General features: G+C 38.6%; 1 protein-coding gene across 1 annotated transcript; it reads left to right on the forward strand.

Annotated features, from left to right (window-relative positions):
* Window positions 1-244: 244 nt before the first annotated feature.
* Window positions 245-14,139, forward strand: slc7a11 (solute carrier family 7 member 11). Its single transcript, XM_057350000.1, has 12 exons — window positions 245-790; window positions 3,098-3,224; window positions 3,660-3,775; window positions 3,870-3,995; window positions 4,836-4,935; window positions 5,017-5,061; window positions 5,189-5,312; window positions 6,861-6,964; window positions 7,114-7,210; window positions 11,259-11,408; window positions 12,592-12,769; window positions 13,029-14,139. Exons 1-12 carry the CDS (start codon window positions 517-519, stop codon window positions 13,082-13,084), a joined length of 1,497 nt encoding a protein of 498 aa, XP_057205983.1. The 5' UTR covers window positions 245-516; the 3' UTR covers window positions 13,085-14,139.
* The last annotated feature ends 57,950 nt before the right edge of the window (window positions 14,140-72,089 follow it).

Here is a 72,089-nt window from a genome sequence, read left to right on the forward strand (position 1 = left end):
CACGTTCCTAACAAGTGCAGCAGTGAAATTTGCTTTAGAATGAAGGAGAGAGAGAAAAGGGACAGTTAACTGGAGTTACAAAAGAAGTGTCTGATGGCTTTAATGTGCTTAGCAGCATGTGCCATGAGGAAAAGGGAGGGAAATAATTTGCTGAGGTGTCGTGACTCAGGGCTACACTACCGGCTACCAGACACCGTCATCGACACGCCTCTTTTACTCACACATTGTACCATAAATACACAATTACAGGACAGGAGAAAAAAAGAGGAACAAAGGCACAATGAAAGAGTGACATGGGGAGTGTTTCAGACAGTGGAAAAGCGATTGAGAGAGAGGGACTAGAATCATAACAGCATATCAGAAGTTTGTTTTACTTTATGCCGTGAGAACACCTTTCATTCTGGCCTCTCATTGATCCGTGGGACATTGTTGTGTTAATGTTTAGACTGTTTGCTGTGTGTGTGTGTAAAAGAGTGAGCGAATGTGTGCGTGTTTGTGCTGGAGTTGGTAAATAAGATGACTAGAAAGACTGTGCCCAAGGGGGTTTCACCTCAAAGCAATTTCGGAGAGAAAGAACCGCTCCGAACAAATGGAGACCCCCACGCTGAAGCCCCTGAGGAGAAGGTGGAACTGCGGAAAAAGGTGACCCTGCTCCAGGGAATCTCCATAATCATTGGGACAATCATTGGTGCGGGAATATTCATCTCTCCGAAGGGAATTCTGAAAAACTCTGGCAGCGTGGGAATGTCGCTTGTGATATGGGTCGCCTGTGGGATTCTCTCTCTTTTTGGTGAGCGTTACAGAAAATAACACACACACCTGGTCGTATGCAAACATGAACATGCTCACATGTGCATATACTCTCACACACACATATTTTTTGTAACACACAGATGACCCAGTTTTGACAAATAACCTAAATACTCTATCAAACCCACTCATCTCAAACAATCAACTAAGTTCTTGAAAAAATCAACAGTTGCTTTTCAGTTGACAGCACACGAAGAGAATTGTACAAAAGCCGGTGAGGTGAGGAAACTCACGTGGCTTATTACTTACTATTGACGTTTCAGTCATTCATCAGGACAGACCGCTTTGCTGACGCGTTCACGCACGTCCTTAAAGGGACAGACTGTCTCTTCATTATCACACCTGTTTATTGCTTATCTGTTTGTTTCGTCTTCTTTAATATGCATTTTCTTTAAGGAGTAGAAGTGTAATAGTACTCAAAGTACTTGAGGAGATAAAGAAAGGGGGAACTTTTCATGACTTTAATAACAACTGAGTGCCTTTTACACCTGTCTTGGTTAATCCAAAATTCAGTTTGTAGATACTTGATGCTGTTTAGTTTTTGTTTAGCAATGTTTCGTACATGCAGCGATATATGATGTCCTGTATAGTCCTTCCTCCCCAAATCTAGTGATGTGTAAACAGTAACTCGACTTTTTGTGATCTTAATATTAGATTAAAACAGATCCTAGAACAACATGTATGTCTATTTGCCGGTGGATTAAGCATTGCTGTGTTTATTTACTGCAGATAGTCAATGAAATGATGGAAACAGTGAGTTGCTTAAGCTGTGCAATGTGTCTAATAGCCATTGCAAATTTATGAAGGAAGGTTGGGTAACACCAGTGAGTCAAGGCATTGACTTCTCATAAACCTTGTAAAAGAATTGAACAACTATGAGGTTACAGTGTGGTGTAAAAAACATTGCACGGTTGCGTATTATCCTGTTACGTCAAACTGCCATATCTGTGACATTGCAAAGAGTATTCAGTGAATGACATAATATGACTTGTAATATTTAAATGACGATGCTTCATAGATGTTTACAAAATATAATATATCAAAAAGAATATACAGCCACAGAAAAAAATACATGTTCATTTCTATATTGAGTTCATTCAGCATTCTAGATATATTGTGGCAATTCGCACAGTCCCGTTGAATGTCAACAAAATCAAACCTCTAGGAGTGACTAAGTCATCCAAGAGACACGTGAAAGGGTTAATCACATTTATTTCTATAACTTTTCCTAAATACATATACAAATATTATTGTAGTATTGTTTAAAAGTGAATTTGAACTTGTTTTCTTTGCAGTATTTGAGGTCTAAAAAAACAGCATCTTTTCTACGATTTTGACCTGCTTCTCCAGTTTTCATTTTCTGCAAATAGAACCATAATTTATGTGAAAGGCAGTGCAATTAAATTATATTACTGTATAGTCCAATGCCTGGGTATGCATTACTCATTTAAGTTCTGTTATAGGGCTATGCATTGTTTTCACAGAGTTCTGCCTCAAATTTATTTCATTGTGATGTTCCTGTTTTACAAGATAGTGGCTAAACAAGAATTTCAGGGAATGCATGTTGAGTCTATACAGACGGCTGCTGTTACGCAGGAGGACAAATAAATGTATGCGGGTGAGTTGTGTGTGCACGGTGGTGCTAGATAGAGCCTGATATTGTCTACCGCGCTACACTGTAGAGGCTGATGGCTCGGTGTATCTGTTGGAAGGATTAGTTTGTGTATAAAAGGTGCATTGTTTGACAGTGTGTGTATTCATGTGTACATCAGGAGTCATTTCACACTTGTCAGCTTTCTGTTGTGTGCTGTTGCCTGCAGGCTATGAGGAAGAGCAGAGACGCCATAAAAAAAGTCCATTCATCTACAATTTGTCAGAGAGACCATAAATCTGCACTCTTTTGACTTTTTTCTTGCTAGTGCAGAGGTATTTTAATGCTCTCCTAACATTTACCTTTTGAAGCTCGCTAGTCAAGGACTGTGAGTGAAGCAGGGCTGCAATTGGACTGAGTATTCATTAAGGCATTTAAATAGAACGGTTGGAGAGCTTGTGAAATGGACCTCTTCGAAAGTGAATGGATGGTCTTAATAAACTGCCTTAACCGTGTGTCTTTAGGAATGTTTTAAAGGTGACGTGTGCAGTATATCTTGCGGTCACTCCGAAGCGCTGGACCCTAATGGCCTTTGTCCTTCCATTATCACTTAATTTCTGCTAAAGAATACACCTATTATGCCTTGTTTTCCCTCAACTCTTCCTAAAACTTTCTAATCCTTGTTTTTTCTTTCAGGCGCTCTATGCTACGCCGAACTGGGCACCTGTATTAAAAAGTCTGGTGGCCATTACACGTACATCCTGGAGGCGTTCGGCCCACAAATGGCTTTTGTTAGGCTGTGGGTAGACATGATTGCTATAAGGTCAGTAAAGCCCCCTTCATCCTCCATCTTCATCTTTAGCTCTCTGGGGCACAGCCAGAATAAACATACACAATCCCTTCACCACCCTGAATAAATATAAGCCATGACGGTTATCTCTCAATATTACTGCCAGGCTCCAGTAGTCATAGAATAAAAATCAGCGCTTTATGACAATGAAACCGCCATCCTAGAATTTGTTATGGGCTCTCACGCAATGGATCATGGGTTGGATTTAGCCGACATCAATATGTAATTACAACACAGCCGGGACTAACATACTGTACACCCGTGTTTATAGGATGTGAGCAAGCTAGTTTTATATAAAGGAGGACGAAAAGTCTTCAAGAGAAAGATTCAAGGGATCTTGGGATTTTTGTGGGGTACATGAGGGATTTATGTGTTATGAGATTTACATTGCAATGTTTTTTCCTATAGACCTGCAGGTTTGGCTGTGATTGCTCTGGCGTTTGGCCGCTATATTTTAGAGCCCATCTTCATGCCATGTGGAGTCCCCATTATTGCTGTCAAGTTGGCCACAGCAATTGGGATCAGTAAGTTTATTTATATGTGAACTAATGCTTCGCCTTCTTGAGCATTATATGTGCATAAATATTAAGGTTTATTGTTTATTTCTGTTCATTGCAGCTACAGTAATGTACATAAACAGCATGAGCGTAACCTGGACTACCAGACTCCAGGTTTTTCTCACGTTTAGCAAACTGCTCGCTATCGCCATCATCATTTTTCCAGGGCTATACCAGCTCTTCAAAGGTATATATGTTTATGATGCTTACTGCTAATCATTATCATACTGGCTGTAAAAACTAAAAATGCTGCTTTAAAGCTCCAGTGTATGAAATTTAGCGGCATCTAGCAGTCAGGTTGCAAATTGCTGCCAAAGGCTCACTTCCACCACTCCCTTTCAAAGCACTATGGATGCTGACACAGCACTAAGATGTCATCACGTTTTCACTCCTTTGCCGAAGGAGATAACGTATTTACGAAATGCACTCTGTAGAGCAGTTTGTCTGTTTGAGGCTACTGTAGAAATAACATGGTGAATTCCATGTGAGGGGACCATGGCGTATGTAGATAGAAACAGCTCATTCTAAGGTAATAAAAACATAACGCTTCATTAAGTGAGGCCTTTATACACCTTTGAAGACAAAGTTATGTATATTATAGTGCAATTCTGTCAATAGATCCTCCAAAAACCTACACATTGGACCTTTAAAGGAATGCATTCCAAGACTTGATCTAATGTTTGCTTCTTTTGTCTGGAGAGATACCTTCATCTAATTGATTTTTGAAGGAAGTGTAGACGTATTATTGACAGACTTTAATATCCCACAATCCCTTGCGTGTGTTTTCAGGTAAGGGGGTTGGCCGAGCCAGGTCAAGCTCTATAAATCTAAAAAAACTCTAAAAAACTGTCTACAAAAGAAGTGTCACTGAAAGGGCAGTTTTTGTAAAGCTTTACTGTCACTTTCTAAAACTTTTAATTAATTTTTAATTACATTTCTACTGGGGCTGCAAAATATGAAATCACCGAAACAATTTAGCCATTGTGTTAGCGAAATGGAAATTGGTTTTATCTGGTTGCATTTGCAGGAGAGACCAAAAATTTCGAGAACGCATTTGAGTTCAACACTGTCGATCTGACTGGCCTTCCTCTAGCATTCTACTCAGGGATGTACGCCTATGCAGGCTGGTGAGCCCACCTCATATTTCCATCCTAAATCTTCCAAAAGGTCTTGTCCTCCATGTGTGAATGCATTGTTTACCTTGACAGGTTCTACTTGAATTTTGTGACAGAAGAGGTGGAGAATCCAGAGAGGTCAGTGTTATAACATTAAAACTCAACAACTATAATTCGCTTAGAAGACGTTTGATGGTTTCAATTAGTCGTTTCTAAAACGGTAAACCGAGCCGCAGTGATTTAGACATTAATTTTCTCTTCCCAGGACGGTGCCCCTTGCCATCTGCATCTCCATGGTGATAGTTACTATCTGTTACACACTGACAAATGTGGCATATTACACCGTGATGTCAGCAGAAGAGCTGCTAGCCTCTGATGCAGTAGCCGTGGTGGGTTGTTCTCTTTTAATGTTAAAAGCTTCTTTTATTGGTAAAGGTGAGATCATGAACAAGATGCAACGTCTAATGGTTTTTGTTGCAGCAGTAAAGTTTTACCCGTTCTAGCATTAAATACAACTAGACGCAACGCGACGGCATTGAACATAAGCACATTAACTCCCATACACTGTGTCCCAATTCGGGGGCTGTGTGCTTTCAAGGCTGAATTTTGAGACCGATTGCGTCACAGCAGCGTGACTGAAGGCTGGTAAGGCTGTCTCGATTCAAAGGTTGCTTCAAAAGAAGCCCCAAAATGCAACCGTATTTCTGTAGGTTTTTAAGGATAGAACGAATGTAGCCTATCATTCACAGCTTTGGCTATCCCGAGATTCATTGCGCACCTGTAACGGCTTGAAATTTTTAAATAATCTGTCAAACCTTTAGTTAAATAAAAGTATGTAATTCACAAAAATGGTCAATTTCAGCGTTTTAATGTTATAAATGATGTTGTTATTTTACATTATTGGTGCATTATTGTGTTTTTTGAATTTGTAAGGTTGGTTAATTTAACATACTGTTGGGCTGTTTTAATCTACATAAACATGTCATATTCTCGAAAATAAAATATAATTTTTCTGGCTCCGTATTTGTTTAAAAAAGTCAGAAACGTATCTGCTGTGTCCTGCTGTCACCACGCAACAGGAGCAGCAGGTGACGCAAATCACGCAATTAGGAAATCCTCCGCGAGGCTAGACCGTCTCATTTCAGTTCGCTTCTTGGACTTTTGAGGCTGCGTGCTTTGAAGAACAAGTCCTTGTTTTTAAGTCCGCGACCTTAAAGGTTTCAGCCCCTGAAATGGGACACAGCTACTGTTGCTAATATAGATGTTCAATATTCTTGCCCGGATGCAAATCCCAACCCTGGCTTCATTTGATTGGTCTGTCGTTTTAAAACTGACATTGATCCGCTCTTCTGTATGTCAAAAGCTGCATATTTCTTGAGCTGACATCTTAAAAAAAGCTGCAAAATGACGGCCAAACGCATCCATACAAAGATCAAACATATATGAACCCCCAATAATTGTAAGCTTTAAGAAAAAGTGGGAATATAGAGTTTAGATATTGATACAGCTTTACAAGTGAGTTCACGCAATTCGCAGTAGTGACTGTAATAGTAAACACCTTTCTCAGTAAAGGAAATGTGATTACATAAAGCCGCTGGCACTGAATGTCTGTTTCTCTGCTGGAGTAATCATGTATCTCTCACAAATAACTGACAGCACCCGAGACCGTGTGCAGAGATCTCCCGTTAGGCTCTGAAATACTCTAAAAGCTTTCTCATCTTGTTAGACGTCTGTAATGCATTCATTTATAGCCTGTTTCACTTTGCTTGTCTCTCTACAAGCTCACTTTTATGGCAAATATAAAGCCTTTTCACTGCACTGGTAATCCATATACACCAACAAGCCTCAAAATGGAAGATCAATGTTGTTTTGCCATTTGTTTTGGAAAATTTGCTTTTATTTTTTTCTCTGTCTATCTCTCTTTTCCTCCCCGATAGACGTTTGCGGAGAAGCTGATGGGAAACTTCTCATTCGCTGTTCCTATTTTCGTGGCTCTGTCTTGCTTTGGTTCCATGAACGGATGCCTGTTTGCCATCTCAAGGTGAGTCTTAAACGATTAGCATCTTTAGTTAAGGATGTCCTCCAAAAGAATCTTTCAGAACAGCAAATCTGTAAAGGTAGACCTTGACTACTCAAGTCTACTCGACAAAAAGTGGGTGTTTTATATTGAATCTTGTTTGTCTTCCGCAGAATGTTTTACGTGGCCTCTCGAGAAGGTCAGCTTCCTGAGGTTTTCTCTATGATTCACATACGCCGACACACGCCGTTACCTGCTGTGATTGTTCTGGTGAGTCTTAAGAACACAGATGTGCCTCAATGGTCATTGGAAATGATACTAGGGTTGTCATGATACTGTACCATAAACATGTCTTACGATATTATAACATCAGAAGTATCACAATACCAGGTAGTATCACGATACTGTAAAATTTTGTGGTGATTCGTCATTTAAATCTACAAAATAAAATAAAATTTCCTAAATTTTTTACTACTAATTTTACTATAGTAAATTCTAAATACTACAACATTGTTCCTGTGGGAATTAATTTAAAGGGGCCATTTCATGAAAATCTGACTTATTCCATGTTTAGGGTGCTATAATCGGGTCTCTGTTGCATCTGCCAACTCAGAAAATGTAAAAAATGACAACCCAGATACTTTCTTTATGAAAATATATCTCTGCAAGCCTGTGAGAAAATGAGCCTTTCAGATTTCGCTCCCTTCTGACGTAGGTAGATCTTATTATAATATTATTTTAAAGGACTCATCGGATGAGCATTTTCAACAAGTTGGTATGATTTATTAAGGTCTTCATGAAATGTCTGGAACATATTTTGCTTAAAAACACTCAATGGCTGTGTAAACAAAAACCTTTTTGCCTTGTCAAAAACAGCTATGCTCACAGCAACCCGTTTTGGTGCATGTCTCTTTAAATGATAATGAGTTACAGCGCACCCCACCCCCCTTCCGTCCGGCGTGTCAACACAACACACATGTAGTACTGCCATGGCAATGGTTTAGCTAAATTATGTTTCCTGAACTCCTCTGCGGTTAGTTTAGTTTTAAACGTCTCAAATCATTCGTCCGGAGACAAAAAAAATTGTCACAGCATCCTAATGCGCTCACGTTGTGCGTGTATACTTGCCAAAAATCCACGGAATTGCACACCTGCAGATCTCAGCGGAATTACATGGATTTTAGCGCTTGTCGTTGACATGTTATAACGTTACACACACAAGGTGAGAGCATAACTAGTTTGCTGTGAGAGATTTTTCAGCCTAAGGACTAATGATTTGAGACGTGTTCGCCCCTGTTCATTAGCAAAACAAACAAGCTTGCCTCAGCTGAACATATTAAGGCACATAATGTATTAACATACATACAGCTAAACTCCAAGTGCCCATTTGCCAAATAACATATAAATATAGAGTAAGTTTAACACTGGCTTTGAATTTTCTATTTAGCCCGTGACTGACTTAGCTCCCTTCGCTATCATATGCTACCGTTATCCTCCTATATATACGGTACATTTACGTCAATTCAGACTGTTGATAAATATTACTTACATCAGCAGCTTTGTCTCGTTCAGTCGGTCTCGATCCCTCTTGAGGAACAACTTTAAAGCTAATCCTGCTTGTACTGTCCCAGGTTGATAAAGCACTCCGGCTTGAAGTGATTCGCACAACCATGCAGGTTTTTACTTATGGTTTCTGAGGGATTTCCACTAAAAATAAAATAAATCCACTCCTGTCTCTTCCGAGGTCAGGACTCTGTGCAGCGACTACATTGCATGTTGTCCACGAACTTTAGCCATGGTGTCACGTACACCGCTGTCGCTTGTGAAAACAACAATGGCGGCAGCACCGTGGGTGGATATTAAGGGGCGGTTATAATAAGATCCTGCTTTTACGTCAAAACAGGAGCGAAATCTGAACGGCTCGATTTCTCACATGCTTGCAGGGAAAGGCTCATCAAAACAAACTTACTGGGATCTTGTTTTTCACGTTTTCTGGGTTGCTAAATGCACCGGGGACCCGATTATAGCACTTAAACACAGAAAAATTTGGATTTTCATCCGATGACTCCTTTAAAAGTAGGTAAAATGTCACTGTGTCACATTTGTCTGTTCACTCATAGAAAGCAATGTGTATGGCTTGTAAACACGCGACGCGATTGTCCTGTGTAACATTACTTTAACGTAGAGAAAACGCAATGCGTTTGTCTTGAGTACCTTCACTTATAGAAAGCAGTGTGCATGGTTTGTAAACACGCGACGAGTTAGTCATGGGTACATGGGTTCCCTGCCACCCTCCCGTTTTGTTATTTCACCCTTGAAACCCCGGGACGCGATGCGGGTCTCACTCCCGAAAGCTGTCGTGACCGGACCAACGGGGACCGGTCGAGCGCCTTCGCGAATGGCCCCGGAGGAAACAGGTATGCTTATAGAAAACGATGTGTATGGTGTTCTCATTCGCTTTATGTGACCCTTCTTTCTTGGGTAGGCTACTTTCACTTATAGAAAGCAATGTGAATGGTTTGTAAATACGGGATCGGTTTGTCATGTGTGCTTTCACTATAAAAAACATGACGCCTTTGTTAGGAGTCTGTTCGCTTATAGAAAACAACGTGTTTGGTGTTTAAAGACAAGAGAGTGTTCTCATTCGCTTTATGTGACCCTTCTTTCTTGTTTTGTCATTGGAAGCACAGGCTCACAGCCCTGGCTGCGTTGTCTAATGAAACAGCGCATTTCTCCTCGCGTGCAAAACTGGTCAATTAGAGCATGGTATAATAAAAGATCTGTGGTGTATTTTGAGCTGAAACTTCACAGTCACATTCTGTGGACCCCTATGATTTATATTACATTTGTGTAAAAGTAGAAGACATCTCCCCTTTAATGTGTTTCATCCATACAGCAATGTTTGTAAAAAATGAAATGTTAGTCGTTTTAAATGTGAAACCAAAACGGCCAGTAGGTGGCAGCAATTCAGTCAATCAACTGATTTGCTCAAATCAGCTGAAGCAAGAGTCTTATTAATGACTATCTGACCCACTAATTCATCCGTGATGCAACCATTCTGCTTTGTTTAGAACTGTTTTAATTGGCAAAGTAGCGCAAAACAGTCATTTTTGTCAATGTGACATGGAAATATAATAATAACCGTCTGTTTATTTAACTGTAAAACACAGTTGTGTTGTGCTGATATTATGAAAACTCTTGCTTTTGTTATTCTATACAGCATTCTACACACAAAGGCACAATGCAACGGCACTTAAAATGCCTATTAATGCAGATCGTTTATGCGCATATGCAACATTACTTATACTACTACGATGCTATCATTAAAAAAAATAGAGTGGCATCGCCAGTATTTTGAAACATTAGCATTGCAATGCTGCACCAGTACACTGTGCAACCCTAACTGATACACCTGTTTAGTTAAGCAGGTTAAGTAGTAAATAGGTCTGCAGTTTTAATATTTCATACAATGAGCTTGCAGTGCAATATTTTTACCTTTTCTGGCTTACTTGGTGCTGTAGGCAAGATAAGACATGCCTTAAAGAAAAACAACAACAAAATAGTGAAACTCTTTTGAATAACTAAAAAGTTATTGTATAAAAGTGCAAGAAGTTATGTAGCTCTTGTTTAGCATGCAAGGATAGCTGGATTCAAATCCTGACCTTTCTTTATTTTTTAAACCAAGCAACATTTCATCTCACTTTGACAGCCTGTGATGACCATGCATTTTCAATGTAAACAAAGAAACAGCTTTGACATTTTGGTGATAACCGTCTTTTCCTGTTGCTTAGACTGTGGAGCATAGCAATGGCAGGATCATAGGTTTGGACTACATGTAACAAAATGTAAAGCTTGAATGCAAATTAGTCTGACAAATAATTCCTTTTGTGATCCAGGGCAAAAGTCATACCAGTTTGGTCATGTTTTAATGAAATATATCTGAATGGGTGTTTTCTGCCACGGTATAATTTAACCTACAAGAATCATGGTCATTATCAGCTTAACGATCAACATTAAAATAATTGTTCTGAAAAAGATGCATTTAAAGTCCGCCTAATGATCATGATTATTAAAAACTATTTGACTGCTGTACTGATGTATTTGTGTACAAGAGGCCCCTTTGTGTGTTCTTTTCTAAATGCAAGCTAGTATAATAAAATAGTCAATTGTGTTAATCCCATTCAGAAAATTGCAAACAAATTTATATTTTCACATATACAGTATAATTTTTCATTTAGTTTCTGTGTGTGCTGATACATTTTGCCTTCATGTATTTTCTCACATTAAAACCAAGCGCTTGTCTTTGCTTTTCTTTCAGTATCCAGTTACATTATTGATCCTGTTCTTAGGGGACATTTACAGCCTGCTGAACTTCATGAGCTTCATGCGCTGGCTCTTCATCGGGGTGGCTGTAGTCGGCCTCATTTACCTGCGCTACACACGCCCTGAAATGCCACGACCTTTTAAGGTAACTTACTGTGGTGGACTGCAAGCCTTGTACCTTCTCAAATCTAATACATTCCTAGTAGAATATATTGGTTAAATATCTAGTTGTGAATACGCTGTTGTAGGTTTATTTCCAAGGTGTGGGTTAGCAAAGGTGCGGCAGGAACTTGAAAGCTAAATCTAAATTGTGCTCTGTCGCTTTGTTATTGTGTCCTAAAGAAAGGCACTTAATCTCAGGTTGCTCCAGGGGGCCCTTCTCTGGAGTTGATGAACTAGAAGTCACTTTGGATGAGAAGCGTCCACTACTGTGAAATAACCTTGAACCAACTGGCATTTTTTTCTAAAGCATGAAGTCACAACTTTACTGTTGTGTTCCAGTAACTCGACTGAGCCAAGGCCATAGGTTGAATTACCAGGGAATGCATGCTCTGATAAAGTTTATACTGTAGCTTAAATGCACTGCAAATCCTCTTGGGTTAAATACATGCAAACCATACTTTTTTGTTAGTAGTGACACAATCTGATCAAGTCAGAACGGAGTATAAATTTGGAAAGTAATTCAAAATCTTGCTGTAGATTTTTTTTTTTAAAGGAAAGACATCTATTTGACCTAAACTTTGTTCAGATGTGCAGAATTATAGGATTTTCTTCTAGAAATTTTCAAAATTTGAAGAGTTTCTTTCCATAATGTATTTTATTCTCAGTAATTGAATAAGAAAGTATTTAAAATACACTTAATCTCAAGTGAAAAATGGGTCCTCTAGCAAACTGTTTTAAAGGAGCAACGTGTAGAATTTAGCGGCATCTACTGGTGAGGGTGAAAATTGCTACCAAGGGCTCACTCCACCCCTCCCTTTTGAAGCACTACGGGGGCTTCACAAAAGGAAGATGTCGCCGCGATTTTGCTTCTTTGCCGAACGAGATTATGTATTTACGAAACATGCTCTGTAGAGCAGTTTTTCCGTTTAGGGCTACTGTACAAACAACATGGTGATTTCAATATGAGGGGGCCGTGGTGTATGTAGATAGAAGTAGCTCGTTTTAATGTATTAAAAACCTCAGAGCTTCATTATGTAAGGTCTTTATTCATCTCTGAAGACAGTTATGTGTATTATATTGCATTTCTGTCAAAAGATCCTCCAAAAAATGACACACTGGACCTTTAATGAATTTCCCCCTTGTCTCTTTTTTTATCTCTTTGTCAGGTCCCTCTTTTCATCCCTGCTGTCTTTTCCCTCACTTGTTTCTTCATGGTTTTCCTCTCTTTATATTCTGATCCGGTTAATACTGGCATTGGCTTTGCCATCTCACTCACAGGCATCCCTGCATACTACATATTCATCCACTTCCACAGAAAACCCAACTGGTTCCAGAAATTCTCAGGTCAGAGGTCACACATGCATGCAAATGGGAAAACTTTTGAATATGCATGAAAATCGGTCTTTGTCTTGAATTTAATTTATGATTATTTCAGTAGTATAAAACATACAGAGTGATTTTTTTTCATTTGTGTTCTTTGAAACATGCTGGAATGAAAAATAAAGACATCCACAAAGCTTTTGTGGATTTATATACCATTATATTTTGGAAATATAGATGTTATGTATTAGGTAATGTTATGTATTTATTTCTTTTTTTTCAGATATTGTGAACAGATCACTACAAATCATATTGGAGGTGGTCCCTGTGGGGCATTGACCCTTCTCTGCATTAACAAAGAATGTGTGTGCTGTGTAGACCTTATAGGTGAATTCACGTAGACTGTACTGTACATCCAAAGATGTAGACCAAACAAGCAAAAATGAAGTGCCTTTGCTTCAGTCCACCTCAGCAAGTGTCATAACGTCAGTGTTAAACATTCGCATGCTGCAAAACACCTAATATTACTGACCAAACGGTCTAGGAATATCCATGAATAGATGCTCTACTACAACGACAGTGTCTCTTCTGTCACTTTGCACAGCTCTTTACAAACATCAATGTCACATAGACATTATAAGAAATGTTTTCATTCAGGTGTGACTCAAGCACGAGCTCAGACGGGGATTTGGACAATCTGCTTCACTCTCCTCAATGGCTCAGGTTATACAAATAAAAGAAACACATGGCAGTATGTCTAACTGAGGCACTTCTCAGGTTTTATAGGGTATTTTCTAGCAAGTTACTGAGAACATATCTCGTACATGGCAGTATGACATTTTTGTATTATGATGAGTCTGGATAATCAGAAATTTTTATTGCCTATAATGCTGTTATATTGTTCCATGAATTAACCCCCCCAACGCACAAATTTATGTTGATTATTGCTCTAGAATTGCTTTTCAACCAATTAACAACTTATTCACCCATTCAACCTGAAAATGAATCTTGTTTATGACCTGCTTGCTCCCAAATGAATTGGCGGTAATGATTTTGCACATTACCATTATGAGCATGTTTAAATATTGAATAAGTAATAATGCATGGCTTTAATTAAATCAGTATTATGTTGCTGTTCTGAAACTGATGTTACAAGGGCATAAGCTAGACAACCTGATAGAAAAGTTATCTATAAAATACAATAGTACAAATAATACTTTTATTTATACTGTTACTGTTTGTATTATTATTTGTTTTTAGAAAAATGTTTGATCATCATGTGTATTTATAGTGATATTTTTGTACAACATCTATATTTGTTAAACTACTGAACATTTACTACCAGAAAGCCACTTCCAGCACACTTTATAGGACCAAAATTGACCAAATCAAATAAACAGATTTTCGTTATTTTGGCTGTTGTTTGTCGCATCTTTTTGGTCTTATTCTCACTGCTGGTCAGAATAATTTATAAAGCAGCGCTTCAAGAGCACTGTGGATTGTACATGACAGGAAATATAACACTGGATGGAGAAAATATGTCCTTGTGTCACGCTGGGAGGAATTTGATCAATGAACAGGTCTCAGTCCTGCGGTTTTATAGAAAAAGAACGGTCAATGAAACAACAATAAAAATGCATAACGCCGTGTGTGTGTGCGTGTGTGCCCGCATGATGGAAGAACTTTTTTTGCCATTTGAAAGAGATCATGGGGCGGAATGATTGATCCATTCCACTGAGATGATTATATTACATCTTTAATACCCCAATCCCTTACACAGCCGAGACGAGATAGATGGCTGAAGAAGCAAACATGGCTTCACCCACACAGTCCTATCAACTTACATGATGAGCTATGTTTGTGCATTACAGTCAGCAACATAGGCACGTGTGTGTGTGCGCCGCCTGTGTTGGCACCACCAGGGATCCTGTATCGCAGGTAGCCCAGCTCAAATGACTTGTGTTTGTGAATAAACTAAAGCTGGTGAACCCAGATCATGTGCCGTGCCCATGGAACTGACCCAACACAGCACATAATCACACTTGAATGAACATACATCCCTGTCATTGTTGGACGTCTGCCCGGTGCAACAAAATCAGGAGGGGTTCAGCCCTATAGGGATGAGCACAATGCAAATCCAACAAGATGGAACGTACGTGTCTCTGTGTATACAAGTTAATTCACATAATATGAAGGTGGAGTCATTGTCAAATAATAAACACCCAACATTTAAATAATTGCTTACAGATGATGTTGATGATGCAAGCTAAAGCATTCTCATTGGCCAAAATGTTTTTCCAGGCACATAACATTGAGCTGATTTGCTACTATAAATGCCAATGGATAGCTGTACAGGTAATAAAGACCTCCCTTGTTCAACCCGTCAGACATTTTTGGTTCGCTACATATTGCCTGACAGTGTCTCTGTTTTCCGTCACCCATGCAGTTCCTTCTGCTGTCACATGGGGGCGATAGAGTAAAACTCAACAATCCACAAATAAAAGCGTTAAGCAGAGGATGTACTGTGAGGTCTCTATCGATCAGTAATACAGCAGCTGCTGCTCACAACAACAAATAACTGTGACCTATAATGCATTTTCTAATTTCTGCACACTCGTTCATCTCAGTGATCACTCTTCTCCCTCATGCTGGAGAGCAACAGCTCCCTAAATCCCCGCAGACAGGGTCATGATTCTGCCTGACAATAGGACAGTGAGGCAGATTTGTACTTTCTTATGCTCACTTTCTCCCAGACCTTTGGGTACTGTCACATTTCAGACACTTTTGTGGTTAATAAGTCATCGATCTTACATTGATGCATCTCTAAATCTTACCTTTCACCCATTAGTTCATTTATTCAACGTCCTATTCAAAATGACCGCCCCTAAATGGGATCCTAGCCATGCCACTGTTTACACTGCAATGTTGGCCGTGATCATATGAACAGAGAAATGCTACATTTTTTCTAAGCCAAATTTCCAAATGCATCCATTACGTGCAACTGAGAAAGAAGCAATCCTCTGTAGGGAGGTTTCTTTTTGGATGTGAGGGATATGAATCACATTGACTGGAGAGATGGGACTTTGGAAATGAGATAGTGAAACCCACATTATATCAGCTCAGCCAGGAGGCGAACAGTATGCCTGAGTATGTGTGTTTAACACGCTTGAATAAATACATTCATTAACAAGCACGTTTGTGTATAATAGATTTGATTTCAACCATTAAACTGCACGGTTTTCCTGAACCATAAAAATATGATATTTTTGTGGTTTTGTTGCTCATAATGTTATTTGTAGTATTGGGACAGTAAATCGGGAAAAGCTAAAAACAACAACTGTTTTCATTATGTTAAGAGAAATGTCCAAATGGACCAAATGTCACTACAAAGATGGAAAAATTCCAGACGGTGGTACCCATGAGGGAAACGGATTATTAAAAATTAAATTATTAAATTATACTTATGTGAAAATGTATAAAATGTAAAAATGCATTTGGGGTTGGTGCAATGTGGTTAGGGATAGCGTATAGAAGTTATCATTAGGTCAGTATAAACAATGGCAAGTCCACACAATGATACCATAACAAAAACACAGCAAATTTGTGCATGTGTGTGTTTAGTGAGCAGATGTGACTGGGATGCAAAGCTCCTCCAAATTTCATTTCCCAACTACATTTCCAATCAGTGTATTAGACATTGTGTTTTTTATATCGTTTTGGTATGTAACATGCATTATACATTTTTTTCTCTTTTCCTTATGGAACATGAGGGAACCTGGAACATTCTCAGGTATCAGGATGCGTTCCCCTGCAATGACAGAAACATTTCCACTGCAATGCTGGGCATTAATAGCAGGCTGAACATTTTTAAAACTACTTGTTGTGAGGTAAAAAGTCAACAGTGTAAATATGACATTCTCAGGATGTGTTCACCATGCTATGATAGACAAAATTAAGCAAAAGTAAGCTTAAAATTCAAAGTCCATTTCCAAACATCCTGCTTGTTGGTTCAAGTTCAGCCTAGCTTTTTTCCTTTTTGAGCACAGGGGAACTTTATCTGACAGATACGTTTTTAGTTGTCAGGATAGTACCCCAACTATAAAGCACTGGTTTAGTGATAGCATGCTGAAAATCTTAGAAATTGTGGGGTCAAAAGTCAACAGTGTAAATTGTAGGCATGTATCAAGTTTCTATCTCATGGGGGAGCGTTATCTGACAGCAACATCTCGGCTATCAGGATGCGTTCCCCCTTCTACAATATACAAAAATTAGCGAAAGAAAGCAAAAAATACTTTGCCAAAAGTACTCAGTAAGTTTACATGATATTATTGGACTTCTATAGAGACTATTTTACTGCAAAAATGATTCAAATAAAGTTTCTTGTTGTTCATCAGTTTCATGAGTTATTTATCATGCTTTTCCTACAATCACCTTTAGACCTTGGTTTTATATTAAATGCTTTATCATGTTTACGTGTTTCCTTATAAGTGAACAATGGTTGATTTGTGTTTGCAGGCTAATGCGTCTGGTGAAGACTGGAGTTATTGCATTATTTATATTGTATTATAATTTATTCCTGTTGTTGTATGGGGTACTCATTTGTCATGGAAAATATGTTTTTTTTTCTTTTCTTCTAAAAATACAAAAGCAAAGGTTTGTAATTGACATGTTTTACTCTTAAAATATTGTTAATGAAGAATCAGTCGAATTCAGACTTCAGATTATATAACAGCAGATCATGATAGTAAAAACAGATTCGCACAAACAGAATCAGAAACTTCCTTCCTTCCTTCCTTCCTTCCTTCCTTCCTTCCTTCCTTCCTTCGCTCTCTCTCTCTCTCTCTCTCTCTCTCTCTCTCTCTAACCCTTCCACCCACTCTTACCCTTAGGCAGTTGTCTACAGGGTGGACCACAAAGTCTTCACCTGTCACCCTCATTAAGACTCAAACCTAACGTGTCTATGAACCTTAAAATATTATGGTGTTTGTGTATGCGGTGCTGTTTTTCTTTTATAGTTGACTAACCTGGAATGTGGGCTTGAATATTAAAATAAATCCAATCAACATGTCTCGCTCTCTATCTTATCCACCCAGATCTCCACCGGTAACCCAAGTTCTTCAACTGGAACAAATGTTGTTATGAAAAGTATTCACCTGCTCTTACAATAAAAATACAAAAGTTTTGACTTCAGCTTTTGGTTTAGTTTTACTTTGCACATTGAGTCCGAAATTTTCGCATGTTAAAAAATAAATACGACCTTACGTTGTGTCAATCACATTTACACACTGCCTCCGATATTTTCGTCCGTCATAAAAAAATTCGGACCGGGTTCGATTTTCTGCGTTTTTCGCATCCGAATCGTTTTCAAATGTGTTTTGGCTATTGTCCCTAATGTAAACCTTGTCCGATGTTTGGTGCGAGTGTGTGCGCGCACGCGCGCGCCGCGGCGTGTGTGTGTGTCCACACCTTAGACATACTGCCAGTCTCTGTTCAGGATCAATTGGTTCACGGAAATTGGTGGTCTTCTTTTTAATATGTGGCCTCAGTATCGCTAGCAAAGCATCAAACTGAGCAACTGACATCCTGAAGTAAATTTTAAATCGGTCAGGATAATCGCGCAGTTCCATGATAAGGAGGTGGAACTCTCCGTCCTCGTTATGCAACCTCAGGACTGGATGGACCCAATATTTCCTCTTTATTTTTCTCTTTTTAAGAAGAGAGAGGACAACAAAATCGTCATCACTGCTTGAAGACTCCATTTTGTATTGTTTTGCGATTTTTTTCCGCAACGGATTAAAAAATACGCATCAGACTCAGTGTGCAAGGTTTTCTTCCTCAGACAGCACAACTGTTTTAGGAAAAAGCCACTAAATTATGAATTCCTACATTATGTGCCATAATCTTTAATGCAACTGTTAAGTTGCTTTAGAATGTGTTTTCCTGTCAGGGATTGTTGAAAATTATGTGAAGGACACTAAACACCCATCTTATTTTCTTTCTTCATCTAGCACTTTGGTTTGGAATGGATATTTCCTGCTTTGCTTGCGCTGAATCACACCAAAGAATCGGACCATTGATCTCATCAGTTGGCAGACATCCCAAGGACAAGAAGCTTAGGAACTCTTAGCAATCTGATTTGTCACCTTAGGTAGCCAGAAAGTCACATTTTTCTTAGACATTACAGTAAGAGGTGAGAAACTAACTGGTGGTTTTCAGTATTTAGTATCTGGCAATGCAAGGATAGATCAATAATAAGCCTTGGTGTATTTCTGCTGTCTATTCCAAACTGTAATGGAGTTCAGTGATAGATGAAGTATAAAGTTCTTTTAAAACATTTCATACTTGAGCCTTTTGAGGTTGGTACTTTAAGTCTATGAAGTCCATCATGTCCTATCTTCTTCAAGTGAGGAAGTCAGAACGATAAATCATCATTAGAGTCTCTTGTTTTGACAGGTTTTGCATCTTCATAACAGCAATGAGAATCTTGCAGGGCTTGTATAGGTATTCGTTGAATCCATAAACTATAAACGTTCACTTACAACAACAAAAAATACAAACCAAACCACAGGCATCCATTTTACTCAGTATACATTAAAACCTTGCACAGATACGCCTACCAGCCTGGAATATATACAGATGCTTTGAGAATGTGCTTGGAAGTGTGTATGCAATGATTCATTCTCCCCATAGACAATGTGTGATGGAGATGATAAATAAGGTTTGTGTTTATCGGGGGTCATTAAAGCCCCACAGGCCTCGTTACAGATAGTGTGCGATCTGTCACACGTGTGCGTGTTTGTTTGTGTGTTAGTAGGACATGGAGATGAAGATGTGTAGGCATACATTCAGCCAGTCAGGTTATTTGTTTGCATGGATTAAATGTCAGATGCGGAAGTTGTCACTGTGCGGATGACCTCGTAAGAATGAGAAAAGATATCAGTACAGAGATTCTTATTGTCATGGGAAAATGAAACATATACACAAACAAACACATTTAGTTTTTCTGGAACTGGGAAAACACCATATAGCTGAACTAATGGAAGACCATTAAAAATTATATAAAAGCTATCTGTCTGATTTGTATTTTTTTAATGTAGGTCTATTGGTTCTGTCTTGGTCCACCCTGGGGATGCAGTCTGGCTGGACGGCCCTCACCAGGCTGTCTGAAAGCATTAGTTCAGCTCTGCTGCTCGTCGACTGCCCCATGTCGGCTTTAGTTACCTGTTTCTAAATGATCAGCCCACCTGAGTTTGACCACAAAAACAAACACACACACCTCTGCTTTACATCTGTAGCTGTATGAATTCTGCTCAAAGGCTGAGTTAAAAATATATAAACATACATTATTCCTAATGATAAATTAATCTCCAAAACAATAATGATTGATAGGTCATTTAATCAGAATTAATGCATGTTACACTGTATCGTGTCTCTAGACCATTTGTGTGATTTCCACATTTATTGGTGTTCATATATAAAATACTAAGAATGTATGAGACAGTTGCTGATATCTTGGCAACTTTGAGTATGTGACGTTGAGATTTCTTCTGAATCTCTGAGAGAAATCTCTTAGAGACTCTCTGTAGTCATTTGTGCTTCATTTACTTTGTTGATGGCTTCGAGAAACTATTAAAATATGAAAGAAATCTCATTTGTTGGGTAAACTTCAGATTTTCCAGTTTTCCATCAAAAAGTACTAAGCTCAGAACTAGAGGCGGTTGAACTGTGTTCCATTCTTCAGTCACAGTGGAAGCCCATAGTCATGAGAGAACATTCAGCATCAGCTGTCTGTGTTTGACTGTCTGACCTTACGCTCACAGTGTTGTAAGAGTGAAAACCCCATGAACACAGATAGAGAATTAACCTTCCCAAAAGGCTCAATCAGTGACAGGCAGTTCTGGAATCTAGTCATAACCTTCACAAACTGAAAGGACAAACTCAACACTGAACAGAATGCCCAGAATGTGTCACTTTTGAGGGGTCACTGCTCACATGGCCAAATGTGGAGGCTTTCTGTCTCACAGCGAGTACTGTGAAAACACTGCAAGCTGAAACATTCTTTAAATTGCACAACATTTAGTCAAGGTCATTGGTTTTACCACTTTGGTTGTGTAACCCAAAACGAGAACCATTTTTCTCTTTTATTTAATCCCTGCTGGAGAAAAAAACGCTTAAATCTGGTTAGCTCATTTTTGCTGGGTTAAGATGATTTAGGTGGTCTCTCAGCCTGATCAAGCTATTGTTAAGCAGGCCTTGTTTTCTAACCTTGACCCAAAGTCTATATAGGCCTTCTGAACAGATCAACATTATCAGGTTGGCAAGGCTGGGAGGGAAGCTAACCACCTTACATATTTTTAGCAGGTTCCGCATTTCTCCAGCTTCCCAGGAGAAGTTCCAACCTAATTTGGAATTCAGTTTAATTACGAATATTTGGAGGGCTCTAAAATCTTCAATGAATCTTAACAAATAAGTCTTGCTCTCAGCGGTTGCCCCTTAAGAGCCTGTGTTTTGATTTTGGTGCAAAGCTAACATCTGAATAATAAAAAGCCTCTTAAAACTCAAGTGTGACTGAAAAGCACTAGAAAACAATCTTTATATTATTTGCTGCATATTTTTGTACAAAGGTGCCCTGATGAGAGAAAGAGCGAGAGATTGCAGATGTGAATAAAGTCACACCTCAAATGAGGCACGACATCATCCGCAGGATGATTAAACAAGTGTTGGAGAAGAGAGAGAGAGAGAAAGAACCGACGGAAATGCCTCAAGAGGAGGCTTGACACCTTGACAGCAGTAATTGAACTGAAGCTGTCGCTTCAAAACTCCCTGCTAAAAGTCCAACACAATTACAATTGTTCAGATCACAGGAAGGAGTCTTCTCGGGTCGTCCAATGAGAGTGCGCCTCTCTCTCTCTGATCCTCTGATTATTTTCTGGCACCAATTAAAACTGGGAACAGAAAGCAAGTGCCCTGCATCCTTACAAAGAAGTGCAATCAAACTAATTTAAATAATCTGTCAACAGAACACTATGAGCATTAGATGAACTTTACATTTTTAGTCCTTTGAAGTTATTGTCAGATGACAGTTTACTGTCTTATTATCGTATACTAAAATAAACACAATATTCAACACCACGTCCATTTACTTCTCTATTTGTTTGTCTTTGACAGATATAACACAGATGCAGACAGTCAAGTGAATCAGGTTTTGGACAGGAGCTTGCCAACCTCCTTTAGTGGAAATGTAAATAGAAAGGATCATTTGTTTTCCCAGTTTAAAAACCCATTCCCTTATAATAATTTTCTCCATCAGTTTGTTGTTTTCTTCATATAAGTTAGCTGCTTTTTAGTTGAACAAAACCCTTAAGTGCATTACCATCTGCTGCCAAGATATGGTGCCGTAGTAGCCTTCAGGGTACAAAACTTAATAAGTTGTGACATTTTTCATATATTTCACTAAAATTAGAATGTGCAAACTGTAGCGTGGTGTAATTTGCCTTAATATTGTTGAAAATAAAGTAACTTTTTGTGCCATGATATTAACCATTGCCCATAGGCGCAAAGGCTAACTGTGAGTCCAGTTTACACAAAATAATTATTAAAATAGATTCATTCTAATTATTTATTTTAATAAATTTGTAAACAAAAAGAACAAATTATCATCCAGTACACAACTATCTAAAAAAATAAGGTAATTAATAAATGAAGAAAAGCAAAGTTGTAATTTGATTTATATATTTTGAGAACACATCAATGCTTTAAGTGTAAATGCCTCTAAAATCTGCTAATGTGCCACTTCATTCATTTGAGAATCTTCTTACCCGAGGCATAAAACTGTCACACGCTGACAGTGGGTTTACCAGAGACTAACACACATAATGATATTGTGTTCTCTTTGTTGTTTGTTTATATTAGTTCCCAAAAATAAAAATTCTGTCATCATTTATTCAGCCTCTTGTCATTTCAAACCTATATGACCTTATTTCTTCTGCAAAACATAAGATATTTTGAAGAATGTTGTTAACTTACCCCCATTCACATGCGTTGGTTTTGTGTCCACCCAGAGGTAAATGGGGGCCAGTGCTGTTCGGTTACCAACTTTATTCAAAATATCTTCTATTGTGTTCTGCGAAAGAAAGAAAGCCATAAAGGTTTAAAATGACAGAGATTAGAAAGAGATTAAATGATGACAGAATTGCCATTTTTGAGTGAAATATCACTTTAACTCAAATTATAAAGCTGAAAGTATTTTCATTGTTTCAATGACCTAAATGATGTTTGTAGACATTGTTTTGATTGTATTAATTTTTTGACTGTCGTTTGCACAATGTGATATATGATCAGCAGGAAGTGACAGATCATGTATGGCTGACTTGATAGTTCCATGTACTGTATATTACATCACAGAGATGCACATGTGGATGTGACCTAAAGTGAGAGAATGCGGCATTTGTGAAATCACAGATGATTTTGATCCAGTTTTATTGTTCTGACCGGCACAGCTGCTTTTAAGGCTTTTCAACATGTTCTTGTGTTTTGGTTAATATTCCAGTTGCTATGGAAATGCTCTCACTCGTGTGCATCTATAACTAAAAAAATAAGTCTCTATAACTTGTGTGTTCCATTTTTCCCCACTAACGTTTCCCTAGTGAACCTTTACGGGTGTGTAACTGACTTAGCAGGCATGACTAAACGGTTTAAATTCTGCGTGTGTCAGCATGTTAGAGACCAGAGATTTTTCCTCCTAAAAATCATTAGTTCTATTCTGTATAAGTTACACAGAGGTAACAGCTAAAATATGCAGGTTCATGTGTTGGTATTGGCCGTTGCGTTGTCACAAACTTCTCCAGCTGTGGGCTTGTGCTAAGCCTTTATTAGGCTGAAAACTGGCTTTAAGAGTGTTAAAGTCTTGTGTGCATGTGTGTGTGTCTTAGCACTCACAACTTCCTCTCAAGCGCCGCTTCTTTCCGCCTCTTAAATGGATTTCACATCATTATGCTCATGCCTAGTACCCAGGGCCAAATCAACCAAAAAGAGTTCAGCCATTAAAACGCGACATTTCCACGGCTCTTAAGGCTCTCTTCCCTCATCATTAAAAAGTCTCTGACTCACACGTACTGACTGATGGATGGTTGCACCCTTCAGGTCACTGCCTTAGCTGTCCTCAACACACACACTCACGCATACTTGTTTTTTTTATCATGATAAGGGCTTTTCTCATTTTTTATTTTCACTGAGATAATGATATTTTCTATCCTCTAACCCTATTCTTAAACCTTGCCCTCAAACATCTTTCTGCATTTTTACATTGTAATTGTCACTCAGATATTGTTTGATAAGTTTATTAAGCTGCTTTCTTTGGCAGGTCCCCATTAAACAAACACACACGTTTACCTATCCATCTAAATGGGGACAATTGTTAGACTTCTGTCTTTATGACAGCTAGTTATAAACACTACAACTTCATCCTAACCCATACTCTTACCTACATTTTATAAACTGTATTTTATAATCTTTATTTATATTCACATATTTTGATCTCCAAAATGAGGTTTTGCTTAGATTTGTAAAATACGGTAAAGTAGAGCCCCCCTTGCACGCTCTATTCAGGCCTCAGGCTTTAGAAAGAAACAATCTTTTCTCGAAAAAAAAAACAGTTTATTTATTTATATTGTGAAACCCTTTGAGGAACCACTGACCTTAAAACTGACCAACACTCTCTAGAGAGTGAAGGACCCCTGAGGTCACATTATTAATACAGTCAGTCCTAACAAACCACACAGTACTGTTGTTCTTTTGTGTGGGGGCAAACATCAACAGAGACACGGGCCAGCGTCCAGTCCAAAATAACACTGTCAAAATCGTAAAAAAATGAATAAAAATCTGCCATTTTTTTGTCTTGATGGTTCCATTATGCTTTATCAATACAGCATCAGAGAGGCAAACCTTCACACAGACTTTCTGAAAGATCACCGAACAGAGAGAAATGTCTCGAATCATTCCACACTTTCTTTTATTTTTCTCATGTTTATGATCTCAAGATGAGTAGGTTTGTTCCCCTGAGTGTGTGCCCACACTGTGTGTGTGTGTACGTCACACGCTGAGGGTACGGGCTCTATGGGGGTGTTAAAGTGGGGCACCATCCAATCCTGCTCCTCGTCCCTACGGCAACTGAGCTGTCAAAGAAAGTTGGGGGAGTGATGTGTAGCCCCCATCACCCCTTCACCCCCTCCAGCGCCAACAGAGCCCTCATCCTTCCTTCCCGCTCTAACTCCTTGGGCTGTAGTGTCTATTTGGCTGTTTGTCTGCACGCAGATGCTTCATGCCCACTCAAAGCACCAGGAAAACGGCATTCTGGGGGATTTACAGGCTTTGAAATCGGCTGTCAAACCGTCACTGTGAAACATGGAACCATGGAAAATATGTGCCAGGAGAGTCATCCAAGTCTCCCGAGATAAGAATTCACTCAAGGCAGAGGGGAGATGAATTCAGGACCAGCGAAAGTTTGACATGAAAGCGTGTAAAAATACGGTTGCATGTGTGTGACTAGGACATCAGTATTTCATTTTCCACAGACATTCCACAGGGCAGGACACTTTCCCCTGAGGAACATAGTATGCGCACACAAACAGTACACCAAACTTGAAGGGATATGATTCATACAGACTCACAAGTGCACTTCAAAACAGACAATTTTAGGAGTTTCAGAACATCAGCGCTGTGGCCAACGGGAGGACTGGATGGGAATGTGTGGTCAGGTTTGTGAACTTAACATCAGAATTGCTGTGACGTTTCTTTGAGGGTGTTCAGTACAGCTTGTTTGTATGTATAACGTCATGTGTTTTACTGCACTGTGAAAGGTCAAACCAAGAAAAGAGGAAAACTGAGATTTTGACTTTCTTACATCATATTGTTTGTATCATAACGTTTTTAAATAAACATCCAGCTGTATTTTTTGTGTTACAAGACCAGCTGATTTATGTTTAACAATCTTTATGATTACAATATAAATAACAATAAATAAAAACAATATCAAAAAGCAAGTTTCAACTGTTTATCTGGAATTGAGCAGCAGCTGTAAAAAAAGTGAATTCAACTGTGTCCGTATACTTCTTTTAGATAGAAAGAAAAGAAAAGTGTACTTTCAGTCTATTTGTTAAGTAGGCCTACTTCTCAGATACTGAGAATATTGTATTTTGTTGTAAACTAGTTTAAAAGTTTTACCAATGTTACTGTATAAAAGTACATTTTTATAAACTAAAAAGTGTGCCAATTTAGTTCCAAGTACTACTATACTTGTAAGTAGTAGTATACATAAAGCTGTCAAAGTAGTATACAGTACTGTAAAGTATACCTAAAGTATACTTGAACTTTGCTTAAGTATACTTAATAAAATGTACTTTAAATATGTATACTTATTTTTTAACATAAAGTGGCCTATACTTAAATATATACTTGACATTTTCATTACATTTATGCATTTGGCAGACACATTATCCAAAAAGACTTATAATGCATTATCCAGTTGGTTCTAAGAATGTGCAAACCCTGGGATTGAACCCATGACCTTGGTGTTGCTAAACCCATGCTCTAACCACTGAGCTACTGGAAAGGCTTGAACTTTGCTTAAGTATACTTAATAAAATGAACTTGATGTATAAGTATACTTATTTGTTGTACGGGTAAGCAACTTTGTGATGTTGTGTTTGCTAGTCAGTGTTGTTTGCTAATGCAATATTGCTCATACTTAGGGTTAGGGATTTAAACAATCCCTAAGCATTAAACTCATGATCCACAAATGGATTGTTGAGAAGAGGTGAGCTATTGCTTCTCTAAGCAATTACATTAAAAACATTGAATAAGGGACCTGAGTTAGCAATGAGCTAAACAATCACTCAAAACATCTTAGCAACCATAATGTAACCCCCTGGCAACAGCACCCCGAGCATTGTGGCAGTGAGGTTTGCAAGGGCAAACATCACTTGAATTTCCTTACAATGCGTCAATAAAAACAATTCCATTATATTACAGAGCTTCTCCTCACAAAACACATATAACATAAACACTTAAGAAACAGCTGCAAACCACAGTGTGTCTCTGTTATCAGAACAGCACCAGGACTGCTTTGCCCCCTCACAGTCCTGCAGCTAAACATGTGCTTATCACTGACGAACATTTAACAACTCACACACTGCTTACCACACACACAAACACGCTCTGCTTTCTCTTTCTTTCCCTCTTCCCAGTGCAGGATAGAATGAATTTGAGATTTTCTGAATTAAAGACATGAGGGCATCATTACACATTTAGCAGAGCTTTGCAAAGTAGGGCAGAAAATGCAGCGAGATCCCCTCAAGCAAGGACTTCAGGGCAGACGGAGAAAAGAGTAAATCCCAGACCCTCGCTCCCAGAGAGAGAGAGTGTTAGACGGACGCATGCACTTCTTCAAAAGCGTGTTGAAAAGAAAATCTCCATAGAATTTACCATTCAAGAGGCGGTCAACTGAAATGCCCGTGTTTACCAAGAGAAGTGGTGTTACAAGGAGAAGCAAAGAAAACAGACACACATCTTGGAAAAAAACAAGCACACACTTGCAAGTGAGTTGAAAGTACCGTATATTGGCCTCTAATGGAAGAGAAAACAACTCATATTCCCTCTCACACTTGCACACATTTGTTTTAATATCTTCATGGGCATTTTCCATATATATATTTATATTTACTATTGACATTCAGTATGTGACTGTCCAGTGCAAACAGCCAGTGCAACTTATTGAGCAAACAAACATCAAATGACTTGCATTGCCTTGAGACAGCAGAAAACACACACACTGCAAAAAATGACTTTCTTACTTAGTCTTTTTTCCTTGTTTTGAAAACAAGAAAAAAAGACTAAGTAAGAAAGTCGTTTTTGTAGTGCAGGCAGGGAATGCAGGAGTACAAACAATACGGCCAAACACAAGATGGTTTATCTGTGATCCACAGCTCATATGTGCTCTGCCGAATATGTGAAATGGGAATATTTGCGTCGGTGGGATCAGTGTTGGGGAAAGTTACTTTTAAAAGTAACTAGTTACAATATTGAGTTACTCTATAAAAAAGTAACTAAATACGGTACTTTGGTACTTTTTGTGGAAAGTAGCTGAAAGTACTTTTTGCGTTACTTTTTCTCACCTAACTGATGCTCATGCTTTTCCAGACTTTGCTGTTCTTTAGTGTTTAACACTGTAATGCATTTAACAATCCTATAGCCCATAACACACCTTTATTTTCTTTAAAAAACATTTCAAATATTTCCTGACCAGTAGTCCTCCACCTCATCAGAGCTCTGCCTACTGTTGACACTGCTAACTTCGATGTCACTCTCCATATTTATTGTGTTTTGACAGCGCGGCTAGTTGCACAAGATGGCGCCCTGTGAGCTGGCAGAGTCGTTTCCAGTCGTATATAAATATGTGGGAAAAGGAGGATTTTTGGCCGGCAAATAAGGATGTTTTTTTTTTTTTAAGTAATATATAAGCGATATGACAGATCCTCTTTGCATTGCTGAGCACTTCGTTGAGCCAAAACAACTCTATAGTGTTATACGAAATTATGATTAATCTAATATACAATATATTACTAATATAATATAATATTATTTTGAGGGGAAAATGACATTTAACATATTATGTTGTATATATGCTGGTATTTGGTGAGGAGACTAACAGATGACAGTTGTTTCCTCTCTTTCTCCCGTGCTCCGCCCACTCCCCAACCCTTCTTCTAACAGTGACCATGCCCATTTAAATCTGCAGATCTGTCTGTGCGTGCAGCGCCACAAACAGTCGAACGTCAGCTTATGTTTACATTCACGAGGCATGAGACCATTGATTGCTGTTGCGTGTCATGACTTGTGCTAATTTCGCGATCTGAAAGTTATCTTCCAAACATGACCAGCATTTGCAGGACAATTGATTGCTGTTGCGACTCGTGACTCGTGCTAATTTCATGATCTGAAAGTTGTCTATTCAGCATGACCGGGATTTTCAGGCATTTTGTCCATGGTGGCGAGTGCAGCCACACTATAACTCCGCATCTGAGCTCTGGCCTCCCATCGCTGTGTCAAGGGTTGCCAGATTTGCATAACAAAACGAAGCTGGAACACTGCAGCACTGCAGACATGGCAACACTGCCTATGTCTGACTAGCGACTGTTTCTGCGCAAGCATGAGCGATCGTGTCTACACTACTTTTAATTCAGAATTTCACTTCTGCAGTTTAAAAAATGTTCATATAAATCAATGATTAGACTGAAAAGTAACTCAAGTTACTTGTAAAACAAAGTAACTCGAGTATTGATATGTAAATTTATAAAATAACTGCGTTACACTACTCGTTACTTAAAAAAGTACTCTGATTACGTAACGCACGTTACTTGTAACGCATTACCCCCAACACTGGCAGGGATGGATCGGACTGTCTAGCTTTCAGGCACATCGAGATTTCAGATACTGTCTGTATGTGGTATAACGAATGTGTGGAGCACCTCATGGATCACACAACACAACAGCTGTTCTGTGATAGCGCAATCGATTAAAGAATGTGAGACAACTTAAGATGGAGGATGCAGGGATGTTTGTGTGTAGGCAGGAAGGAAACAGAGATGGAGGGAGAAACAGAGAGAGTCTTACAGCTCGAGGGGCTGATAGAATGACATACATCAGTTTGTATGTTTGCGCAGCAGTGCACATGACTTGCAGTGTATAATGACAGTTGCTGTTTCTTGTTTATGTTCGTTGTTTGAATAATTGCTGCTATTTTAGCATTTTGCATACTTGTGGGTTCACGCTAACTGTCAAAACTTTTTGTAATGCAGTCTCCATGTGGATAGATGAGGTGTTATCCATGTTATTAGGCTTGTTTGATTTCATCCGGTGCCACGCAGACCAATCGATGGATGACATCGCAGTACTAAGTGAGCTATTTGAAAGCATACGGCTCTCGATTTTAAGGTCAATGTGTCGATCCATGTACGCAGCGCAGCTTGCAAACAACGACAAACAACCCTGTTGTTGTCACGTGCTGCGTCCGAAATCGCCTACTTTCATACTATATAGTAGGTGAAAATGAGTATGAGTCATAAAATACCCGGATGGTCTACTACTTCCCCCAAGATTCATGAGTGTGGATCGGATGGACACTTATCTATCCCATGATGCCACGGGAGCTGAGCAATGGTCAAATTTCAAAAGTAAATCAAATAAATATAGCGGAAAACTTTAAGGCGGATGTCCGTTTTTAATGTAAGTGCCAATAAATCAATTTCTCGTGACTAAATTATATTTTTATCAACGCTCACGTATAGGTTGTTGTTAATACATCATATGTCAAAGAGCACGTGGGTCATATGACCATAAAACATGGCAGACGCAGTATGTCCAAAATGTATTCATACTACTCCCACTCATACTATATAGTACATACTGTTTTAACGGCCGATAGGTAGGTACTTATTCAAATTCAATACGTATTGTCACAGTATGCGATTTCGGGAGCAGCCACGGTCCTACCTTCAGGTAGCGTAATGGCTCATATTGACAGGGGCTTAACGAATCAGGGAAGCAAACACAATAATACAGACGACCTAATCAGTAAGCGAATGTGGGCAACCGTTTTTGTCTGTTTACACAAAAATGCAACCCGGGAGTTTTCAAATTTAAACGGGGTCTGCAGCGTATCCAAAAGTCTCAAAAAAACATTGGAGTAGTGTAAACGCCAGGCGTAACCTTAGCAGGAGTTTTTTTTTTAAGGAAAATGCACTAGTATAAACGCCGCCTGACGTTTCAGCAGCAACAACATAAACAAACGTCATGTTGCCCAAATTAACTTCTGGAATACTGTAAAAAATGTCAACAATTTCAGCTGCCTTAAATTTTTAAGGCTTTATGAGTCAATTGAAAGTAATCATATTGACTTAAAAAAATAGAGTTTTAAAACACAACTAGATTTTTTTAAGTCAGTTCAATATAATTTAAGTTCAATTGACTTAAAGCTAATTTGATTTAACTTAAAAATTTAATGGAGCTTTTTAACAAGTTAAACAATTTTTTTACAGCCTCCGCATAATCAATAAATGTTGAGTAGCTTAAATGTAATTTAATACAATTAATATACAATAAAATGGTATATAATCTATACTATAAAATCATATATAAATTAATGTTAATATTATGAAATAAATATAAAACAATAGTTATATTTTAACAAAACACAGACCGGAAGTTAACTTCGGGCCAGGTGCGTGCATCCGATAAAACCGTCTATACTTCCCTACCCTTAATAAATTTAAGTTATTGTGTTATACTAACAATGTTGCCAAATACCATTTTGTTCATTAGTATACATAGGCTACCATAAAAACATGAATATGATTATATCTGAATCCTCAGTATAAATGAAACTGTAAGAACTAAATATATCCTGAAACACACTCTCATGTGAGCACTTTATGATCCTCAATTTTTTTTTCTGTAAATATAGACAGACTTCCAGTTGCTTGTGAAGCGCCGGTTGTTGTGCTCATCAACTTTTTACTGTCTTTAAAATGCACTGCACCTTTCTTCCTGTCTGTCAAAAAAATTCCCAATAAATTTGAGTGAATTTAAAGTTAGTCAATAACTCTCACAGTTCTCGTTTTCTTTCTTTGATGCAACTGAGCAAATAAACAGGTTTGTATCTGCCCTCATAGCATCTCTGTCTCTCTATCGCTCTCATCTTTTCTTACTCTGTTTGTCCCAGGGGGGTTACAGGAGTGAACGCCATCACAGAGATCTTAGCATGTTCATGCATTTTGAACCAAATAATAAAGCAAACTCTTTTAACTTGCATCCAAAGCTCTAACGAAGGGATGGGAATTTTGTGCAAAAAGCAAACATTTCTGTGGCGCTCTGACATATTTTACAGTATTCCCTGTGAATTTATTCACGAGCGAGATCCGTGTTGCACAGGAAACTTGTAGGAGTTGTGAAATCAAAGCAGCGAGACTAGCACCTCGATATCAGCAAACTTTAAGAGTTGAAATGACACGAAGTGACTGGATGTGATGTGCTAACCTGCCTTCAAGACTACAATATACAAAATAAAGTTCTAATATTGTTACACAGAAAATATATTATGTGCGTCTTCCGTGATGGATCGTTCTTTCATATTGTACCACTAAAAGGATGAAAGAAATCCCTAATTTCTAGATAAAGTTATTAAAAAATTAGCCTCTTTCCTTCGTATCAGTGCATGAGGAAATTACAGAACTTCAATAATAGAGAGGCGCCCTGGCTTAAATAAAACTTTAAAGGAATTACGTCATTAAGACTGGGCATCCCCATGGCGCTACTTCAAAGCAAATGTCAAAGCACTCCAAAATGGCGTGCTTCTGATTCCTAATATCTTGCCTCTGAAACATTGAAACTACATTGCCACATTTTGTAACTTAAACAAAACTCCTTAACTTGGGTCAAACCGCATAACCTTGCTGAATGGTTCAACGTTCCGTACATCAAAACAGCCAAATGCTACACAAGTTTCATACATATTCTTTATTAATTTAAAATGGTGAAGTAATCCACTCTGATATGCAGAAAAATAAACTGAAGAATGTTTGGCAATGGAACAAGAGCTCTATCAAGGTCTCTGGTGGTTTATATTTAATACTATCATACTACAAATTAAAATGAAGACCCTTACCAAAAATGTTCAAGGAATGAAAACACTGCATTTAGATTAAAAAACATTTCACAACAATGCACACTGAAGACCACAAGGTGAGGAAGATGTATTTAAAAGAATAACAACTCAGTCCTTGAAAATGTGCCCAGATGCATCTAGGTTTAATGATCTTGTCAAGCTAATACTGTCTGCCATGCAGGCTTCTGAGTAAATTTCATTGAGGGATGTGGCATGCAATGATTGGGCATCAGGGGAGGAACAGTGATAGTCCTGAAGGTGCCATCAGCCAGCCCTACAACACACCCTGACATGGCCCTCAATTCAGTTGTGTCCTCCCTTTCCGCTGATGGACAGATTGCGCTAAGAGCAGAGAAGAGAGGGAGTTAAACTATCTCCTGTAAGGAAAGATCAAAAGTGCATTGAGTGGAGGAAATGAATAATAAAGACATTTTATAAGCGAAACTAAAAAAGAATGTCTCATGTTTTATTTTGCTCACAATGCAGCCCTTTGTTGAACTCAGAAAAAAAGCCAACGGAACTCTTCATTTCTGTGTCAGATGGCTAATGAGAGGTCAAGATAATTCAACCAAAAGTTCTTTTTACAAGTTTGATTGCCCCTTTACCCATGGGAGTATAGGATTTTTCCATTTTTTTGCGAGCTTTAAACAAATGTAGACCATCATTAGTGAGTTAAACGGGGTGGGGATAGGAAATATAGGGCAGTGTTATAGATTACGATGTATATTACATTCTGTAAAAAAATCCAGTAACATTTTTTAAAATTTCTGTCAGCTGTGGCGCCAGAAATATTACGTAAAATATATTTTTTTCCTGTAAAATTATATAATCTGTTTCTATTGTACATTTCCGGCCTTTTTCTGTAATTTGGCGGTTTTTGACCGTATTTCAAAAATAGACAGACATTTTCCAGCAGCTGGGGTGCCACAAATATACTGTAATTTAAAAAATATGTGAAAAATCTGTTGATAAAACAGTACAATTTAGTAAAACTACTGTTTTTGGACAACATTACACATGAAAAATCTGTAAAAATATAACAGTAAAATTCTGTAAAATTTTACCGTGTATCTATATACTGTACTCAAAACCATATAAATCACTTCGCAAGATGTAAACTGGTCCACAGACACTTGCGGTTCGATTTATATTTATTTTATTTTTAAATCTTACATTCATAATTAAAGCTGCCATATGCACGCAGTTTCTGCCAATCTCATATTAGTCTTGATGACCTATAGAGTAGTATTGCATACTTTTTATCTTCGAAAAGTATTTGGTTTGATCACATTTATAAAAGATAGATACAGCTGATTATTTCCGGAAAAAGATGACGTCCTAGGGGTGTGTGGGGGGAGGAACTAAATCACGAGCACACAATAGCCTACATCATCGCATTATCCCTGCATAACTATTGATTCACTAAGTTTGTGTTGTTTACATTATGCACGTATGCACCGATTGCCAACAAAACACAGACATATGACTTAGTTTGACTTACCGCATGCTGTTCATGTCCGGCATCTTTTAGCGCTGGGGCCGCTCCATCTATCCGTTTCAAACGATCTGCAAATCCAGCGTTATATCAACCGTTTATATAACATCTATCACTGAAATGCTGTGAACAAACAGACACACTTAAACTTCACTATCGCAAGAGTGACGAGCTGCAGCTGTAGGCCCACAGCACAGCCAATCTTGACGCAGCGCAGACAATCTTGATGGTAAGCGGGTCTCGCTCGTTGGTTGGCGCGGACAGGCTCTTTCTTTCGCCTTGCCATGCTTTTCCGGGAGAATTGCCCAATAAAAGGAATAGGATCCTGGGGGGTTGTCTCAAGCACAGAAATACTATGTCATACATCCAACTCGGTTTTTTTGACAAGTTGACCATGTTAAGCATGAGAAACCTGCATGTTTAACATTGTAAATAAGTCAGAATGCATAAAACACCGCTGCATCACCCCTTTAAATATATTTGTTAAAACATTAGGTTATAAAATGTTCCATTGGTTGTATTTTGTTCACATGTTTGTGTAGTGTAGTGGTCCAAGAGAAACAGGAAGTTCTTTTGGACCAGCGTTAAACCAGCGTTGTTTATGTCATCCAAAGTGGTCTATGGATATAGATACATATAAGTTAATTTAGGACCTCCTTTCATGCTAAGTTGCATTACATAAATGTTGATCTAAAAACATTCAATTTGTTCTTTTTACGCTTTAAAAAACGTGACAGGACATCATTGCGTTCCCTACACACGTGAAGTGCTTTTTCAGTTGTCACACCAATTTGGAGTTCATGCTTCTGTGTCTTTGCATTTCTGGAAGTGTGTGAGCATGCTAGTGTACAGTCATCTTCTGTTCGAAGGACTATGTTTCAGGATATCCCGCTGAGCGCACCGTCTGCTTGGCTGTCACGCTGGAGTTTGCGAATGTGTTGCTTGGTGTGAAAGCCAGTTGTAAAACAGGCACCCCTCCGATTGTGTGTGTAAGTATTAGTTAGAAATCTAATGTTGCGCTTCATGATGGGGTGTGCTGTTGATGAGCCTGAACTTGTTCCCTACATAGATGCATTAAACTGTGACAGCATCTGATGAATCAGAAATACAGATAGAGAGAAAGAGACAGCTGAAGGATAATTAGTCTGATTCTCAGATAGCATAATGAGTTCACTCATTTACAGCCTCAAATCTACATAATGAGTATAATTCACCCTCAATATGTTCATTGTGAAATAACTTTTTGTATTATTTAACCTTTAATATTAGAACACTTTGTGGAGAGTGCTTTAAGACGTGCAACACTTCGGTTAGGAACTTCAACGTTTGGAAAAAACAGATAAAAAGATGTAAAACTACATGCCCAATAATATTTTGGCACATCTCTTATCAACATAAAGGGATAGTTCACTCAAAAATGAAAATTCTTTCATATTTACTTCACGTCATTCCAAACTTGTATGACTTCTGCAGAACACAAAAGAAGATATTTTGAAGAACATCGACTTCCATTGTATGAACACAAAACCACTGAGACATTTCTCAAATATCTTTTTCTTGTGTTGGAAAGTCATATACATGTTCCATGTTGAGGACAGTAAATGGTGAGATAAACCACTGTAGAATATGTAAACAAATTACTTGTTCAAATAAAATAGAAAATGATTTATGTAATTCAGCAGCATGATACTGACATTCCTTCATTTCCTCCCCTCCTTACATTTGTATTTTATTTGATAGTTTTTTCTCTTTCAATTTTAGTTGCCAAAATATTTTATCTACATTACTTTATTTTATACTTTCTCTATATTTACCTTAAATTTTTTTGCACAGTGCATTTTGCCCAGATTCAATTTCATTGCAAGTTGTATACCTTATGACAAATAAATGTGACAAATGAAAAATCTTGAATGTTTATATAAGCTTAGATAAAACCTATTTTTCCTGCCATATACAAAGTTCTCTTTGACATTACAGCTACCACAAAACAGCTACCACAAATGCTTACCTGTCAATTATCATTGTGCACCATTGTTGTGTAGCATTTCCTAGATGAAGAGGGCCACACAATGTACTTACCACACTCTCTTCTAGACCTATACAGAAAGCGAGTTTCAACAATATTTGCATGTCAGGGGATATTCTGAAACCTCCTGAAGGGTCTCAGATTAGGCTAAATGTGAGTCAAGTGCTGGTCTCATCACAACCAGATCCTCAGTAAGAGACTAATATACACAAGAGACAGGAGGAGACAGCTCAAAGTGTCTATTAGGTTTCACTAATGTACAGTGCACACACTCACACACTGCTAAATCATTTGAGATGCTACTATTATAATTATGGAATGCATCTATAAGCAATGGGCAGTAGATGAATAACCCAGCATTGACGAAACTTCATGTGATGTCGATATTGTCTCTGTGAGTGTGTGAGGATATGAGGAACTTGAGAAATGGCCTAGGGACCCCATTTGTGCCCAGGGCATTATTAGTTAACTGGCAGGACAAGTGTAAGGCTGCCTTTAGTGATTTAAGCTCTCCGTGGAGTTCTAAGATTTGTTGAATATACCCTGGCATCATTCCACTTTAATGGGGATATTTTCAAACCAAGTCGAATATTACTTAAACCATGTATAAGAAATTCATGTACATGACACTAACGCACACATGATGGTTAAATAATACATCAAAATTTTCACTTGGCCAGTGCATTAACCTATCAGGACCACAAGACTTATGCATGGGGCATGAAATCAGTGCAAAAGAGTGACAAAGAGTCACCCTGTTGGTTTCAGTTGGAATGATTAAAAACCAGGTGAATATTTAAAGTCACACATTGCATCAAGTGTAAGAGTGTGCGTGCACACGTGTGACATGTTCACACTACAGAAAACACTTATTATTCAGTTTAGCACAGTTTCAGCACTCCTGCTTTGAAACTGATTAAAAACGTCAGTTTCAGATACGGAAAAAAGTGTGATAGTGTAATTTGCAGAACTTGGAGACATGTTCATATCTACCTCTATCTATTGCTGAGGAGTTGCTGAAGGTTTGAGTATTACGTTTTATAGCCCCTAATAATTCATTTGATACCACAGGAGTTGTCCGAAGAATGTGTGTGTGTGTGTGTGTGTGCGTGTGTGCGCGTGTGTGTGTGTGTGGATGCAAGCAGGTCAGAATAGTGCACACAAGAGGAATGCATCCCGTACCCTGTTTCATGATGGGAGTTAGTATAGCCATCTGTCATGTCTCAGGAGTCCCTACTATGCCCGAACAAACACACACGCACACCGAGTCGTAGATAAAATCTATATCTGGTGTCCCTAACCATTTGTCAAAGATTGCAGATACAGTGGGACCCTAGAGTCTGGGATTGCTAGCAGAAGCAAACAGTATCCTTAAACAGTAGTGTGTATTATTTAAGGAGGGTATGATAAAATTAGTAACATGAATTTTTAAATTCCCCATTATTTGGTATTTACATTTGCATATTTACAGGTGTAAATTAGATTTTAAATGGCCCCATCTTATACAGGAACTAACAATATCACACAGAGCAAGATTTTGCCACATATGTAATTTAGCTGTAGCACATTTGTGCATTGTTACATTGCTGGTGTTAACCTGCTATGTACTGTATGCACTGCATTGATCTATAGAAGGTGCCATATTTCATGCAATGCAAATGGTAATAAGGCTGTGTACATTTAATGCCTTTTGTAAAATCCTGGATCATGACTAATTTTCACAGCTCAGTGTTTTTGTCCACAAGAAAATGTATAAATTTCATAAACTAAACTGGATTGACACCCACACTTTTCTTTTGTTCAGCATGTGTTTTGCCTCAATTAAATATGGCACCTAATAAGGTCTGTCTCACTGCATTTCCCACCAATTCCATAAATTACTCTTCCACACAGCTACAACATGCTGTGCTGTATTGCGCAGAGCCGAGGTGCTTTGAGTTTTGTAATAAATGGAGTTGCGCTGTGCGTGGAGTTGCGATGCTTTCTCTGTTGCTTGCTGCTCTGAATATTGCAGAGAAACCCTTAATGCTGACAGTGGCAGGTTTCACAGGGAGCCTGTGTCATCACCTCACACTGAATTACACCCTCACCGCCTGAGGGGAAAACGACAGAAACGGAGCTCTTGCCTTCGTTCTCTAAAGCTTTCCTTCCTTTTGTCTTACTCCTGAATGACAGCCTGGGGTAAGTTGGCAGGGAGGGGGTGGAAGGCAGGCGTTTGAGGTGTCTCCTGCTATCACCAGCGCTGCTTTAATGGTGTTGTCATAGTGGGGTGTAACGTGGGAGAGACAGAAAAAGAGAAAGGGATAGAAAGAAGTGCTTATGCTAAGAACAACTAATGAGACCTACTGTGGTTTGCCAGCACTGAAACTTGATGATTACTTTTCCAACAGAAAACACATATTTTCCATATTTGATACCACACTTCACCTCTACACAACCTTTCCCGGTTTGACTTAAACTTCGACAGCATGTTTTTCTTCAATTAATATACACACGTTATGTTTCAATGATCCGTAACTTATTTGTTTTATAAGTTTGTTATTACAATTCTCTCAAATTCATTCAGAAACACTTCAAAGTAAGGCAACCAATTCTTCAGAGATATTGTATACATGCATTATTATTATTTTTTTCAAAAATGAATGCATTAAACAAAATTACAAAATATGTCAACAATATTTATGCAAAAACCATCATCTAAAAAAAACGATCAAGGTTACTGTATATATCAATAAATACATAGGCCTAATATAAATCTAAAACATTTTACAAAAAAAAACAGCTTAATGTTGATAAATAATATATGTGGTGATTCTGACTAATTTCTATAAAACATTTTCGCCACAATCAGTCCCTAATCATCCAAATTGATTCATTGTATAAAGTGCTGAAAACACCGCTCGAAGGTGACCTCCACTGCTCAACGCGGTGTAAATGTAATGAGAACACAAACCAAACGTAACGTGTTTTAGGAGCATATTGTTTTGATTAAAAATGTTTACATATTTAATGTAACCCACAACAACAATTTTATATGAAACAATATTAGATAATTACAACATGTATGAAGCCTCGTTTGTCGAAATCACATGACTTGGATACGAACTCCGAAGCACTGATTCGAAAATGACTAGTCAAAGTTTCGAAGCTTAAAGAAGAAGTGCTTCGAAAGCGTCTATATCATTATGTTGCAGTAGTAGTACTGCGATTAACAAGTATGGTAAGTACACGGTGTAAATCTTTTATGTTCCGAGTCTCGTTCACAAGAGTTCATTCTGAAGCTAGACAGACTCATTGCACAAGAGTGTTTACTTAGTGCACTAATTACCCCAGTGATGTCTGTTCTGCTCGTGCTCTTCCAAGGACCATGGCTACTTGGGGGTTTGTAATGAGACCCTGCCCAAAACGCAGCTTTTCTGCCAGAGCAATTTTATTAGGCTGTAAAGACCTCGCTGTGGTGTGTTGTTCACACGCTCAGTGCTATTAAGGCTTGTAAACACAGCGAGAGAGAAAATGAGTGTGCGGGTGCGCGCGCCTTTCACTTTTTGAATGCCGTTTGAGGGGCTTTTAGCAGTGATGGGTTTGGCTCCTGACTGAGTCTTCATCTGTTTTCTTGCTGTGTTTTGCATGCTACAGTACAAAGAAAACAGCTTAAATGTTTTGGAATCGACCAATTATTCTTCATCTTTTTAGGCAATTGTTCTGCTTGTCAATGGCGTGTCAGTTGTCTAGTTTAATTCTAGTGAGATTTATCAGTGGGCCTGTATCTCTACCAGAATCCTGTCTGTATTACCACTGACCTCGGCATCAGTAAAAGCTCATTATACTAGATAATCTGGTATCATCTCCATCCTAATCAGTTTGTTGGTAAAGTTCAGGAAACACATTGGGTGATAAGCTCTGAAAGGAGATTCCTTAAAATGTCAAAGCTGCAGGATTGAGAAAGTAATCTGCAGAATCTGCTTTATCCCCTTTTTCACCGGAATGTGAGTTCTTTATTGTTATTGTTATTGTTCCATGACATCTTATTTTATTTTACTTTATTGTTTTTATTGCTTGACTCTTAGTTCCCCCTGTGAAATAGTTTTTGTTTTTGTAAAATGTGTTTAAAATCATATATTCATCAGGTGTATTATTTAGTACTTTTTTTCACTGTTATGCAAATAAAATATTGTCTTCTTTATCTATACAAATTTAGCGCCTAAAACTAGTTGTCACACTGAACCTAAAAAAACTCAAAAGGAAAAAAGAGAATGGTTGTAGGTAATTGGTATAATCGCTGTGGCCCACTGACTAACACTTTCATCAGGGCCTGAGTCATTCTATACATTTACGCACTTTAGACGTGGTAAACAAGTTAGCACAAAACTTAAGTGTAGTAATTAGACAACACAGGAACATGGCAAAATATACCAGAACATTGGATGTTATGCCTTTGCTTAGGGTACAGGTTACAACATCTTGGGTAAAACATGACAGGCCTTGATGTGTTTAAAGATAATGTACTTTGTCCTAAGGGAGATCTGATCCCTTGTCCACTGTAAAATTATGGGAAAACAATTTCTTAGTCAATCAAGTATTGATCAGGAGAATTCTGCGATTTGTTTCTTTCCTCTGTTTTCATCTTTCCTTTTGTCACAGAGGGACAGATGTCTGTCTTTAGTGGGCCAGCTGTGCGTCTGTCATTCCCCCTCTGCTTATTGTGGAACCTTAAACCTCCTTAATCGCCCACTCGAGACCTTGTTTCCCAAGGGAGAAAAGTAGAGAAAAGAAGTTTTTGATGTCTTTTACTTCTTACAGAGGATGTGGTGGATGGGGGGTGCGTAGTGTCTCTAAGCTGTGTCAAGCCTGCTTTATTTAAAGTGTGGGTATGTGTGTGTATACGCATGTCCAAAATTAGGAATAACTTGATACTCTCTCCCTGGAACTTAGTTATTGTGATCTCAATTTTGTAAGAAAAATTATTAAAATGCAACCGTGATTAAAATTCAACTGGGGACCTTTTCCCCCATTTATTTATTTCTTTATTGTAATTTCTCAAGCCAGTGCAGCGAAAAACAACTAAATTATGTTTCTTTTTTTCTTTTTCAATCAAATTAAAATACTCATCCCAACATAAGAGGAAAGAAATGATCCTCTGGCTTGTTTCCCTGGCGACTGCATAATATGTCATAAAAAATTCAGGCTGCATTAGTAAAGGCACAAATTACCGGCAAACATCATCAAGCTGATTTTTTCTAGTTCTCTCATTCTGTTTTATAATTCTCTCTGCTGATTTATGGAATTAGTAGCAAAAACTTCGGCCTTCGCAAAATTAAGCGATGAATGCTGAGAGATTTTACATAGAGCAGAGGTGGCAGGTCAACTGTGAAACCGCCCTGATTTCCGTTCCATTCCGTTATCCACCCATCCTTAAACATACTTTTCAAGCTGTCTCTCCTTTCAGCCAATCCCTCTTTTCTCTTTTCCCTGATAATTTCAGAGGTGAGGTGTGCTATTAGCACTGAAATCATGAACAATATCCCTCCGAAAGACATCATAATTATAACGGCTGGATTCATTTTGATTGTGGCAATTGGGTTGATTATGCGATTGGAGAGATTACAGAAAATTGCTGTATGCCTCTGCACCTCCTTGCGATGTGTAATTAGGATATTTTTACCTTTTAATTTTTACAGCACAGATCTCTCTGTGTTAACAGTGTCCACTCTAATTATCCTCTAGATGACTTTCAAATGAACACATGATAGGAGAATCACAAACGAAAAATATGTGAGTAAGGATTTTAACCGCTCTAGACTTAAAAATGCAGTTCTGTGACACTTTTGTAAAAATATTAAGTAATAACTTGGGTTGTTTTGTAAGGAGATAGAGCCTGCAGAGTTATACAAGAAAACGTTAAATTTACACAGCTGTGTAAAGGAAATTAGTTGTCTAGGTTGTCAATTATGCTGTTTATTAGCCATTACAAATATTACAAATATTATTCAAGTAGTACAGTAGTTCTACTAATATATTTTAAACTAGATTAAATAAGCAAATAAAACCTTACATTTTCAGTTCCAATTTATTCTGTGCTTTAGTAGTCCTCATAGAAAGCAAAAATAACTATTATAAATGTCATACTGAAAATAAACTTTAAACGAAGTTAATACCTCCTGTAGGTCATTTGAAAATGTTCATTAAAGTTCCCAGTTGGTGATTGCAATGTTGCTATGCCAAGTCTGCTTCAATACAGAGTTTATAATTAGACTACCATTTCCAACTCTTAGTTATTTTCAGAGCCAGCCACTGGTCTCTGGACACTGTGGCTGTGTGGAGAATGTCAGTGTGGATAAAGACATGTGCACATCAAAACACTTGTGTTGTAGCCTATGGATAATAGAGTGGGATTATCACCGACTGCTCTGCTGCCTCTGGACTTCCAAACAGACACACTCGATCTCCAGCTAATTCTGCCCTGACACCAAATGCCACTGTTAAAGCATCTCCTGAGGATGCCCTGTCCTCACTGGGCAATTGAGTATATGGCTCTGTGTTTGCATTGCTCCACATACTTAAAATGTTGTATTTTTCAATACAGTTGTGTTGCACGCCCCCTTTTTTCCATCAGTGTAACAAACACACTTATGCATGTTTTTTGGCCAGTGTGACAGTGAGATGTGAGATTTTGACAATTAATAGTGGTACTAGAAACTAGGGATGCACTGATATTTCGGCCAATAATCGGTTGATAAAGGTAATTTTTCACACTATCGGCTATCAGTGCACGGAACAGGTGCAAACGGGGTGTGACTTATACCACTTCCAGAGGTAGTCGACCGGATTGTGTTCGTGGTCTAGATGCGTTCGAGCTCATGTGGTTGAATGCGTTCGAGCAGCCATAAGAGACCCCCTACTCTCCTTCTGCGGACGCAAACATTATTAGAAGCATGCTAGCCAGACAGGATTTAAACTTTGCCAGCTGAAGACTTACTGTAAAAGTTTGGTTTAAAGATGAAAAATGTTTCAAGCACAATGTTTTCTTATCATTCCAGCTTTCTAACGCTTGGTCTCGCGGCTGTTATAGCAGAAATGAAAAACGTTTTTTTTTGCTGTCTCCGTTTGCGCTCATACAGTATGTATTGCACTTATTTAGTCCATTTGATGGAAATATCTGAAAAGCTCTTGTATTTAGCCTCCATTAAATTCTACCCTTAGAAATCAGGACAGAAATGGTCGAAAGTGGTCAAAAGAGACGGATTAAAACACAAGGTGTAAACAGGTATGTGTCTCTTTCATTCCACTTTTGATCCGATTGACCAAAATGCATTTTAATACCAGGTATAAACAGGGCCTTAGCTTCATCAGAATAGAGCACCAGTAGAGCCCAGTTCGGTGGAAAGATCACCGATTGTCTCTTTCTGGTCCTTACTGGTGACAAAATGCTCATCCAGGCCCCTGCTGGCACAGCTAGCATAGCTGTGATTATAGCTGCTAATTATCCTTTGGAGAGAGCCATTGTTGTAAAGAGAGATGAGAGCAGATATCCCCAGGCTCCCTGCTAGATCTCCCCAGGAATAGATTTAAATAAAGATCACACTCCACATTCACACATCAGATCACATTGTGCATTGCAGAATCCTCAGCATGGCTAACACATGTAGTACTACATCAAAACCAGACACATGAATGGATGCCAGACATACGATTGGCTTGCGGCTTCCTGCAACCTTCGGCAGTAGATTCAACCGTATCTACTGTAGAGTATCTAAATTAACCCCAGTACCTGTTGGGAAACGGCTATAACTAAAAGTTCAGAAGCCAACAATACAGATGAATATTATCTAGACCTAACACATGCTTTAAAGTGCTGGAGCAGGTAAATCCGGTTAGACGCGTATCTGTATTAACAGCTAGTTTTGCTCAATGATGATCTTCTTGAAGTTTGATGCTGATTACACAAGACTGGCGTGAGTGCTCGTCTTCATCTGTTTCTGAAGTCTGGATCCTTTTAAATCAATAAGACCTGCTCAGGGCAAGGGCACACTCACCCTGTCCTCAGATCAGCTTAAATCAGCACTGACCAACTACAAACGCCGCCATCACCGGGTCTGCTAGGAGGGAATTGAGTGTGCGCACTTGAGAGAAAAGTGATGGAGAGGATTTCACACCTAACACATCACTGATAGGGTTTGATCCATGTGGTGTCAGTTCTTTGATCTATAAGAAGAACTCAATGAAGATAGAACAGGCAATAATGATAATTATAATGACAGATTTTTTGAACATGCCGTTATAATTGTGAAGATGGAGGAGACCGAGGAGCGAGAGAGAAAGGTAATACAGGTATTGGGTGTGTGTTTTAGATGTTTAGAAGCCCCCCTGAAGCTCAGATCCAAACGTCTTGAAGAGTCTTGCGTTTCACAGCAACAGCCCCTAATGAGATTGTTAGCGTTAGTTTTACAGCTGAAACATCAGGGAGTTTCGCTCTTCAACAAAGCAGAATAGGAGAGAAAACTTGTACTCGAACACAAGCACTTTTGAAGAACAAAAACAGGATATGATCAATTGCTGAGACAGTTTAAGATGCAGACCATGTGAAACAAAGAACTACTGTTTATGTGCATTTTCATTGAGCATGCCTGTGAATTTACATCCATTATGGTCTACATAATGGACATGTCCATGTGTACATTTTAATTGTATATGTATGAACCTCAAATGCAGAATATACCCAGCAGTTAGAACAGGCGAACGATGAAATAATGAGGTAAAAAAAGTGCCAATTGTATTATAAAGAGCAGTGTGAAGAAATGGAGCAAGTTGTTTGTGTCACAAACGTGATTATGCCCCCCATGGTCTAATGGTTTATTTTTCTTCTTCTGCATGCCTCTGGAGTTCTCTCTGTATTAGTCTCTGCCCTGCTTTCAAGCCCCAGCACAGATGTTACAGTCTAATTAAACAGAAGCTCACTGTTGCTGTATCTACTGTGAGCATCCGGGCAGAGGGCGAGAGAGAGAGGGAGAGAGAGAGAGAGGTTTTTGGTCTGATTTTGACCCTGGGTGGTGGTTATGAAATATTCATCTGACCAGGGTCTTTGGAGATTCTTTAAAGGATGAAGTTTTAAGTATCAATTTAAGAGCTGCTAGATTTATTTTCCCAGTCTGTCTAAGAATATATGTCAAAATAGACATAGAGATAAAACAGAAGTTCTAAAATTCCTGTCATCAATTACTCAACCTCTTATCATTTCAAACCTGTATGACTTACTTTCTTCTGCAGCAGAACACAAAAGAAGATACTTTAAAGAATACTGGAAAGAACAATGGAGACACAAAACCAATGCAAGTCAATTGGTACCGCCGTTGCTTCAGTTCAGTTTGGTTACCAAAATTCTTCAAAATATCTTCAAGAAAGTCATACAGGTTTGAAATGACAAGAGGGTGAGTAAATGATGACAGAATCTTTGGGTGAACTATCCCTTTAAGATAGACAAGGTGAAATTACTTTGTCCAGCAAAATATCAACAGTGTGCATTTTAACTAAACATTTTTTGAATACTTTGATTTCTACAATGCATGTATTTAAATCCCTGCAAATGTCCGCATCAAAAGCTATAGGCGTGTTTATGCCAAACACCCAACAACTGCATTGAAGCTCAATGCTGTGTTCTGTCTGAAAGAGATAAGTGAAAGCCAACTTTTTAAGTGTGCGTGCATGTGTGTGTGGGAAGGAAAGAAAGAAACAGTGCAAGAGAAAACGGAGATGGTGGAGGAGGATAAGGATGTTAAATTAAATATTTCGGAAGATCTAAAATGCATTAGAGATCTTACAAAAGCATCTCCCTTCAGCTGGAGTCGTTGTGTGGTTTTAAAAAATTGTTTCATTAATTTTTTTACTGGAGCATTTAGTGCTGGATTTCTGGATTTTATAGGCATATTGCCCACAGCTTTCGGAACTGCGCTGTCAACACGTTCTGTTTCTAATAAGGCGAGTGCGCTCAGCAGTTAATTGAACGAAAGAATTTACAGGCTGAAATCCTCCAAATATCTTTTTGTTTTTACTCTCCTAACAAAATTTGCATGTATATAATGTGTTTGACTGTCTGTGTGTGTGTACTGGTATTCATCACTGTGTGGGGACCTAATAGCTCCACAAAGATAGTAATACCAGTAGATTTTGACCTTCTCGGGACATTTTTTAGGTCCCCATGAGGGAAAACTGCTTATAAATCATACAGAACGATATTTATTGAAAATTAAAAAATGCAGAAAGGTTTGTGTGATTATTAGGTTTAGGTGTTGGGGTAGGGTTAGGGGATAGAATATATCATAAGCCTGATATAAAATCAGTGGAAGTCTATGGAATGTCCTCAGAAAACACGGAAATCTGTGTGTGTGTGTGTGTGTGTGTGTGTGCGTACATGCGTGCGTGTGTGAGACTGTGGCCTTTAGGGTGGGCTATTTTTTTCAGTTTTCCTTTGAGAAGCATGACAGCAGACCTTTAAAGAGAGAGAAAAGAATATGGAGGACTTGAAATTGGAGTAGAGAGAAATATAGGCAGAGGTGGAACCTCGTGGAAAAATAGATGAGTAAAAAGGCACGAGAGAAAGAGAAGTGGAGGGCATGATAAAAGCAGAACTAAAGGAGAGGTGAGGGATAGAAAACGAAGGACATAGGGGAGGCGAGCGCTTTTGTTCACAGCACAGGACTCAGGCTCACCAGCTGCTGTGCACAGATCCGTAAGAAACCTGATCTCTCTACCCCTCTTTTCTCTCTCATTCCCTTTTTCCCCTACGTTCTCCTCTTGCTATTAAAATAAGGGATGAATTAACTCCACATCGACCCAGGAGAGAAAAGGAATGTGTGTGTAGGGGGAACGGGGGACCTTGTAAAATCGAAAATGTTTTTACAGGAAGCTCTATGAGAAGAGATGCCGTATTAAACACGAGTTTGTTAAAATGTCATGTGTAAGAGAAAAGTGAATGAAAATGCTGTCATCATTTACTCACCCTCATGTCGTTCCATGCTTTACTTTCCATTATATGAGAAGCATCCTGGAAAGTGTGTGAGGATTGGTGCTGTCATGGTCCCCAAAACAATCAAAAAAGCATATTTTAACTATATGGTACATAACAGCTACTTCTAGACATATGATAGTTTTGTGATAGTTTACAGTTCTAGAGTTTAAGTCCAGTTGCACCAGTTACCAGTTCACTGAAATAAAAGATTCAATTTTTTTATTGTTTTAGATATAGATTTTTTTAAAGACCGAATACTATAGATTTTGACTGTAAGATTAAAAGATTTTGTTCTGTTCCTCACACAAAGCTGTGTGTAGACCATGATAGTTCACAAGGTGATAATCCTCCAAAATAAATGTCTTCAAAAAATATATATATCGCTGCTGTCCTTCTGAAACCTTGTATCTCCATTTTTTGTGATTTTTATTGTTTTGCCATAAATCATTATTATTAGTTACCCTTTATGTTTGTCACTGGATCTTGCAAATAACTAATAAGAAGTATTAAAAAGTGCTTGTCAACTTCGAGAACACACTATGTAATTATTGAAAAAGTACAGTGTTGTTGTCCATTTCCTGAAAAACATCGAATTTGTGCATACAAAGTTTGAGAAGGATAGTATATATTTTAAAATATATTTTTTGGAAGAACGTTGTCTTTTACCTACAGTATTAATACTATGCATAAAATGTGTTGTTCAACAAGATGGAAAAAGTGAAAGACATGGTCATAAAGAAAAGAGAAAACAACTGCTATGTAGTGCAAAAACTAGGCCGCGTCAGAAATGTGTGTTAAAGTCGACAAAAAGTGTGTTTGATAGAGAGAAAGCACGGTTTTGTGGATATGAGTTGGATTTTGTGGTCAGGGCGGGTGGTGAGCGGCCATATGGTAGTGCGCTCAGCCTGAGAAGACAGCCCCAAAGGTGGGGGAGAGAAGTGGTCCATCACTGTGGTCATCTGGAGCTTATTCCTGAGAGAGCACAAGCCCTAAAATGGTCTTTCCTTTGCTGACCTCCCTCCTGCGGCCCAGAGATCTTCCCCTCTCTGTTTTGCTTCTTTTCATCTGTGTTCCATCTTCTCCTTCCCGTTGGATCTTCCTTGAACCTTACTCTGTAAGCGAACATACCTGTTGGAGAAAAGAAAGGGAGAAAGTCTGTGAGGTGAAGAGGTTACTGGGCGGGAGGTTAAGCGTGCCGCAGGGACGGTGAGTGTGGTGTGCTCATCTATAGCACGCAGAATGGGTCATTTTTTCGGGCTGGAAAATAAACACTCGAAACGAGCGTACGAAGGGGGAGAATATAAAGGGGGCACAACAGCTGTGACCCAAATATTATTCTCTCTGTTGCTACACTCATCCATACTCTGTCATCACATTCACTTTCTTGATCTTTAAACTGTATTTTTATCCCTGCTTTTTTATTACTACTATTACTTCTTATTGCTACCTTTTGCTTTTTTTAGTGTGACCTGCCATACTGTATCTTGATGCCAGATTATAGTAGACAAGGGTGTCTCTGTAGAAAAATGGCAGCAAGTTTTGCTTACTGAAAATTACTGTTTAATTAAATGTAGTTGTGTCTTTCTCTTATATTGTTTTTTTTTATAAATTGTGATCTATTTTGGTTCCTAGTCTAAACTGAAAGTTCAGCTGTTTTAGATTATTACTGTAGCATTTTTATGTGGTCACGTTTAGCCAAAACCCCCTTTTCCTTTCGGTATTTAAACATTCTCAGACCGCATATTTACATTTTCTTCGTTCTTCTGCGATTAGTCACAAACAGAGCTTTGGTTCTTTCTTTACAGTCCCTAGGTTGATCAACCAGCGGCCGTGCACAGTATGACAGAATGAATAATAAATTATAAACTCCCATCCACACAGTAATAACAGTCCCACCCGATTTACAGAATCACATAAACCCCAGAGAAATGTAATCTAGAAAATTCTGGAGAATTGTGTTCCAGCTACATACATTAACCAGCTTCCTCGCATGGCCTTTATCTACAGATCTTTCCCTCAGTTATGAATTAATCTTTGTGCTCATTCTGTTTTTTCCCCATTGTGTTTGGATCCGGCGACTGGTTGGATAAACTTAAAATCCTTCTTCTCTTTCTAACTCTCTGCCTTTTTCTCAGTTTCAAGTGTTCAGGGTCAGATCCACAGTTAGCAGTGACTTTCACACAAGTAGAAGTAGGGCTGGATCTCAGAGGGGCTGGGCTGAAAGGCTGTCTTTGTCTGGGAGAGAAGAAGTGTTCACATCTGGCAGAGAGCTGGCCTGGCTTAGTTGATGGAGGGTGGCAGGGGGCTGCTTGGAATGCCGTCTGGCTTTGCTGTACCCCACAACTGCGGCTTTAAAAGAGTGAATAGCACTCCCCTCCTCTCTTAAAACCCTGAAGGTTATGAGGATTTGGCAATACTTCTGAGCAGCGATGGATTAATTGTTCACTCGTCTCTTTTTTCTTTATGTGCCCCTGGATTCCTGTGAACAGAGAGAGAGTGGAAATGCTTTTCATCACTGTTCAGTTATTTTTTTTTTTGAATATTCCACTTGTGCCAGATCAGAGGGTAACAGCAAGTTCATAATCATTAAAGACCACAGCCATGGCCAGATGTATCCATGCGCACACACACGCACACACGCACACCTACACACACACAAACACAAACACACACAGTATGGGATAGTTCACCCAAAAATTATGTTTATCATCATTTTCCCTGCTGGAAAAAAACAATAGAAACAATCACAGAAATTCTAATGGATTCCATTAAAATACCACTATGAATTATTAGCTTTTTTCATTAAAACCACACAAAAATCCATGAGAATTTAATGGTTCAATTGGTTCCATTCTGTCATGTAACCTCCATATCATCCCACCAATAGAATCCTGTCACGGTCCCACCGTCTTGTTTATGAAATTCTAGTCATGTGGTGGGATCGGGACAGAGTTCTTGGGTTTTATGTGGGAAGACCATGAGATGTTTATGCCTCTCATGTGTTTTTCCAGTGTCTCGTCTCTGTTCCCGCCATCTCGTTTCCTCGTTATCCTTTCCCGAGTGTTTAATGTCCCACACCTGCCCCATGTAATTATCCATTGTTTGTCTTGCCTATATATACCCTCATGTTTCTTTGTCCTGTGCTCGTGGATTGTACTGTGTGGATTATGTTTGTGCTCTCACCCATGTTCCTGGTCCTTGCCCTGTTCGTGTTTCGTGAGTTTTGTGTTTTATGATTTAAGACGTTTGGTCGTGTCATTTAGTTTAGTGTTCTTGTTTTCATTTTGCCCCCTCGTGGGAAGTCTTTTATTTCAAGTTTATTCCTTAGTTCTGTTTTCCCCCATTGTGGGTGTTTTTTGTTCCGTTTTGTTAAAATAAATATTTTCTGTTAACCCCTTCACTGCCTGCCTGCGCTTGGGTTCTTCTCTGCACCACAACCCTGACAGAATCCATCACATACCAATGGACATCATTATAGTTTCCATTAAACCAATACAATTTCCATTATAACCATTAAATCCATGTGTTTTGGGCAGGGTTCTATTGTTTTCTCAGCAGGGTTCACTCACCTTCATGTCATTCCAATCTTTCTTCTGCAGAACATAAGAAGATATTTTGAAGAATTTTGGTAACCAAACAACAGTGGCCCCAATAGTCATTGTATGGACACAAAACCACTGAGACATTTACCAAAATATCTTCTTTTGTGAGTCATATCAGGGCTGAACAGTGCGACATATATGTCGCACATGCTACGAAAACATCAGTTTGTGCTATAAAAATACATTTACAGTAATAGTGTAGCACGCCTGCGATACAGTTTGGCAGGTGCATTTGAAGAAGCAGCTGTTTGTGTGAAGTGCGTTTGTCGTTGTGCTTGTTCGTGTGTGAGGTTAACTAATGGCACACCACTATTTATTTTCGTTTTTATTTCGTTTTTGCAATTAAAATTTGATTTCCGGCTGCATTGAGTCCATTAATCTAGAGCCCTATGATCAGGGACGGATTATGACTTTGAAGTGCCCTGGGCACGTACGTTTCAAAGGCCCCCTGGAATCACATATTTTACGACAACAGTTTTGCACCTATGCCGAAATACCCAGGACTTAGGAGCGGTTTGAACAGAAAGCATCTCTGCATTTAAAAACTCACTCAAGTTTAGTATCTACAGTATGTAAAGCTTAGAATTTCAGTTTTCAGGTTCATCTATTCTCCACAACGTCATTACAGTGGTAAGCCAAAAGACAGCGATAAAAAGAACCTGATTCTTCTTAGCAGCGGCCTGCTACAGCACCTCTGATTAACAACTTCAAAGACGATTTTCTCAATGCTTAGATTTTTTTGCACCCTCAGTTACAGATCTTTAAATAGTTATATCTCGGCCAAATATTGTCCTATCCTAACCATCCATATATCAGTAGAAACTAGAAAGCGTATTTGTTTATTCAGCTTTCAGATGTACAAATCTCAATTAAAAAAAATTGACCCTCAAGACTGGTTTTGTTGTCCAGGGTCACGTGTTTTACATCTTTACTATATTATGCCCTTATAGGCGGTTTCAGCGGCAACAACATAAACAAACATTATGTGGCCCAAACTTAACTTCCGGTAGACCTCGAATCAATAACTGTTGGGTAGTTTTAATGTAATTTAATACAATGAATATACAATCAAATAATAATTAAAGAATTTATATAAAAAAATAAATTGTTATATCATAACCAAACACAGACAGGATGTTAACTTCAGGCCAGGCGTATGCACACGATGAAATGGTCAACCGTATGCTATGCACCATTTGGGTTAAGTGTACCCTGGTTGTTCTACATTATTTGGTTAGATTCTGTTCATTATAGAATGGTTACTGTATCTAAGCTTTGCTATTCATTTTTAATCAATAAAGATTGTTGGGATTCGTTCTTGTATTCTCAGATTTTTTGTGTAAACTGACAAGCTCCAAGCAAATGTAACAGCAGAAAAATATTCCACTGGCAGCACTTTGTGGTTAGCATCACCCACGAACGTCTGTTCCTCAAATGCGCAATTATATCTTTCAGCAAAATCATTGAAGTATGCAAGATGAAGGAGGCCTCACATTAGAGGTTAATTGCCCATGCAAGCGGGCGAGGGTAGGTGTGCACAAGAGTATGTATTTTAATTGGAATATAAAGTGACAGTTGCAGGGAAACCGCGAAGCCACCTCACGCAGTTCTGCAGTGGCTGAAGGTGCATCTTCCCATTTGCCTATTAAAAAGCAAAATAGAGAAAATAAAGAGTGACAGAGAGCCTAAAGCCCTAGACCCTCTCATTAATTGGTGCATGAAATCAGAGCTTCACTCACGAAATGAAAAGAGCCAATTCATAACATAACAAGACAGGTGGACAGGTCTGTCAGTGACAGGTATAGTATAGGTACTGAACTTCCTTTTCTATTGGTTGTGTGTTCATTATGTTCTTTACTTTGTTGCTTTTTATTTGCTTTCATTTTTGCTCTTACTTTCATTTTTTTCCTCTTTTACTTAAAAATAAAGAAATCCTTAGTAGTTCCATATTCATTGTTTTGTGTTGGGTCACAGAGCTGGTTGTATCTAAAGCTGCACTTTTCATAATCCTGGAAATTCACCTAGAATTCGTTTCCTTCTTTTTCACTCTCACAATGGGGAATACTTCTGTTTGTAATGCTAATTTGTCAAGGATAAATATGCAAGAAAAATTCAAAGAAGTGGAAAAAAGTCACCCAGATCTGCTGAAGCTGGGTGGAACAAATAAGCTTTAGAGATGTTTGAGGAAAATCCCAACTTTAGTCACAGCATGAGTGCGGGAATCTGAAATACACCACACACAAAGCCGAGCCGCCCGTGAGGTCATTGTCACAGCAAGCAGACCACAGCCAAGGTCAAAAACAAGCCTTTATGGAATATTCATTGACCAGACGGTTATTGCATTGCCTAATACAGTGCCAGAGCGAAATCTGAAAAGAGCTGTGAATATATTGATTATGCGTATGATGAATCTCTGTGCATTCGGCTGACGCGTCCCTGTAGGGCTGGATGCACAAGCTTTGGAGAAATCCAATAAAAACAGAATAGTATTCCACTAACTTTAGCCGTCTTCCTCGGCTAATGGCTCTGAGGCAAAGCTACTCGTCTCTGACCCTCTGGAGGAACCCGGGAGCAGATGACAAATGTGCTTCAGTTCAGAAAGGCAGAAAAAACGGCAAGTCCGAAATCTAATAAGTAAGGCAGATCTGAGGAATGATGGAGTAGGTTGAGCCGTGGCGCTATCAGTCAGGAAAAGTGTGGGAAGAGAAAACGGAGCAGAGACGGAAAGAGGGGAGGGGTCAGGTTAAAGGAGCTTCCAAAGAGTTGGCCCCATTAATGTTTAACAAAACGCAGTAATGAGGAGAGAGCAGACCTCAAAGGCACGCAGAGACATGAAGATGAAATATTTACTAAAGCCACTGCAGTGTTTGCACTGCGCTGAGAGTGATTGTCGGCCATGTTTTATTCATATGCCATTGTTTATGTGGCTGTGACTGAAACATCAGTGGAGGCGAAGATCACCACTCACAAACAGACAGCTAATTATCCTCACATCTCCCAATCTTCGCTCTCTCTCTCTCTCTCTCTCTCTCTCTGGTGCGTGCTGAGCGAGAGGGCTGTGCGCACATAAAAGCTGCTTGTCGTGATTTGGAGATTTCTTTATTTTGACTTCATCTATCTATTTGCATTCATTCTCACTGTTTATTCCTCTTACTAAAGCACTGTTGGGACGGGATTACATTTCTAAACGATGTTTAAGTTACGGTTATTAGTTCTGACTTTCATGTGCTGATTCAGAAGGAATGTATTATTGGTATTGTCTGTCTGTCTGTCTATCTATAAAACCATATCATCAAACTCATCCAAATTTCTGAACATTACGTTTAGCCGAGTAAGTGTATTAAAGGGATAGTGCAACCAGAAAACGGCGGTACCTGTTGCATTGGTTTTGTGTCCATACTGTTCAATAGAAGTAAATGGCTACCGCCATTTTAAATGACAAGAGGGTGAGTAAATTATGACAGAATTTTCATTTTTGGGTGAACTGTCCCTTTAATGTAACGTATTTGTGTCTAATTTATTGACATCTGTGATATTTTTAGTTTTAATGGGGCATCATTACCAGAAGATGCTTCAGTGCTTGGCATACAGGGGGACTGCAGTGAGACAGTGAGAATGAGGTGAGGAAATCAAAATGTTGAGAACTTTAATACGAGTCTCCTTGATCTTCACTAACCACATCGACCTCACTGAAAATCAATGGCAATTCCACTAACAGGCCTTTTAGAGATGCCTGATATATCCTCGTACATTAGCATTTACACGCTGAGACGCTCTCGCGCTGGCACACCCACACGTACACCTGTCGGTACTCGTTCTTTCCTCTCACTGAGCTGTCTAATGGGCCTTTAATTGATTGAATAAATCTGACTGGATAATAAATCACAGACATAAGGAGAGCTCTACATCTCTGTCATCCGTTAGTGCACTAAAATATTGCCTGAACATTGTTAGCATTGATTTGACCCGTTTTAAGTTGGCGGTAAAACTCATCACGACACGGTTTTAATACTCTCGCACTCATATTTGCGTCAGCCGATTGCTCCTCTCTAAAAACGATTGCCTCTCAAATCAAATCAAGGCGGAGTTTTGTTCATACCTTTACCGGAATGTTTTGAGACAGGGAAGTCATCCCCACTTACGCTCAGCTTTCATCATTAATCATGTAAGATGCCTGTGCATATGATTATGTGTTTGATGATGATGTTTCCCCGCTGAAAAGATTTGTGCTGTTGGTCCCCAGAATATGTTGTGTTTTGTATGCTGGTCGCAGCTTGAGAAGTTAGGTGGTTATGCTGGTGGACCAGCATTTGAGGCATAATGGATCCATCCATGACTACACTCATGCTTAAAGGTTCTTGACAGAGATGCGATAGAAGAACCATTTTTGGTTCCACAAAGAGAAATTCAGTCAAAGGTTATTTAAAGAACCATCTCTTTCTTAGCTTTCTCTCTTTCAAGCCAGCGTGCCGCTTCCTGAGCGTGGTCTGCACTTGTGTGTTTGCCGATTATGTTTATTGAACACCTGTAAGGTGTTTTGTTTGTTATTGTCTCATTGATCTTTGAGTCGTGATGCCTCGAGTTAATGTTGACTTGTTTGCTGATTAGACCCGTGTTATGCTGTGTTAAAGCCTGTGTAATAAGTGTGCCAGCTGCAGGTTTTACCAAGTCAAGTTCAACGCCATGGGTGCATATCATGGGGCTGTGAGTTAGTTATTAGACGTTGTTTTTCTTGAGTCACTTGTCTCCCTTGTATGTTTGTTTCTTTATGTAGTGTACTTTATTTTGGCATCGTATACGCTGAAGACTTCGGTTTTGTTTCTGCATTTTCTTTTGTTAGTGAGTTTAGAGGGATGAGGGTTTAGATAATAATTGTTTTCTTTATATTCTTTTCTTTGATTTGGCAGCACTCTAATTTTTCTTTCATTTTTACTACCACTCACATGTCCATTAAACAGCAAATATTTGTTGCGTATATACTCCTGTCTCAGTGTCTTTGGTCTCTCGCATACACAGCCGTCTCATTTTAATGTTACTGATCATCCCATTTAACATCAAGCAGTTTACATCAGGCGGGTAACATATGGCATCGAAGAACCTTTTGATGACCTTTTTTATGAGTGTATAGGCTGGTTCACACAGATAGACCAGCACTAAACCAGCATGCAATTCAAGATTAATTGAGTTGGTGGATTTTAGCAAGATCGGTGTTGATGTAGCTTCATAACCAGTGCTACGTGTGCTTTCCACTGTGCTGTTCCACACAAAGCTCTCGCCCTATCAGATCAGTTTTAAGCATGTTTAATCAAAGTCTGGACGTACTACTTTTCTTAACACAGTGTGAAGACTTAAGCACGCACACACACGGAAGGTGCGAATATGGGACGTACTGATGAGCCGAAGATAACAAGAGCAGATTCCATAGCCGTGAAACATTAGAAGCAGAACATCAGAAATCTGCCGCTCAGATGAAACATCAAAGAAGTGTAATTGAAAATGGCATGACACACTCACTCTTCCCCTCTCTTGCATTCTTCTTGAGCATTAACAAAGAAGTTACTGTAAATGTATCTGTGTCTGTCAGGGCCCTGGGCCAGAAACTAAGCACGTCCACAGAGAGCTTTTAAAAGGAGTGTGACTGAGTATATGTGTGCGCACCCTGAAGTGCTGTGTGTTCTCGGTAGCGATAAAGAGTGGGGTGGGATGGGCATTTCAATGCAGGTGCATAAGAACAATCCCGGAGGCGTTACAGCCTATATGTTTTTAAATTAAGGAGTTGGCAACTTAATAAGCGGACCATAAAACCCACACACACACTTTCATTTTCATTAAAACATTGTTTAGTACTGTATGTTTATACATAGGATGGGTTATAAGGACTGTTGTGATGTGCTCGTAAACCAACCAAAATCTAATAAACCATGCTGTAGTAAACCACAAACACACACTCGAAAGTACAGAGTGGGTCCTAAAGGTATTTGCAAGTTTAAAATGTATTTCATTGCAGAGATCACAAAATATCAAACCAGGAGGCAATTGCAAATAAATAATGCTAGTGAACTTTTATTCAGAAAAATCTTTTCTGGAATTGTTTAACTGGTCTCAAGGTTATATTTTAGAGTCTGTTTAAGTCAACTCCCTTTAAGTTCACACAGGTGCCCAAGCAGAGAGCAGAGTTCATGGTTTTTTTAGTTGGAAAGGTAAAACTAACTTTATATGAAATTATTTTTTTGGGGGGGGAAATGTGTGATATTTATTTATAAAAAATGCCACTTTTGTTTCTTGACTCAACAACATTCATAACTGTGGAAACATTACATGGTGTGATTCTCATATATTTCTCTTCACTTTGAACTTTCCTTCCACCAAGTGTCTTCATTTCACCACCAGTGACCCCAATTGGCGGTTGAAAAACCAAGAGTTTGGAGGTTTTTGAAGCAACCCCTCTGCTCATTGAAGGCAAATGGCACAATGCACTGGGAATGATGAGATGGAACCGCTGTGGTTTAAAAGCAGCCAGGAGTGGCCCGCTCAGAGTCTACCAGCATAAGATGAGCATTACAATAGCCCTGAGACACCAATGCTTTGCATTATTCAATAGTACAGGAAATATGCTTCAGGTTTACAGCCACGGCGAGAGACAAAGATAATATACAAACACACACAGATCCGCACGCATGAAGATCTCTAAAACAATGAGGTCGGATAGCCAGACTGTATGTCTGGAGGTTTGGATAGTAATGGATTGTAATACACAGCCTTCAGTAGAAACCTTGAAAATGGACAAGGCCTCAGGCTGAGAGTGTTTGTGTTGAACTCCACCCCTCCATTTACCCCTGGTGTAATGTTGTTTCAATGGGACCGCATACATTTTGAAATCTGACCTCTCTCAGCGCCTTTCTCGAAGATCCATTGAGAGAATGAACAATAGACCTGTGGGCGCCCATGTGATGTCTTTTAAAGCCTTCAGTTCATATTTGAACCCTGTACAGGAGCACTCAAGGTAAAAGAGAGGGGTCCTATGAACCCTATCGCTAAAGACTGACACCTTCCAATAACCCTTGTGATCATTTCGGTAATGATAAAAGAGTTCTTTCTCAGAGTGATCTTTCAAGCGTTCATTGTACTTGCACGCATCCCCCTGAGAACAGTAAGAATGAGTGAGAAACAGATGATGACGATCAAACAGGAGATAGTGGTGCTATATTGTCTGTCCTCTAAAACAGCTTTTAAACCAGTAGCGGGTTATAAATGTAAATGTAAAGTCACTGTATGCAGTGGATTTGAGCGATTTATTGAATTGCCAAAATGGCAGCAACAGCGCTATCCTAAAAAGCATTTTTTAATCATTTTTGCATAATTTTTTTGCCATTGTTTATTGGTTTAACTGTTACCTGTTTGTGGTTGCCAAACAACATAACAACTCTCAGCATTTTACAAGGATGCAGCTTATCCAATCAGAATTTAGAGTCTGAATAAAGGCGTACTTGTGTTTTATTGATTTTGCATGCGTGTCTTCATACTGATGGGGTTAGACAGTCAGGCTAAACAGTTTCAAACTAGACCAGTTGAGATTTGTCACGGTCCTACCTTCTCGTTTATGAATTCCTAGTCGTGTGGCAGGATCGGGACAGAGCCCTTAGGTTTTATGTGAGAAAGCCATGAGTTGTTTATGTTTTTTACTTCTCATGTGTTTTCTCGTGTCTCGTCATTGACCCGGTGTCCCAGCCGGCGTCCAGTTCAGTGTCCAGTCGGGTGCCCAGCTTGGTGCAGCCTACGTTAAGGGGGGGCTTCTGTCATGGTTTCTGCCTCTCTCGTCATGTTTTTCTTGGTTTTGTGGCAGAGCCATGGCAGAACCTCTTGTTATGTGTGGAGAGAAGCATATTATTGTCTGTCACAACATAATATGCATTCTCTCCGGTGTCTCGTCTCCTAGCCCCGCCCTCTCGTCCCCTCATTAGCTTCCATTTGTGTTTCATCCCTCTCACCTGTCCCATTATTGTTTGAGTCTTGTCACCTGCCCGTCACCCTCCCTGCGTCATCAACCCTTGTTAGTGTTCCCCTTTATAAACCCTGTGTATTCCTAGTCCTGTGTCAGTTCATTGTTTCCTGTTTCTCGTTTACGGTACGTGGTTCTTTGTTCATGCCCAGTGTTTCCTGTTTACCGTATGCTGTTCGTTCATGTAGTCTCGTGTTTATGCTCAGTCTTGCCCTACCTTGTCTGTTTTGTAAGTTTGGTTTCGTTTATGATTTGTAGTTCTCGTTTTGCCCCTGTGTGGGAAGTTTTTGTTTATCTTTTGTAATCTCGTTTGCTATAGTGTTTTGCCATCCCCCCTCGTGGGTTTTTGTTTTTGTTATTTCTAATAAATTAGTGTTTTGTGTCAAGCCTGCCTGCAATTGGGTTCTTCCAGCGCCACTCCTGACAAGATTGGGGCCGGATTCATGAAACTGTTCTTAAAACAAAATATGAGATTGTTCTGAAGATAAATTATAGAAAGTTTGTAAGAATGTTCCTGTGTGTTTTCATAAGAATAAAATGACATGCTTTCTCAATGATTACACTTGCCTTCTTGTAAGGTAACTGTATATATGAATCTATATAATAAACTTTGTGTAACAAGTGCCTTGCATTTTTATGTACTGTATATTATTGAGTGATGTGTTAAACGGCATTAAAGATTTTATGTTAGATAAAACGTTAGCAAGCGTTATATTATATTCATTATATTACTTTTTGTGTGTTACAATGTCATAAAATTTGTGACCCTCTCCGTTTCGAGTTACTTAATGTAAAAAGTATCTTTGCTTTTAATGATGCAAGCTAAAGTAAGGCGGTTAGACATCATCATTATTAAGCTATATAAAAATTCTTCAATGGCAAGTAAATGTAAAAATTATTCTGGCTCAATACAGTACACGTCACATGTGCATGGGCGTCGGAACCATTGTATGTGGGTGGGACAGGACCCACTCACTTTTTAAGGCCAATGATATTGGACCCACGTACTTTTAGCGTCTCTCATTTAGCGCAGAGCGCCATCTGTCAAATCATTTGAGGAATGATTTGCTGCGTCACAATCCGCATACTATCCGTCCTAAATAGAATTCGAATGTAGAATTAGTGTCCCAAATCGTAGTATGTTAAAATGAGTTTTCCAAAGATTCCCGGATGGTCTACTACTTCCGGTAGAAATTCGAAGGGCGATGCACACTCTAACGGACAATATTACCCACAACTCACCGCGAGTAGGGGGAGTTTAGTGATGCTCCACTGCATAAATAAATTATATAACTGATGCGTCACTAAATTAACAAATGTAAGTATACAGTAAACATTACATAAAAAATAATGAATGAATAAATACCTTAATGGAAAGAAGAGCTGTATTTTGATGTGTGTAACAGTTAATGATTGTGTAGGCAACAACGGCCACTTCCGCTTCCTGTTAGTATGTCGCAGTGTGCGCATATAGGGTATTTCTCAAACGCAAGGACGCGTGCTGGGCAGGTTGCAAATCTCGGCTGCCACGTCATCAAGTGCCGCCGAAGGACATTTCAAACAGAAGTATGCTTGGAAGGAAGCTTTCACTTTGTGTCCTTCGTTCAGGCTGTTTTGCAGGATACAACAACTGTATCCTTCGCTGACTGAAATCACCCACAATCCTTTGCACACGTTCCCAAAGAACATCGCGAGAATCCAGTCAGCACTTTCTTCACATAATTTTTATGTAATAAAAGACAAAAAATGCAGAAAATGAGTAATTCAATGTATAATGATTTATAATATGGTACATGACATTATTAAAATGAAAAGTTGTATCTGTTAATATTATTTAATGGACCTGAGCTAACATGAGCTAAAAATAAACTGTTGCATTGTTATGCATGACTGAAAATAAAATGAACAATAGGAGATGCTCTCTTCTATGATTTTATTTATTTTTCAGTGGCCACACATGACTTCTCTCTTTAAAGTAACTGCGGAGGCAGAAACAGTAATGACGTTGCCATGCGCTCTTACTAGACCATCTCGTTCTAGCGTTTAATGTCGAAGAGGACTCTAAACATCGACCTTTAGAAGGACTGTTCCAGGCAGGAGGCAGCCTCACTAGTATGTCTCCATGCGTTTGAGAAACACCCATTGTTTTGCTACACACTAAAATGCATATACTTTTCCATTACAAAAATAGTACATACTTTTAGTGCATAGTATAAGTAGGTGAATTGGGACGCAGCGCTTGATAAATCAAACTCCATTTCGTGTTTTTGCTATAGCCTTGACTTCCACGCTTATGCTTCCTCAAATCCATTCAGCCTGGCTCATTTAAAGTCCGTACAAATGAAACTCCATTCCGCATTTTAGCTACAGCCTGACTTCCACGCAGCTGTTTCCTTAAATCCACCTGGGATAAAGTCACCTGGGCCTCATTCAAGCTCAAACCAGTGCGCAACGTTCTGCTACGGTTTCCGGCTTGAACGACATTTTTTTGAACGACGGTTTCCTGGAAACGGTGTACCAAATAGGCCTTTATAAAATATGTATTTATCTTACCTTTTGAGATTTAGGACAACCGTGATGCCTTTTTAAAGAGTAACTACAATGTCCTTAAAGGGATACAAATCTGTATACATTTCTTTGTTCTGATGAACACAGAGAAAGATATTTGGATAATGCTTATAACCAAACAGATCTCAACACCCATTGCCTACCATAAATGGACCATGAATACCATAAATGAACTTTTTCGTCAAAAGCAGCTCACCACACACCCCTCCGTTCGCTGTCTCCGGATTGCGGTCGCAAGCATGCCGGGGAAGGTGGAGCGCCTTTTGTTCAACCCGGTGTTTGTGATCGCATTCCGTGGATCTCTCCCTCTGTCCGGGTGGGGAATCGGAGGGCGATTGGGAACAGACAACCCGGTCTGTTCGCCGCATTGGTCAGAGGCTCGGAGAGCGTTCTGCTTCCCCCGGTTTGTGATTGCATTCCGGAGACGGCCCTGGTTACAACTACTTTTTTGCAGTTGTAATTTTGCGGTTCTATTGTGCAATCAGTAATTCGTTACGTTAGCAAAATTTAGCGACTTTTTATAAATGTTTCAAGTATTCAAGACAAGAAACTGAACACAACATTAAATTTAACATATTTAACACGTGATTATTTGTTGTTTAAATCCGTATTAAAGCCAAAATAAAGGCTTACATTATACTCACATGAGCAGCCATGTTGGAAAATTTCATACCCCTTCGTTTGAAGTGAGGTCACGAAAAATCTTCATTTGAATGGCTATATGGCCCTTCCCCTTACCCCTACCTCTCCGACCAAAAGAGAATCGAGACAGTGTAGGGGTAGGGGTAGAAATGGGATTGGGCCTTGTTGTTGTTGGACACTCCATAAACCAAAGTAGGACCTTAAAAACCACAAAATATTTACTCTTTAACTTAAAGAATTTGGATACTTAATTTTTTTCCTAAGATCAATCTTGAGAAAAAAATGTAAGAACTGTCCTAATACGTTTTTTTTGAAAATGCATAATTAGAATTTAAGAAAAAATATGGCAGAAAGGAATAATTTTCTTCTTAAGAATGTTTTGTGATTCCGGCAGGACCCTTAGAGCAAATACAATTATTTTCTTGAACTTGTGATGTATGGGATTGATGGCATAAATAAATGCATACGTTAAAGCCACAGTTGGTTGCCATGTAAAGCATCTGCCAAAGCAGTAAATGTAAACTCAGAAATGCAGTATTCTCCTCTTTACCCCCTGGGCCTCTCTGATGTTATATAGGCCAGGCAGTCTGAACCTGGAACTTACTGTAAGCGGGTTTCCATCACTCTGGTTTTATTCGCATTTTGAAGTTTAGCATAAGAAACGAGTGATGGAAACGCCAAATTTCGAATTAAAAACCCTTAATTCGCAAAAAGTTTTTACGCTCGCTTGAGGTGGTTTTTCAGTTTTGCGAAAAAGGGTTAATGCGAATAATGGGAGATGGAAACGCATTTGCCGAATAAATTCCCCCAAAAAGCCACGTAACTGCACTATGAGACGGCGTAACCTGACTAACCAGAGAACTGATCTTGTTACACAGCATGAGAAATGTTGTTACGGTCATTCTTAAATGCCTGAGCAAAGTCGTCAAAGTATTCTGTAATTGCCTCTTAGAACTGTCACGACTGTTTCCCAAACAGCAGGCATCCACAAAAGCACCGCATTTATTGTGTTTCGTAATCGTCTGCTTGCGCAAGTATTATTCTATATGAAAATCATTATATTCAGTGGCTACTTTTCTTACTGATATTTAGTGGCAGTTTATTAGGAAGTGACGGTTGACTATTTGGATGGAAACGGTGCTTATTCGAAAATGTTTTATGCGATATTCCAATTTTGCGCATAAGCTAAATTCGCAATTTTGGATGGAAACCTGGCTTGTGACACTAGCATTACAGTTGAAATGGCTGAGCTTTCGAAAGTTCACCACTCTATTATTGAGGCATTGGGTTTGCTGTAACTATGGTTACGCATTAGGAGATCATTTAATTTGAGCGATACAAGCCAACGGACTGGGGAAATAGAAAACAGATGAATGGAGTGAGTGAGCAAAATTCTTGCATGCAGACATCATACAAACTTGCACTTTGACACACTTAGCACATAAAACAGTGCTTAACAGTAAGGATTTTTTTCTGATGGCCTGGTGAGGCTAATAGACGGCTTATTGTATTTTTAGTGATATGTTTTTATACACAAATATAAGTTAATTACACAAATTAAAGAAAAAAATGTGACCTACTAAAGCCGTGACTAGGTTGTTCAACTGGAAAACAGCTTATAACTCAATGACAACTACTGTATACATTCACAGACATATGTTGGCTGGTATGCAGTGGTCATCTACAGTAGTGACATTTCGTTATCCTGGTGACGTTTTCATCAGTGGTAATCACAACAATGTTCAATGCATCACAGTTAGTTTAAGGTATTGAAACGTACTGTATGTACATGAACGAATGCCTGTGCATTGTGCAGTACAGTTCTGAATTGAAATGTACTGCTTGTTTAGATCATCTTGCATGTTGTCATAGCCTGGCGTTCCATCTCTTTCTCTCCCCAGACTTTCTCTCTCATGTGGTTATTGTCTGGCTACAATACAGTGACCGTTTTGAATTATGGATGGTCTCTCACTTTTAGTTACAGTGACAAAAACAACTATTCTATTCACCTTTTACATCTCCCTGAAGCGTATAATACCTCTTTCAACTGGTTTCATGCTGTCCCACTTTCTCTGTCTCTCTCATAAAAACTCCTACCATGTCTACCTGGCTTAGTCCAAATTCACAACGATTTATGAAAAGAAACACGAAACATGACCTTAAAAGAACAGTTCCCCCAAAATTGAAAAATCTCTTTACTCTACCTCAAATCATTTACTCACCCTCACGTTGTCATGCCAAACCTTTTTCACAATGACACACCATAAAAGCTTCATAAATTCACCTATTGACAGATTAGAATACCTTTTATTTAACTTTCCTCATTTTTGTGTTAATAGAAGTTATGCTGCTTTGAAACTGACAGAATTTTCATATTTGGGTGAACCATTTCATCCATTAAACATTGAACCACTATTCTGTCAATTTAATGTAGCTCATTTCGTAATGATTTCTATTCATAAACACAACAGTACAATTCTCAAATGTCCAGGCTTCTTGTCTTTCCCTTGATATGGCTACCTAGTTAACAACAGGCTGCTGTTATTGTGTGACTGTTTTTGTGGCAGATATTATCCCAACAAAGCTTCTTTACGCACTCTTTGTTTGGTCTGTAACTTCAGTCTGCCAACAGACGGTTTATGCACTGCAACCTGTTTTCTTTTTGTTTGTCTTTCCTCTTGTTTTTCCTTTTTTAGTGAACAGAATGGGGCACTTGGGCACACACACAAACACAATGTGGGCACGAAGCTTTACTTTGTTTCAAAGTTTCAACACTGATCATGCTTTTGTCTCTTGCGCTGTCCAGGCAAACTGCAATGGGGACAAACTGTCTTTTGTTGTGCATTGACATTCAGCCGGGGAGAGAGACAGAGAAAGCTCTGAGGGGGCTGAACCCCTCCCTTACATAAACACACTCACTTGTAAGAAACAGAGATAGACTGCTTGAAAAAATAAGTAAAATGTTGATTTATATGAATTGAGATGTCATGTTGCAATACGACTAAACATATAGATAACAAAGAAATAGTTTACCTGTAAATGAAAATTCTGGCATTGTGTACTCATCATGTCGTTCCAAGCCCATGTCATATTTTTCTGTGGAGCACAAATCTTCGAAAAAAATCTTTATACAACTGTACCTGATGTATCATGTTCAATTGTGATTCATGTGACATCTAATAGCAATTTGCGATACCTCTGTATAGATTACTAGAGAAATATATAGAATGTATTGTATGACGTATTCAGACTTTTATTGTTTTTTATAAAATGATACAATCGTTTAACTCTCTCTTTTTGTATTCTATAGAAAACACAACACACAATATAAGGGAACGCATTTGGTTTTAGGTCTGGGTGAGTAAATATGGACCACATTTTAATTGTGAACTATTGAACTTTTCCTTTAGTATCATAAGAAACTGTATTCTGGAAACTCAATAAATCTGTATGTCAAAGCTATAATGTAATGAAACGCTCTTTGTAAGTCACTCTGCATAAAAGCATCTGCTAAAAGCCTCAAATCCAAATGCAATAAATTAAACCACATTTCACAGTCGCCAGTTTGTAATGAATAACTCTGGAGAGCAAAAAAAGTAATTGAACATTTAGGATATTTATGAATGTCATATAATGGCATGTCTTGAAAAGATCCTTGAATAAACATATCGCCAGTCAAAACACAATATATCAGTATATCCACAGGAGCTCTTCCGAGATGCTATAAAATAAGAACAGTTTCAGTCAAGTGTTTGCCCATTGCATCAAATTCATGTTATGAAAACAGGGGCAGGATTGCCTGGTCATTTATAGTCCTTGCTCTTTGCGCCCGTCTCAGTGTGAATTCATGAGTACAGGCACTCAAGGGGGGCACTTGCTCGTGTTTGTGTGTATGTTTGTGTGAGTGTCAGGCCTGCGAGGTTGAGTGTGACAGGGTTGTCAAGTAACAGAAGAGAGGGTGGCAAAGCTGCTCTCAGGGGCGCTGGAAGAGCAAAGAACAGCATGTCATTACTTCTTTTCATTTTTTACTCGCTTTCTTTCATTTCAACTGGTGTTTTTCTCCGCTCGTGTGGCTGTTAGGCAGAAGTTCTAAGAAAATCGGCCACTGAAGGCTCTGGGAAATGTTTGTGTACACCGGGGGTTGGTGAGGATGTAAATAGTAATGAGAAAGAAAGGAAGTATTCGCCTGGAGTTTCTCACTAATCGCCATGGCACCATTATCATCACCATTAACACTGCCATTTTTATAAAGGCAAACCAAATAGCTGGCCTCTGGTATTGGCAGAATCAGCTCAGTGTCTTAACGCTTCTTGTTTTTTGGACTTTATTTTTGTGCTCTTTCACCATTAGTAGCCTCTTGGTGATGTCCTTCCCATGCATAAAAGATTGTAATGAGATGTTTATCATAGTTTCTCCTAGACAATGACATGAAATGAAGAGGTAATAAAGACTTTCTGATTCAAATGTTTTCCTCCTCCTCTTTTCCTCAATAGCGTTTAAAAGGAGATCCATAGTCTATAAATACCGTAGCACAGTTCAAAGAGTTTAATTAAAAAATAGATTTAATCAATTCTGATCATTTCTGTTCCAGTTCTTTCAAAGGTATATCTTAATGTGAATATTAATATTATTTTTGTCTATTTTATTTCTTAAAGGGATCGTTCACCCAAAAATATCATGTACTCACCCACTTATCATTTCAAATTCCTAATTTCAATTCTTTTTTATTCTGCAGAAGAAAGTCATGCAGGTTTGAAATGACAAGTGGGCGAGTAAATGATGGCAGAATTTTAATTTTTGGGTGAACTATACCTCTCAAGAATTTTACAGAAACCTTTTAACAAAAATGTGACCCAATCTGTGAAAACCAAGCTAAAGTCTCAAAATCATATAAGAGCATCAAAGTTTGATTTCATCTATTCATTTCATTATGATTTCAATCTTTGACATGGCCGAACTCAGTCAGTATTAAAGATATAAAGGTTATTTTTCACAGAATATTCTTTACACTATGTAGGAGAATTTTAGGCAGAAATCCAGCTGAGTTTTCACAGACTGGGTCACAAAAGTCTGACGTGCTAATACAGCAAACATCCGATAACCCCTCCAGCTTCCATGGAGTCTTATAGAAAGATAAGCATCTTGTGGCCAGGAGGGAAACGCAGCTTCTCTGTTTGGTTCTTAGTTTTTATTTAAATGAGCTGTTGTATCTTAATGCAGAAATGGGCTGACAAAGACGCTACATTTAAATCGGAGCTTGTGCTACACCAAACAAAACAAAAGTGAGAAAGGAAATGTAGGGCAGGCTACAGTCGGGCCGCACCACGCCATGTCTGACATTAGACTCCATACATATTTTTTCATTTAACATTACCATGATATTATATATTGCCTTTTGTGTGAATTGTGTATAAGAGAGACCTCTCTAGTGTACATCTCAGCAGCTATAACTTTGATTCTGATTACAAATGTTCAATTAAATATATATGCTTTTCACAATTTTCATTGTTGCAAAGCAGCTTTACATATATTATAATTAAAACAATATTAACAATTATAGATGCATAAATACAATAAAGACAGAATGTGGTATTAAAATACAAGGTATTGAAAACTTAAAATTACAATATACAAGAACAATTTGCAATAATACCATTTCTGTCAGGACCACTGTCGTCAAATATTTAACAATAGCATATATTTAAGGTTGGTGGAATGAAACTGTTCTGGGCAAACTCTCTGCCCATCCATGGGGAACCAAAACAGTTCATGATATGTAACAGGATTAAATTAAATGTGCCGGCAGATATGAAGAAGATGGGGATGGAGGTGGGTTTTGAGTGCAGCGCGATTAAGCAGCTGATAAGGAGCAAAGAAAGGCAACTTAAATAGGACGCAGTCTAGTGTGTGTTGTATGACTATTGGTTAATGTTGATTAGCTGCAGCTGATGCAAGCTACTCACGTGACCTGCCAGAACTTCGCTGATAACATGCAAATATAATGTATATGTTAAAGTTAAATGCACAAGTAAGATGTTTATGTTTTTGGAGTATGTTTATGTTCATTTTGACCTTCTAGTGGAAAGTCCTATTAATTCAAAAAAAGTAAACAAAAAGGGAATTACTGGAAGAAAGCGTGACAACTAGCACCAGTCTGCCCTATTTCTTAAAATAAACTGCATAAAGCATATAGCGTTAAGTTATTTATTAATGTTTTTATGTTGCATGTGGCAGATTTATAAGGCATGCAAAACTTCATAAACCCCCTGGAAATGTCTTTCAACACAAGGAAAACAGCTATTGTCAATTCCCAATATATCCACAATGCCTGCAAGGAGAAAGAACACAGTAAATCAGTGAAAGATCTCCCTAAAGCATAATAACACTCACCAGAGTGATTTAAAAATTTGCTTGACTATATGCATTATCAAAACATCAGCCATGCCCATGGCATCAGTACTCTGAGCTGAATGACACGTATATAAACATCTAATAATAGTTTAGTTTGGTGGGAAGTAAATACAACTCAGGAAGATTGATTCATTTGTGGTTCTAGGCAAATCTCCATCCAACCCAAGAGGCCAAAGACAACACAGACTAGGACTGACCCTCACTGATGGCTTCACATCATGCTTACCTCACATGCTCTGCGCACACTTGGTCAAACACACGCATGCCTAAACTGGATTTAAGAACTCAGTTAGCCAAGCACAATAAATTCAGTTCCAGACTAACCTCAATCCCTCACGTGTGTGGCCAGTTTACCTCAGAAAACATGTATACCTGCTTCTGAAAGCCAAGAAAAACAAATTGTAAGCTTTTACACACACTAGAGGGGATCACAAGTTTACCTTCATCTCGTCAAACACATTGCAATTTTCTACATTAGACGAATAAGAGGAAAAGATTGCACCCAGAAGAGGCAGAGAATCATCACGGAGCGATTTGATTATGTCTGCGAGCTATAAATAAAGCTTCAATGAATTTATTACAGTTTATGCTAAAACAAGTTTTGCTTCTCAGGTGAATTTATCTTGTTTAAAGGAGGCGGAAAACAAGACAAAGATTGTTTTTTCAGCAATGCTTATCTTGGGTGTATATTGCACGCTAGGGTTTTATTTTGAAAACTGTAAATGAAATAATTTAAAAACTCAAAACACAACAAACCAAAATGTGTCTCAGTGTTTGCCACAGCACAGATAAAATGATAAAATGAAAGCCCAAACTCTTTCTGTCTCTTGCAACTAAGACTCTAGTGCTTTAATTCAAAGAAACAAGACCAAAAATCTCGGAAGTTCTTCTACTGGGAGTAAGTGATTACAAATATTCTCTTCTCGCTTGAAGCCTTTGTACAATTTCTTAATTTCCCTAATATAAGGAATGCTGATGCAATTAGAAGTAAGCTCCTTTTTTCTTGTCCACAGTGTGCAATGTTTGACCAATCAGCAGGCACAACATGAATGAGAAGGATGCTGGGATGTTAGCCTGTGGTTGTTAGGCAGAAAATCCCCTTTGAAAGAGTATAAACCTCTATTTATCATCCATCATTATGGATTGAGATATTACAAAGAGCTGGTGATTTATTATTACGGTATATTGTTTGCACAGCCCCACAGAACGCATTAAAATATGTGGCATTCAAATTCTCACTTGCTCATTTTGCTTCCCGCTTTCTCCTGAGCGGGTGATACAATTCTGTTTGTTTATTTTGCTCTGTTGAGGAATTGCCTATGTTCAAAGACTCTAGGCATGTTTAATCAGCCCACACACTTCTTGGATTAAGATATAAATAATTATTCAGATCATACATATGCATGAGGCAGCGCTGTTGCATTCAAAACTGAGGGTCTGAATGCATGGTGTCTGTAAAGTCATTGTGGTTCATTAACAACAGGGAGTGAGAGAGAAAGTGAGCAAAGGAAAAGGCAATGAGAAATTGTATGAAGAAAGAGATATTAAGGAAGATTGGGAGAGAGAGGGGGTGTGACCCTTGCCCGAGGCTTTGCTTCCTTTACAGTAATCCAACAGGCAGATAATTAGGGAGAAAAACTCATTTAAAGAGCTGAGGGAACACACACATATGGACACACGCTTGTTCATCCTCACCAGCCCAACCAGCTGTCTGTGTCTTCCAGGACTGCGGGGCAAGCCATCTGGGACAAAAAGAGCCATTTATGTTTATGTAAAGATAACGTGCGAGAGCAAACAAGCTATTTTGAGAGAACACAAAGTGTTAAAGGTGCTGTTAAACATTGGCTGATCTGGAAGTGAACCAGCCACTGCGTTAGACACATTTCCAAAACCACGCCATACAAAGATACCGTGGAACCAATGCGACTATCCAACACAGTCTCAAGGGAATTTGTGATATTGTCACGAACTGTAATTATTAATTTGTGTCAAGTACATGAATTTCCCTTTTTTTGTATCAGTCAGCACTACATTTTTTGTGTGTCACCCAGCATGTCTTTCAATCTTAAGTATTTTAATAGGCAACATCTTTCATATGTATAAATATATATATATATATACAGTATATATATACAGTATATATACGCAATCTGATGGGAATTTTACCTAGTTTGCTTTATTGGTGTGAATTCTTATTTCCTACGATCTCATTTGTGTGTTTTATTATGATTTGAGCTTTCCCCAGTGACGTTAGGTTTAGCCATTTATAGTTGCTTTGCCACTTCGTGAAACTCTCGTTTTTAGCTAAATTAGCCTTTGAGGCTTTGATTTTAGGGTTTGGGGTGAGGTAAGGTAAAGTTGTTCCAAACCTATATACATTTCTTTGTTCTATTGAACACAAAGAAAGATATTTTGAAACATGTTAGCAACTGACATTTCTGGGACATCATTGACTACCACAGTAGGAAAAATTACAATGGTAGTCAAAGGTGCCCCAGAACTGGTTCGCTTTCCTAAATTCTTAAATATCTTATTTTGTGTTCAACAGGACAAAGAAATTCGCACAGGTTTGGAACAACTTGAGGTTGAGCAAATGATGACAGAATTTTCATTTTTGGGTGGAGTATCCCTTTAAATTAAGGTATAAAGCTTAGCCAGAGCCATGCCCTCAACTTCCTGCTTTCTGCTTCATTTCTACTCAATTCAACTCAACTCAACTCAACTCAACTTTATTTATATAGCGCTTTTTACAATTTTCATTGTTACAAAGCAGCTGTACATAAGACATATTGACTATAAGCAAAACAATTAAAGTTGTACCTGCTAAAACAAGAAAAAGTTGAAAACACAGAAGACAGACATACCCACATACAAAACACTCCACACACACAATATGCACACATACTAACACACATACACACAGACACACACACACGGATGCGCACGCACACACACACGTACACAGACAAGTACGCGCACACACACACGCTCAGTGAGAGCACACATTTAAGATAAAGGAGAGAGAACAATGGCATTTAATAGACTATTTAAAAAAATCAGGAAATCGACAGCACTACAGCTGAGCATTGCTAAGTGCCTCTGTGATCAAGCCTCGTAAGTGCAAACGTTTACTCAGTTTTTTTTATCATATTTGTGGATGTAGTTTGAAACGTATAAGCCTTTTTCCTTTTTGATTGTTAATGTATGATGTAGTGTTGATAATTTGACCATACTCTTGAAGCGACCGAGTGAAAAATGCCATTGTTCCCTTTGAACGCTACATCCGCCGGATGTAACTGAGCTGGCTGAGACAAAACGCGGAAGTGATCGTGCGTATAGTCTTTAGGCAGAATGGTTGACAGGAAGAAAGACTCTCACAGTCATCAGATTGGCTAAACAAAGAATGTGACCTTGACATGTCCTGTGGTCACATTTCCTCTTTGTTTTGTCTGTCCCAAAGAGAGGTGCATTTCAAATCATTACTATTTTTGTCTTGTTTCAGCAAAATATGTTTAAATAACATCTTTAAAATACATACAATAAAAACTTGATCAAAACACAAGACTTGTTTTCAGAGATTCTACGTTTTTCTTAACGCACTGGCAAATAGTTTTTTTTATGCATAAACCTGTTTTATTACATTTATGCCTAAAATAGGACAGATGCAATGAAAACAGAAAACAAAAACCCAGAAGCAGTTTTGCATAAGTTCAATTATCTGTTTTATTGGAAAACAAGTTAAAAATACTGATTAAAAAGTTTTTATTGCAACCTGTCATATTTCACAACACCAAATACATTGATATTATTCATTGATCCTTTTTATGGATATTGGAATAAAAAAATTCTAAAGGGTCCTGTAGATATGGACACACTTTTGCA

Source organism: Triplophysa rosa, linkage group LG13 (assembly GCF_024868665.1).
Source record: "Triplophysa rosa linkage group LG13, Trosa_1v2, whole genome shotgun sequence".
Taxonomy (NCBI): domain Eukaryota; kingdom Metazoa; phylum Chordata; class Actinopteri; order Cypriniformes; family Nemacheilidae; genus Triplophysa; species Triplophysa rosa.

Coding starts and splice junctions, on each gene's coding strand:
- slc7a11 (XM_057350000.1), top strand. CDS start 517: ATGACTAGAAAGACTGTGCCCAAGGGGGTTTCACCTCAAAGCAATTTC. Junction 3,225..3,659: donor GTAGACATGATTGCTATAAG/GTCAGTAAAGCC, acceptor TTTTTCCTATAG/ACCTGCAGGTTTGGCTGTGA. Junction 5,062..5,188: donor GAGGTGGAGAATCCAGAGAG/GTCAGTGTTATA, acceptor TTCTCTTCCCAG/GACGGTGCCCCTTGCCATCT.